This window comes from Nicotiana sylvestris, chromosome 7 (genome assembly GCF_000393655.2).
Source record: "Nicotiana sylvestris chromosome 7, ASM39365v2, whole genome shotgun sequence".
NCBI lineage: Eukaryota > Viridiplantae > Streptophyta > Magnoliopsida > Solanales > Solanaceae > Nicotiana > Nicotiana sylvestris.
The window spans coordinates 18,753,939-18,826,027 of record NC_091063.1 but is presented as its reverse complement, the minus strand read 5'-3'; the positions used below and the strand labels follow the sequence as shown (position 1 = coordinate 18,826,027).

Below are 72,089 nucleotides of genomic sequence, written 5' to 3'. Positions count from 1 at the left end.
GAAGTGGAATCCCCAGCAGTTTACGGGAGAAGGCAATACAAGTTTTAAAGAAAGCAATCTTAGAAGAAGCAAGATAACCCAAGTTTTAAGGGTAGTGGTCTTTGAATCAGTATCATCCCCACCATTGTTAAAAGGAGGAAAGTGACTTGTCTTAAAGAAGGAAGATAATTCCCCAGCAGTGTTATCCCCGGCAGGTTTCAGAGAAGTGAAAACACCAGTTGTGAGGGAAGCAATTATGAAAGAAGATAATTTCAAGTTAGAAGGAAAACGGTCCAGGAGGCAGGAAGGAGCAACAGCAATAAAACACATTTTTTAAGTTGAAATTGAAGTCAGGAACCCGCCTGGAGAATGAAGGTGTTATATTTTTTAGAAGAAGTTGAAGTCAGGAACCCGCCTGGAGAATGGAGGTGTTATATTTTTTAAGTCATAATTGAAGTCAGGAGCCCGCCTGGAGAATGGAGGTATTATACTTTTAAGAAGTTGTTGAAGTCAGGAGCCCGCCTGGAGAATAGAGGTGTTATGTCTTTAAGAAATAGTCGAAGTCAGGAGCCCGCCTGAAAAATGAAGGTGTTATATTTTTAAGTTTAAGTTGAAGTCAGGAACCCGCCTGGAGAATGGAGGTGCTATATTTTTAAGAAGCAGTTGAAGTCAGGAGCCCGCGTGGAGAATGGAGGTATTATGTTTTGGGAAGTAGTGAAGTCAGGAGCCCGCCTGGAGAATGGAGGTATTATATTTTTAAGAAGTAGCTGAAGTCAGGAGCCCGCCTGTAGAACGGAGGTTGTTATATGTTAAGTTAAAGGAGTCAGGAGCTCGCCTATAGAACGGAGGTTGTTATATTTTAAGTTGAAGAAGTCAGGAGCCCGCCTGTAGAACGGAGGTTGTTATAATTTTAAGTCGAAGAAGTCAGGAGCCCACTTGTAGAATGGAGGTTGTTAAATTTTAAGTTGATAAAGTCAGGAGCCCACCTGAAAAATGGAGGTGTTATATTTTTAAGAAGAAGTTGAAGTCAGGAACCCGCCTGGAGAATGGAGGTGTTATATTTTTTAAGTCATAATTGAAGTCAGGAGCCCGCCTGGAGAATGGAGGTATTATACTTTTAAGAAGTTGTTGAAGTCAGGAGCCCGCCTGGAGAATGGAGGTGTTATGTCTTTAAGAAATAGTCGAAGTCAGGAGCCCGCCTGAAAAATGGAGGTGTTATATTTTTAAGTTTAAGTTGAAGTCAGGAACCCGCCTGGAGAATGGAGGTGCTATATTTTTAAGAAGCAGTTGAAGTCAGGAGCCCATATGGAGAATGGAGGTATTATGTTTTGGGAAGTAGTGAAGTCAGTAGCCCGCCTGGAGAATGGAGGTATTATATTTTTAAGAAGTAGCTGAAGTCAGGAGCCCACCTCTAGAACGGAGGTTGTTATATGTTAAGTTAAAGGAGTCAGGAGCCCGCCTGTAGAACAGAGGTTGTTATATTTTAAGTTGAAGAAGTCAGGAGCCCGCCTGTAGAATGGAGGTTGTTATAATTTTAAGTTGAAGAAGTCAGGTGTCCGCCTGTAGAATGGAGGTCGTTAAATTTCAAATTGCTGAAGAAGTCAGGAGCCCGCCTGTAGAACGGAGTTTGTTATATTTGAAGTTGATGAAGTCAGGAGCCCGCCTGTAGAACAAAGGAGTACACATTCAAGTTGAAGTCAGGAGCCCGCCTGCAGAACAGAGGAATACATTTCAAGATCAAGCCAGAAGTCAGTAATGCGGAGGGTTACAACAAAAATACCCCCAGCATGAATCCCATTTCAGAAATCAGAAAGAAGACTACAGGAGCAAGTCGGAGATAGATAAGATTTTGTAATTCCTAGTTTAAGTCTAGCTTCTTGTTTTCTTTTGGCACGGTGTAATAAGGAGATCGAAAAGCAGTAGTAACAGCATACAACAACAGTAACAACAACATCACAGTCTCATGGTAGTCCCAGCTACCAAAACTTCCCGAACTACATTAACCTGATTCCCTTCTAGCCAGGGATATGTAGGAAACCTTTGAAGCAGAGGTTCGGTTAAATCTTTTCAAAAATGATTCACACGGAGTATTACAACGGGCAAAAATCGCTCGTATCCGCTCACTTTATCTTTGCACGAAAACTCTTTGTATTTTCGGACAAAGAGGGGCAGCTGTGAGCACGTGATTTTTGCCCTATGAGAACTACACCCAAAAATTCAAAATAAAATGGTTTTGTATTATTTTTGATTTATTTGTATTTTGTCTATGCATGTTTATTTCTACTTTAATTAAGAAAAATACAAAATACGTGTTGCATGCATATTTAGGATTTAATTGTGCATTTTTTAATTAATTAAACCATGTCCTATTTTTAAGAATGAAAATCACAAAAATAGGAATTTTGGTAGCTTTGTCATTTTTATTGTTTAATTGTGTGATTTTATTTTTGTTTGATCTTGTGTGTTAATTATTGTTAAGGGTTAATTAATATCTTTTTAAAATAAGCTTGGTTTTACAATTTAATTTAAGAATTTTGGTTTTTTAGGAATTAAAAGAAAGGAGTGAAAATTGGTTTTTAGAAAGGAGTGAAAATTGGACCAGATCGGAACTGGGTCGTCTTGATTTTGACCAAAACCAGGCCCAAATTTCACCCCTGTACCCGGTCCAGTCAATCTGGCAAAACGACCGCTCAAACGGCGTCGTTTCTGTCACGTTCAATCTGGACCGGTGATTTGTTTTGATCGAACGGTCCAGACCACTCCTCCCTCACCTGTTTTTGACCCAACCCGGACCGCCCCGGTACTACTCCAAACGACACCGTGCCTATTAGCAAAATAATCCAGGCCATTGATCGTGCTTGATCCAATGGCCAGGATTAAACCACCCCCTCCGTATATAAATCTAACCTCTCACCTCGCACCCCCTAAGCCATACCCCCTGTTCATCGTCTCTTTCAGAGACAAACCAAACGACCCTCGAAACTCTAGCCGCCCTGAAACCCTTTTGCCTGAAAGTCGGTGGCAACTACGCCGATGACCATGAAACTAACACCCCTAGAGTACCTAACCACCCTCTCCACGAATCCCTTACCCGTTTTGCTCGAATCAGCCTGTAGCTTCTCGAATATTTAATCAAAGATTCGAGCAAAACTTGAAACCCACCCCAACCAGTCCCAAACTCACACCAAGGCACCCCCTGACCACCCTCGTTACGGATCTGTTAACCGTTTGCCTCAAATCAGCCTGTAGTTTCTCGAATCTTCAATTGAAGATTCTAGCAGAACCTAAATCTACCCCAACCGGTCCCAAACTCACACCAAGGCACCCCCTGACCTCCCTAGTCACCAAACCACCATTGGTTTGGTTCGAATCAGACCGGAACCGTTCGAACCCCAAATCAAACCCCAAGAACCCTAGAAAACCAAAGGCTGGAGTTGGTCTGAATTAGGGAATTTGGGTGTTCAATGGACCTTATTCGAAGTGTTCTCAGTTGAGAACACTCGATTAAGGTCCGTTCGACCTCAAAAAAAAAAGTTCGAGTCAAGGGTTCGACCTGGGTTCGTCTAGTTTCTGTTTTGTTAAGGTACATTTTTCTCCTTTCTTGTTCTATTTTGTTATGGTTAATTATGTTTAGTTAGTTATAATCCAGTCTTGTTCTTTGTTCTTTCTTCTTCTCCATCAGACCTTTTATTTGGTCCAATTTTATCATTGCTTCGGTTTGTTGTCGATTGTTATATGTTATAATTTGTGTAATCGATTGAATAAGTGTCGTCGATTAGTCTGGTATGCTTGAATATTAGATTAGCATGATAATAGTCTAATTTATGGTTCATTCTTGTCTGTTTCCCTCCTGCCTCGTTTGTGTCCTAAAGTTTGTATTAAAATGAGCTCGTTGGTATATTTGAATTTAGAACTGGGCTTGTTGGTATATTCAGTTCATTGAACTGAATTTATTGGTCATTTGTTATCCTGAATCTGTCAATCCCCTTAAGGCTCTTCTGGTTGTTTTCTCTTTTGTATTCCAATCTAACTAAGGCATATGCTCGTCTAGTTGATTTCAGTTCATCTGTTACTGAGCTAAATATGATTGGTTCCCCAACATAGTTAGTTCAATATGTGCTGCCCTGAACCCTTAGTCTTCATTTTAATGCCATTTGATTTAATATCTTGAATTACTAACTGATTTGAATTGGTTATAGCTGTTGTAGTTTGTTGGATTCAGCTTAGTTAGTTGGTAGGTTTGAATAGGTTAGAGTTGAAAGGTTCAATGCAGAGTGAAAGGGGTTGGGTAGGATAGTAATTTCAGGGGCTTTAGGAGGGTAATTTGGGAATTAAAAAGTTTAAAAATGGCTAGTTTAAGTGGGCTGTCAGTAAAGCACTTAAGTAACATTAAATTAATGCATTTGTTAGTGCTAATGGGGAACAAAACATAATGGTATGAAAGGCTTTAAAGGGAATGGATTAAGAAATAGGTGCCCATACCTATTTGAATTTAAATAAAGAAAAGACAAGGGTAGTGGGGAACAATGGAATTAAAAAGAGAACAAAACATATACTAGTGGAATTGAAGAGGAGATGATGGGCAGAATTAGTTTAAAAATTCTGCCTAAAGTGCTTTTGAGAGTTGAGGGGTCTGTTTTGGTGATAAATAGGGTCACTCAAGACCAGAAAAGGGGCTGGTTTTTGGGGAGCAAAAAATCAGTTTCTCTTAATATTCTTTTAGTCGAGTCTGGGCTTGGTTCTTCTCCTGGGTCAGAACTAGAAGGTAGAAAAGATAGAGTTAAAAGAGAGGAAGACAGTTTAGGGGCTGGCTTTTCTTTTGGGCAGACCTTAAGAGAAGAACATTCTGAAAATCTTGAGGGTATTGGACATTCTGAAAAACTAGAAGAGTCTTAAGAGTGAGGCTAGTTCAACTAGTACTATTCCATTGAGACTGAAAAGAGCTTCAGCTTAACTGTGGAGTTGTATTTTCGAGTTTTCTCTTGATTACTGAATTCTAGGAGGTGTTTCCGCTTGTGTTTTGATTGGTATTTGGTTGCTATCAAGCTGTTTTGGGGTCAGTTACTGGGTGTTTGTGTTGTTGTTGGTATTGCTGGAATTCTGCTGGTTCCTTTTAAATCTGTTACTGGTTTATTTCTACTGGTTGTTACTGGTTATTGTTGTTGTTGTTGGGCTACATACTACTCTGCTGACCTTCTTCTTCTTGTATTCCAATACCAGGTACACTACCCTGAACCACATTGATGTAAGCTCGTTGAAGTTGGAAAGGAAATGTTCGAACACATTTATTGTTCAACTGAGGACTGCCTGCATTTTAATTGATGTTAGTTTAGATGTTTTCCTGTTATATAGATGGTAGTTATGTGTATAATCAAAACTGTTTCTTAAAGTGGGTTATCTATTAAGCATTGTATAACATTGAACTGTTAAATTGAATCCTTGGAATGGCATGAAGTGTAGTCAGTTCAATAGGTTCGTGAAATGGGATTGTTGAATCAGTTGGGAGGAACTCGATTGTCATCAGTAATAGGCGGGTCTAGATTAATGTCAGGTTAAAAGAGTAATGAACTTGTAATAGGATTCCAATTCATGAGCTAATCTAGTAATATTCACCCCACTCGCTAGTAATTTTATCATTAATCATGCTAGTGTATTAGGATGTCTTCGTTGAATAATAGTTTCTGAATTCGATAGTAAGCAAAACCTGAATTGTTGTTGGTAGATTAGTGTTTAAAACAGTTAAAAGTTAGGAAAAGAAAGGTTCATTTACACTAAATCGGTTCATTAAAATCCATAGTTTGTAATAGTTAATGGGTATGATAAATTGGTTTAGGAATTTTGGGAGTTCATGTCTGTCAATTAAAATAAAGGTATGCATTGTCGTTGAGGTGCGTCATCGTTAAGTTATTGATTCGAACAACGAAAGCTGGAACATTGCACGCTTGTAATTAGTTAGACCTTTTTTCTATCTTTAGAGACAAAGGTAAATAGAGAACCATAGTCGCTTTAGGATATCCTAAAAAATAAATGAGGCGTGCCTCGCCTAATAACTTGCAAACTGCGGGGCCCTCGATAATTGTATATATTATAATACTCAGATTTCGGGACGGGCCTTTTAGCGAATTTCACGGCCACTTCCCAAAATAACCCCGCGTTAGTCTCTTTAGGCGCATACTTTAAATAACATTACCTCCTTAAACCCGGGTGCACATTTATGTGAACCAAATCCAAACCTCAACGAAGTCGAAATGCGTCGCTAATCACGGGTACATTGATTGTGACGTGGTTCGAAATGCATTTCCACGACATTGCAAGTTCCTTTTAAAAATAATGAATGAGATGAGCCTCGACAAACAAAAGTACACAAGCTATGGGGCCCGCTATACGTGTTGGTAAAATTACTTAGATTTCGGGATGGGTCGTTTAGCAAAGTTTCACGGCTTTACCCAAAAAGCTAGTCGCTTTAGGTGCGCCTTTAATAATTTACTTTCTTAAACTCGGGTGCACATTTATGTGATCCAAATCCAAATCTCAACAGAGTTAAAATGTGTCAATAACCACGGGTGCATTGATGTGACGTGGTTCGAGATGTATTTTTACGACGTTGCAATTCTCGTTAAAAAATAATAATAATAAAAGCGGTAAACAGTTAAAATTTACACATAGGTTCAACATGTATTAAAATCAGATAAACAAGCCGAATATGACAGTTAAGCGACCGTGCTAGAACCACGGAACTCAGGGAATGCCTAACACCTTCTCCCGGGTTAACAGAATTCCTTACTCGGATTTCTGGTTCGCGGACTGTAATACAGAGTCAATCTTTTCCTCGATTCGGGATTCAACCGGTGACTTGGGACACCATAAATCTAAAAAGTGGCGACTCTGAATTAAATAATAAACCTCGTTTCGATTGTCCTTTAATTGGAAAAACTCCCTCTGCGCCTTTGTTCTGGCGCGGGTGAAAAAGAAGGTGTGACACATAATATCCTTAATCCTCATTTGTACGTAAGATAAAATATTTAGCCTACCTTGGCACCACGAAATCTTAACTTACTAAGCAAAATTTTCTGGGGCTTTACATTTTTCCCTGCTTAAGATCATTCGTTCTCGAATGAGGATCAAGTTTCATTCATTAGTCATCCTTATGTAACTTCTGCTTTTCACATTATGAAATATATCATCAACCCCGAATTTGGCTAACTCCTTAAATTTTCGAAAATTTTGCTAGAGTTTCCTTTGTAACTAGGACTATCCACCTGTCAGAGGGCCCCAGATACATATCCTAACAGCATATACATGTTCCATAGACATAATATAACTTGTTCAACACCAACCATGGCCGCATAGGCAACATACATAATCAAAATGGAATAGTTTAACATAGATCAAATCAAAAGATAAGAGTTTATAGGAACCAAATGCATGAAAGCTATTATATAACTATTCAAACAAATATGGGTACTTCTTTCTCATTTCTTCCTCGGCTTCCCAAGTGGCTTCCTCAACTTGCTGGTTCCGCCATAATACTTTTACGGATGCAATTTCCTTATTTCTCAGTTTTTGAACTTGCCTATCAAGAATGGAAACTGGGACTTCTTCATATGATAGATCTTCATTCACCTCAATAGTCTCGACTGGCACGATGGTGGACGGATCCCCTACTACCTTCCTTAACATAGACACATGAAAGACCGGGTGTACCAATGACATCTCGGGTGGCAGCTTGAGTTTGTATGCCACCTAACCAATTCTCTGAATGATTTTGTATGGTCCGACATACCTCGAACTTAATTTTCCCTTCCTTCCAAATCGCATGATACCCTTCATAGGGGAAACTTTCAAGAATACCCAATCGTCTTCTTTGAACTCCAAATCCCTGCGACGCACATCCAAATAGGATTTTTGGAGACTTTGAGTAGTTTTCAACCTTTCTTTAATAAGCTTGACTTTCTCCATGGCCTGATACACGAGGTCCGACCCTATCAATTCCGCTTCTCCAACCTCGAACCATCCGTGGGAGACCTACATCTCCTACCATACAATGCTTCGAACGGTGCCATTTGGATACTAGCATGGAAGCTGTTGTTGTAAGCAAATTCTATGAGCGGCAAATTGTCATCCCAACTACCCTTGAAATCAATAGTACAAACACGTAACATGTCTTCAAGCATCTGAATAGTCTGCTCTACTTGCCCATCGGTTTGTGGATGAAAAACTGTGCTAAGGTTTACCTGCGTACCCAAACCTTGCTGAAACTTCTTCCAAAAGTGGGTTGTAAACTGAGCCCCACGATCTGAAATGATTGAAACTAGAGTGCCATGCAACCTGACTATTTCTTTGATATACAGCTGAGCATACTGTTCCGCTGTGTCGGTAGACTTAACTGGCAAGAAATGCGCTGATTTCTTGAGTCGATCCACGATCACCCAAATTGAGTCGAATTTGTGCGGAGTGCGCGGCAACCCTACGACAAAATCCATGTTAATCATCTCCCATTTCCATGTTGGAATTTCTATGCATTGAGCCAATCCACCGGGCTTTTGATGTTCGACCTTCACTTGTTGACAATTCGGACATTTCGCCACAAAATCCGCCACATCCCTCTTCATGTTGTTCTACCAATAAATTTCCTTGAGATCATGATACATTTTTGTAGAACTTGGGTGCACGGAATACCTGGAAGTGTGAGCCTCTGCCATGATCCTTTCCCGAAGACCGTCGATATCAGGAACACACAGGCGGACTTGGTACCGTAGGGTACCATCATTCATGCCAATGGAAAAAGTTGTGGTCTTGTGTTTATGAATCCCCTCCTTCAGTTGTGCTAACAACGGATCATTAAATTTCTTCTCTTTCACCTCTGCCACGAGCGATGCTTCAGCCCCATTCTGTACTATTACTCCTCCTTCATTAGAGTCTGCAAAGCGAACTCCCAAACTGGCCAATTGGTGAACCTCCCTGGCTAACAGTGTCTGATATGCCTTCTAGCCATCTTCGTTGCCTTAGATTCAACTCCTTCTGCTTGAAAATATATTGAAGGCTCTTGTGGTCCATGAATACATCCACATGGACCCCGTATAGATAATGTCGCCAAATCTTTAATGCGAACACCACCGCTGCAAGCTCTAAGTCATGAGTTGGATAGTTCTTTTCATGATTCTTAAGTTGCCTAGAACCGTAGGCTATAACCTTTCCATGTTGCATCAGCACACACCTGAGCCCGACTCTCGAAGCATCGCAATACACTACAAATCCCTTTGTACCCTCTGGCAGGGCTAATACCGGTGCTGTTGTCAACCTTGATTTCAATTCTTGAAAACTCTTTTCACAAGCATCGGACCATTGGAATTTAACTGCTTTCTGCGTCAATTTGGTCAATGGAGAGGCAAGAGTAGAAAACCCTTCCACAAACCTCCTGTAGTACCCAGCTAAACCCAAGAAGCTATGGGTTTCGGTTGGAGTGGTAGGTCTAGGCCAATTCTTCACTGCTGTAACCTTCTGAGAATCAACCATAATTCCTTCCCTGGAACCGACATGACCCAAGAACGCGACAGATTCAAGCCAAAATTCACATTTTGAAAATTTCGCATACAATTGATGTTGCTGAAGAGTCTGCAAAACTGCCCTGAGATGGTGAGGATGGTCCTCCCGACTTCGGGAATATACCAGAATGTCGTCAATGAACACTATCACAAAGGAGTCTAGAAAGGGCTTGAAGACCCTATTCATAAGGTCCATGAAAGCTGCGGGGGCATTTGTTAGCCCAAAAGACATCACCATAAATTCAAAGTGCCCATACCGGGTTATGAAAGCTGTTTTTGGAATGTCTTGTTCCCTTATCTTTAATTGATGATACCCAGACCGCAAGTCAATCTTTGAGAAACACATAGCACCTTGCAATTGATCAAACAAGTCATCTATCCTTGGCAGAGGATATTTGTTCTTGATTGTGACCTTGTTGAGTTGCCGATAGTCAATACACATCCGCAGCGATCCATCTTTCTTCCTTACAAACAAGACCGGTGCGCCCCATGGCGACACACTCGGCCGGATGAAACCCTTCTCTAACAAATCCTTCAATTGTTCCTTTAGCTCTTTCAATTCTGCTGGTGCCATTCTGTAGGGTGGAATTGATATAGGTTGCGTTCCTGGCATCACATTGATACCAAAGTCAATCTCCCGATCTGGGAGAACCCCAGTGAGCTCATCTGGAAAGACATCCGAAAATTCATTCACAACTGGTACAGACTCAAGGCTAAGTGCCTCGGCATCAATATCTATAACCCGAACTAGATGATAGATACACCCCTTCTTGATCATCTTCGCGACCTTAAGGTAGGAAATAAACCAACCTCTATGCACTACATTATCACCCTTCCATTCAATAACGGGCTCACCAGGGAATTCAAGCCTAATAGTTCTAGTCCGACAATCAAGCTTAGCAAAGCATGAATAAAGCCAATCCATTCCCATTATTACATCAAAGTCGACCATCCTTAACTCAACAAGATCGGCCGTGGTATCCCTACCCCGTACCGTGATAATGCAACTCCTATAGACTCGAGCAGCCAAAATTGGCTCACCAACCAGAGTAGATACTGAAAATGGTTCATGAAGCTATTCTGGTGCTATCCCAAATTCCATAGCCACAAAAGGGGTAACATAGGATAAGGTAGAACCGGGGTCAATAAGTGCATACACATAATGAGATTGGACAGTCAGAATACCTGTAACAACATCTGGAGAAGCCTCTACAGTCTGGCGACCACTCATAGCATAGAATCGGCTAGGTCCTCCTGAACTCTGCGCACTACCCCTAGCTGAACCACGCCCTGCGGGTGCAGGGGTACCTCGAGCTGGAAAGGGGGCTGAAGATGTAGAAGCTGCTGGGCTGGAGGGCTGAGCTGTGCCCCTACCCGCTCCCTGGCGGGATACACGACAATGCCTCTGAATATGGCCCCTCATCCCATATCCATAGCATATGGGTAACTCCGTATAACAAATTCCCGAGTGCATCTTACCACACTTAGGACATGGGGACCTCTGCTGCTACTGGGACTTCTCTCCTGGCCGACCCCGCTGATGGGATCCCCTAGTGCCCTGACCGGGCTTGAAATGAATCCACTGCTGCTGGCTGGGCCCTGATGGCGGTGCACTGGCTGAAGAATGGGCAATAGACTGGGAAGGTACTGATGATCCTCCCCTAAAAGCTGATTTTCCCCCACCTAGTGACTCTCCCATGTTGCCCGTAGATCGGGCCTTACTGTTACCATCTCTTTCCATTCTGTTCTTTAATTTACGGCTCTCTGTGGCTTGAGCAAATGCTACCATCTTCCCATAGTTCATGTCAGAATTCAATGCAGCCGTAGAAACCTCATTAATGGTGAAAGAATTAAGGCCCTGAACAAACTGGCGCACCCTGGCCTCCATTGTGGGCAACATATGAATGACATACTTTGACAAGCGAGCAAACTCCATGTGGTACTCCCACATACTCCTGTTACCTTGCCTCAAATTTTCAAACTCCGTTGCATGGGCTTCCCTTGTCTCGACGGGCAAGAAATGATCTATAAAGGCATCGGCAAACTCACTCCACCTCGCCGGAGGACGCCCATCCTCACGGGAATCCTCCTACAACTCAAACCACGAATAGGCCACCCCTTTCAGACGGTAGGCAGCCAACTCCACTCCCTCTGTCTCAGTTGCACGCATCACCTTGAGGGTCTTGTGCATCTCATCAATGAAATCCTGGGGGTCTTCTTCTGGATTGGCACCCGTAAATACTGGAGGGTCTAACTGAAGAAATCTGTTCACCCTGGAACTGGTGGAACCCCTTGCTGGCTGGATGAACTAGGCGCAACATTTGACCTCTGGGCCTGAGAGGCCACTAATTGGGTCAACATCTGAATAGCTCCCCTAAGATCCCCATCAGAAATACCAGACTCAGAAGCTGGTGCTGGAGGTGGAACAAAAGTATCAATGGGAGGGATAGTGGTACTCTCCGTAGGTATAGAAACTGGGGGAGTCTGCTCTAGAATAGAAGGATCCAGCAGAGTAATAGCAGGGTGACTACCCCCATCTGCAACATCAAACAGTGAATCATCAACCACTCTTGGGGTGGTATTGGCTTCTTGACCAGTTCTCGCTTTCTTCTTAGGTGCCATTTACTGAAAGATAGAACAACGCACTGATCAGGAAGGAAGCAGTTTCACCGCACGATCCAGAATATCAAAGAAGGGTGTTATTCCTAAATGCCCAAGTAGCCTCCAACTTATAGATGTGGTCGACTACACACCGATAAGAAGTTTTCTACTAGACACGGCTCCGAGACATCCTAGGACTCTGTAAAACCTTAGGCTCTGATACCAAGTTTGTCACGCCCCAAAACCGAGGAGCGCGACCAGCGCTTAATCGAGTGAACCCAACTGAGCAAGCCTTATCAACCACTATCTACCCAACTCAATAAGAATAAGGAAGTCATGTTTACCTTTATTTAAACTAGGAGAGGTAGTACATTCCACATCTTAGTTCATTTCATATCACAACATTAAAACGTGGTTGACTTCCAAGGTTCCATACAAGTTATATTGTAGAAGAAAGCAAGGGTACAGTGTTACAACATGGTCCATTGACCTATCCAATACCCATACATAACCCACACAAACGTCTACGGAGCTTGTAAAGATACGAAAGACATGACAGCAATGCCGACAACAAGGCCCCAGCTATACCTCAAAAGTAAAAGTCCAAAACAAGATGATGTGAGCCCCTCGAAGGAGAAGGGGTCTCACCAAAATCTTTAGAAGAAGGATGCTCCGCTACACACGATCGGCACTATCCGCTATGGAGCCACCTACATTCATAAAAAAATATAGCGCCCCCGGCAAAAAGGACGTTAGTACCATGGAATAGTACTAGTATGTATAACTAAACACCATTTTACTAGAAAGAACTATCAAGCAATTACGAGTAAGTCACGTGAGTAAATCAAATATGCAATTCATGTAATCCTTCATATAATTTCCAAAACTCAGTTTGGGGCATCTCTTTCATATGTTCATCACTATTCTCAATGTCATCGCTATCTTAAGCGGAGTCCGATCATGACCCGACCGGCTAGGTCACCTCATTGGAGGCATATATCTCAATCAATATTTTATTTCCCTTATCCATAATTTAGTATTAGAATATTACCACCATGTGTGCGGTATGGTGTCCGATCTCGATCCGATCGGCTAGGTCGCCTTATCTAAGCATTATCCCTTTCTCATTAGTCATCACGTTAGAACCTTTATTTCACATATATCATATCAATCCTGGGGCACTCAGGGCCACCATTATCACCCCGTTTTCCATTTTCAATATTCATCTTACAAGTTGTGATCATAGACATATACATAAATTCAAGTTGCAATCACAAGTAAGTGAGCACATAGCTAGCATGAATAATTCTCCGTTTCGATCTTGGCTTGCAGCCTAAGCATTTCAACGCATAATTGTATTCTTCATACTTCTCTAATTATCAAGAATGGTACATTACTCACATTGAGGCACAACCTTCATGTATATGTGTAGATAATTGCAAATCAATTAATGCGTAATAACAATCAATATACTAACTAATTCAGCTCTTACCACACTTTCGTAAATGCCAACGGAGCTCAATTTCTAATAAAAGGGGGTTTTAGCCATACATACCTTGTTTAAGCTTTCCTTAAGTTACTACAACGTTCCATAAATTTTAGCAATCCCAATCTACTTGAGACATAACAAAATTGAACATAAATTAGGAAGGTATTCATGGTTTCAGCTCATTTGAGCATTTCATCAAATACTAGTTGAGCATCTTGATTTCAAATCTCTTTTACTAGGTTTCCTTCATTCCCCAACCCAATCTTTACTTGTTTATGTTCAACAATCTTTTCACAAACCTAATTTGTACATGCATGTATACATAGTAGTATTACACCCAAGAATCATACCTCAATACCCCACCTTATACCCCAAACTCGAAATTAAAGTCTAGGGTATAGAACCTTACTCTTAGATGAAGAACTTGTGATTGAGTTCTTTAATTCTTAAAGATTGATGCAAGATTGGATGATTGAATATTGAGTTCCTCGTTTTCTCTCTAAGATGCTCTCATCTCTCTCTAAAATCAGTAAGAAATGACCCCAAAATGAACCCCAAAGCCTATGTATTAAAATGGGGTCGAGTTATAAAAATAGGAAAATTAACCCTCCGAAGTCGGGTTTGCGATCGCAGAATGGACCGCAAAACATGAATGCGGGTCACAAAATGCATCGTAGAATCGGTGCCCAAAACTAGGCTACACTGGTCCAGTTTGCGACCAGATTTGCGATCGCAGATCAAGTATGCGGACCGCATAATGGTTTTTGCGATCGCAGAATTGACGCAGGATCACATTTTTCCAGCCTTTGGTAATTTGTTCATAACTTTGTGTAGGAATGTCCGAATGACGAACAGTTTGAAGCGTTGGAAACTAGACTCAAAGACCTTTTATTTGATAGGCTATGAATCACATAAATCCTTATATAACTGGAGATATAATTGTCCAAAGTGAGGTCTTGTGCGCACTCATTTGCAACTTTCGTCTATTATGAAATTTTCCAACTTGGCTTAGACTTAGGCCTCTCCTTAGACCCCGATTCACTTATAATATGACTTATACACTTATTAATATATCCAATTGATATCCATAATATTCTTAATCCTCATTTGTACGCAAGATAAAATATTTAGCCTACCTTGGCACCACGAAATTTTAACTTACTAAGCAAAATTTTCCGGGGCTTTATAAGGATCAGGCAATAACTCATCCTGATAGGTGCTACAGGTTCCTCCTTCATCAAACTCCACACTAGTAAGACTTTGATTCACCTCTAATGGTGTGCCTGCTGGCTTAGATCTAGCTAGACCAAGATCACTGATCAAGTCAAGAGTAAATTTCCTTTGACAAACTAGAATTCCCTGCTTACTTATAGCAATTTCAAGACTAAGGAAGTACTTCATCTTACCCAGGTCCTTGATCTTGAAATGTTGTTGCAACATGCATTTAGTAGCCTCTATCATGGTGGGATTGGATCCAGTAATACGAATATCATCTACATATACTAGCATTATGACCTGATCATAACCAGAGTGCTTAGTAAAGAGAGGATAATCATGTAAACTTTGAACGAAACCAGATGCAGTTAATGCTTCACAGAGTTTGAGATTCCATTGCCTAGAGGCTTGCTTGAGGCCATAAAGTGATTTTTGAAGCTTGCAAACTTGGGAGGACTCCCCCTGGCTAACAAGGCCAGGTGGTGGAATCATATAGACATCCTCCACCAAATCTCCTTGCAAGAAGACATTGAAAACATCCATTTGATGGAGCTTCCATCCATGCATGGCAGCTAGAGATAAAACTGCTCGTACAGTTACCATCTTGACCACAAGAGAGAAAGTTTCCTGATAATCTAGGCATTCCTGTTACGTATACCCCTTGGCCATTAGCCTTGCCTTGTATCTTTCCACCTCTCCCTGTGCATTATACTTGACCTTAAAGACCCACTTGCAACTTATTGCCCTTTTTCCTGCTGGCAAATCTACCAAACACCAAGTGTTATTATCATTTAGGGGCTTCAATTCTTGATCCATAGCCTCAATCCACTTAGGATCATGCAAGGCCTCAGCATAAGAAATTGGCTTTTTAACAACTAAAAAATTACACACTAACTTGAAGTATAAATCTGACAAAGAAGCATAGGACATATAGGAGGAAATAGGGTACATGGAAATTGTGCTTGCAGTAAAGGTTCCATAAGACTTTCCTTGGAGGCATTTGATGCACAAAACCATGAAGCCAACCCGGTGTCTTGGAAGGCCTGGATGATCTCCTGACTGTAACAGGTGGTGCATTGTTGTTTATAGTGCTTGTTGTAGCTGGTGTGAGCATTCAATTGAGCTTTCAACTGGTTCAACCATGTTGGGAGGACTAACACTGTGATCTACCTGTGCATTATCCGTGATAGGAATAGACACAAAGAATTCTTCTGCATCTGATGTTTGAAGTGAAGTAATTGGTTCAAATGTGCCCCTTGTAGCAGGGGAGTTAAAAGGAAATACATTCTCAAAGAACACAACATCCCTGCTAACAAAAATATTATGATTAGTTAGACTATAGAGTTTGTAGCCTTTTTGAGTATAAGAATACCCCAAGTGTACAACCTTTTCTGCTTTGGCATCAAATTTGTCCGTGTTAGAACATGTTCTAGTTGCATAACATAAGCATCCAAGAACTCTTAAGTGTTGAATGTTAGTTTCCTGCCATAGAACACTTCAAATGGAGACTTTCCGGACAATGCAGTAGATGGAATTCTGTTAACAAGATATACAACACTTTGCACACATAGTCCTCATCATCTTAAAGGAATGCTACCTTGAAATCTAATTGACCTGGCAACTTCTAATATTTGCCTATATTTTCTCTCCACCACTCCATTCTGTTGGGGTGTGTGCACACAAGAACTTTGGTGAATGATCCCTGCTTGAACTAAAAATATCATGGCAATGAGTATTAAAAAACTCTGTACCATTGTCACTCCTTATCCCTGCGATATTGTTGCAATCGCCCGATGCAATTGATAGATTCTCATACGATTGACCTTATCCAATCGCTCTTGTAGATCCTTCCAAACCAAATATGCATTGGAAGCATAAACAACTCCACTCAACAAATGTAGAGATACCATGTTCATGATCCAAGAGAGGACTGCATGTCTCTCAATCCTCGTGCAATGCATCAGGAAATAATTCCTTAACACAGGCACCAGTAACAACCCTAGCTTTCGCTTGGCTTGAAGCGCAATTCTCATCGACCTTCTCCATAGCCCATAATTCTCGGATCCCTTGAACTGAGCCGGAATTAAAATAGAGCTTGGAGGTTCGATGGATGTACAAACAAAGAATAAGTATGATCTATCTTAATTGATGCCATTGTTGTCGTTGAAGAATCTCCCATCGTTCGAGCTAACTGAAGGAGAAGCAAAATTCGACCTAGCAACTATAGAGAAAGAGAAACAATTGACTTACAGTCACGAGAATGTGATGTACGCGATCAATTTGCTGTCATCACTCTGATACCATATTGAGATGCAGCCATGGAAGCTTCTAGATTGAAAGAGAAGAGAAGAACGAGATTAATAAGAGAAATTCTGTTTTTCCACTGCTCTGTTATGAGCTGTACATCTATATTTATGCAGACTATCTTTTACTGACTAACAACTAATTACATAATTAACTGTAATTATCACTAACTAACTACCTAACTAATCCACTTCATCATTCCTCTTAACATAAAATTAAACTATCAAGAGTAAAATAATAAATTTTAAGTAAATTATTTTTAAATAAAAAGATACATTTATATAAAGATCATTGCACATTAAGAACCTCGCAAAGACTAATCAACACATAATTATATAGTCACTCATCAATTAATGCAAAAGTATTTTAGCATCAAATAATATCTAATTCTTCTTTCTCGCGCTCTTTTATCGATATAATGATAATTTTATTATACCAATTACCATGAGCGAGGCATGTTAATCTTTTATATGATAACAAGTTAACAACCATGGTGATCCATAAGCCTTCTCATTACAACCTTTAGGTTGATGTAACTTGAAGAAAATAGAAGAAAAGACAATTTAATCACGGATTTTACACATGATATAAATTATTTGATTTATTGTATATTATAAAAATAAAAATATATATTTTTAGCTGCTCTAAAAAATAATAGTTGATAAAATATATATTTTTTTATATATATGTATCATATACAAAAAAAATATATTTTATATACTTTTCATTTTTCAACTAGCAATGCAATTAATCCAGCATAAAAAATAAAATTAATTTTAACATGCAATTCATCTATTTTCTTAACCGGAAAGAACCTGCTCTACAAGGAAAAAGACCGGCTCTACTCTTTTAACCGGTTTTATAGTCTGACCAAACAGGCTCTACTGAAAACGCTCACCACTTGACTGTAAGAAAATCAAATCCCTTTTACACATCCCCATACGCTGAGATCAAAGTGACGGAAAATGGACAATTCTGCGAATTGCAAGAACTACGGCGTCCCTATCTACGGTGCCGGTTGGGTTCCGTCGAGCGCCCTCAGATCTGCCGTCGAACCGCCGGCCGATGATGAAAAGGACGATGGCGACAAATCCTCAGCTCCGGCGCCGGAAAACTATGTAGTCCTTGCCGGAGGAGGTGGAGAAGGGAATAGCGGTATTCGCAACGCGCTCGTTGTAGCTCAGTTTGATTTTGATTCCAATGTTCTCTCTGATGAACCTGTAAGCCTTAAACTCTTCCTTCTTATGATTCGATGTCCAGAGCTTTTATGCAAATTGAATTGTTCTGCAGATATTTGTTTGTGTACGTGTTCAGTTATATAATGCAAATCTTTTTTTAAGTTTTGCTGGCATTTGTAGATTCGTGTTATGTATGATCTTCAAGGAACTAATGGAATATGAATTATAGGTGATATGGATTCCAGATGGCTTCATTTACAAGAGATCAATTGACTGAAACTGATTGAAAACTAGCTTCTTCTTATTTTTCTCTTTTTAATTGAAAACTAGCTTAGCTGACTAGCTGTTTGTTTTTGTTCAGTTCTCTGGATCCAGGGGACTAATGTTTAACAATAGAACTTATGGAATCGATAAGTATTATAATCGACCAACTTCTTTGGAATGTCGGGATGGCTATAAACAGACATGTTAAATGGTACCGTCCTGCAATTTTTTGGAGTATTTAGAAAGAAAGAAAGATCTCACATGGATTGAGGGTGTCATTTCTCCTTTATAGACACTCAAGGCTAGAAGTTTAATGAGTCTATTTTGTTGGATTGAGGTTAAAAATATAAATAGTCTAGATAAATTCATGGATTCTGTTAGCTCCTTGACTTACTAGTGGTATTCACAGGTTTATTGTACAAGAGCTACCTTTTTTGCTCAGCTATTGTAACCATTGGAATCCTCTGGATGCATTTTAATTTCTCACTTTACTTGATTAAAAAAACACGAATTTCTTGAACTTATAGAACATGTATTATTTGGCTTCCTGGTGGGAGGTAGCAGGTACCCCTTGGAATTAGTCGAGTTGCGCGCAAGCTAGCTTGTACACCATAGTTATAAAAGAATTACAAGAAAATACACATGATGTCACACCATAACAAAAAATGGCCCATGTTTTTAAAGTTTACCCGCTATAGCCCAGTTTGTATAGAATTTGAAGGAAAGATTTCAATCACTAACCTAGTTTTCTTTTTCCCTACATGCCCAAAATGCTCTCTCCCATGTGCCTCTTCATTCTCTACAGGCCATCATCTTCTATCCTCTATATTTTTCTGATCTATCTCCCATATTCATCTTCTATCTTCTATAATTTTTAAATCTATATTCATCTTCATCTTCTATATTTTTCATCCTATCTTTTCTCCTCTCTAATTTCCAGATCTAATTTTCCTTAACTTTTTTTAATTCTCTCAAACTTTCCTAATGCAAAAAGATGAAAGTCTAGGGTAAGATGAAGAATATGAAGTTAGTTGTTCGTTTGAAAGGATTGAGGAAGAAAACATTTGACCCATTAATGATTCAAGTAATTTTGATTGATAAATCTCTGAGTCTCTTACTGTGAGTATTTGGTATCGAAATATAAGTCCCAAAAATCATAATTCCGCCACTGACGAAGCTAAAGTTTTCAGATCTGGAAGTTTTCATTGTGAATTGGTGCTTCAATCCAGATGGGTATTGACTAATAATAGTATTATTGATCGGGTGAGACAAAATTTAAGAATTTGGGATTCATCTAGACCTATCTTGAGCTGATTGGTTCTTCTTCTTCTTCTTTTTTCTTGTTCTTTTTGATAATATTGGTGTTAAAACAGAGGTGTAGTGATGGACATAAGGTATTTGCAGTGCATACCGTATAACTGGTGTTTATACACACTTATACAAATATTATATAATTATGTATAAAATAGGTATAAGTGTGTAGATTTGTGTATAATAATGTAGAATTATATTTCTATTCAATGTATAAGGGTGTATATACATTATTATTGTATAAGAGGTTTTCATGAAAGTTTGACACTTTTTTATATGGTAAATTTTGTGTTGAAATAAAGGTTTAATGATGGTTGGAAAGTTTTTTTCTAGTGTAAAATATGCATGTTGAATTTATGTACATTCAGTGCATATGTTGTATACTCATACATATGTATTATATATATTGTATAAATATGTATATAAGTGTGTATAATTATATATATACGAGCATATAATAATATATTTACATTGCATTCCAATGTAACTTTTATATATATATATATATATATATATATATATATATATATATATATATATATATATATATATATATACATATATATAAACTATATATACTATATAAAATGACAATATACTCCTTTTTTTGGTAAATTTCGGACAAAAATAAGGCAAAGAGAGGGGGAAAAAGTAAGGATTTAAAACCACGTGATGACTTGACTTTTTGTCAGATAGTCACATTAATCTGGAAGAGAAAAAAACAAATAGGAGAAATAGAAAAAAAAAAGGAAAGAGATCATTATGAGATTGATGTCAGGCGGTAAGGCGATAATGTAAGTCAGACAATGATGTTAGAGGGTTTCATTGGCTATACAGATGAAAACTTAAAATGGGGGTACGCGGATGAAGAGCACCTATGTGGGCTGTACTTATGTGAAATTATCCCTATTATTATTTGGCTTAAGAGTTATTCCCTCCTGTTTAATTTATATGATACTGTTTTTATTGAGGTGTTCCAAAATATTTGATATGGATCTATTTCTATCCAACTTTCACAAGCATCACAACTTCCAAGAAATCAATTAGGTTATTTAAATTAAACTTTGATTTGATGATATTTTTTTTTATCGAAACTAACTTTCAGTCATTACTTTACTATTTTCTTCAACTACCACTGGTATAATACATGAGCCAAAATGAATATTTTAAACTTTGTGCCCAATCAAACTGCCGGCAAAGCTTAACTCTTGCTTGCTGAAGGATGAGCTAATGCTGTATTTTGGCCCGGGCCTTAGTGGGCCTAACGGGCCGGGCCTCGCGGTCCCGGGCTTCGTGGTCCTGGGCTCTGGCGGTCCCGGGCCTGGCGGTCCCGGTCTTCGTGGGCTCAATGGGTGGAACCGGCCCGTGACGGGCCTAAGCCAACATGGTCCTGTGCTTAACGGGCCGGGCTCGTGGGCTTCGCGGGCCTAGGGCTTTTTTTTTTTTTTTAAGACAATTTCTTGTAGTATCATGGCTATATTAAAAATATATATGTAGTATATATGTATATCTAATTATTAAAGTGCTTGACGAAAAAGAAAATAACAAAACAATAGTAAAACACTAAATTGTCATGCATAATATATTTTCTTGTAGTATATTATATTGTATCTTATGTATATATATTCTCTTATATATTTTCTTGTAGTATATATATTGTATCTTATGTATATATATTCGCATAATATATTGTATCTTATGTATATATATTGTATCTTATGTATATATGTTCGCATAATATATTTTCTTGTAGTATATATATTGTATATTATGTATATATTGTAGCATAATATATTTTCTTGTAGTATATTATATTGTATCTTATGTATATATATTCTCTTATATATTTTCTTGTAGTATATATATTGTATATTATGTATATATTGTAGCATAATATATTTTCTTGTAGTATATATATTGTATATTATGTATATATATTCGCATAATATATTTTCTTGTAGTATATATATTGTATATTATGTATATATATTCGCATAATATATTGTCTTGTAGTATATATATTGTATATTATGTATATATTTTCGCATAATATATTTTCTTGTAGTATATTATATTGTATCTTATGTATATATATTCTCTTATATATTTTCTTGTAGTATATATATTGTATATTATGTATATATATTCGCATAATATATTGTCTTGTAGTATATATATTGTATATTATGTATATATTTTCGCATAATATATTTTCTTGTAGTATATTATATTGTATCTTATGTATATATATTCTCTTATATATTTTCTTGTAGTATATATATTGTATATTATGTATATATATTCGCATAATATATTGTCTTGTAGTATATATATTGTATATTATGTATATATTTTCGCATAATATATTTTCTTGTAGTATATTATATTGTATCTTATGTATATATATTCTCTTATATATTTTCTTGTAGTATATATATTGTATATTATGTATATATTGTAGCTTATAAATAATTCTAAGTATAGACAAAGAAATATTGCGAAAAGAAGCTCATGGGTAGAAGCAATAAATTTTATTACCAAAAAATGGCATATCTTTCTTAGTCATCCTTCCCCCAATGGAATGAGCACAACAAGGTACTAATACCACCATTAGAAGGAAAAAAACTAAGGAAGATGTGCCAAAATACAAGTTACATATTATTCTATGTATTATCTCTAACAAATCTCATAAATCCTTCAAGGTTCGGAGGAGGTTGCGTTGGTGGTGGTGGAAAAGAAGCTTGTTCATCACCACTTCCGGGCGAAGCCGAATCCTCCGCAAGTTCCGCTATCATTTCTTCATAAGCTTCATCTATCGCCGGTTGTGCTTCTGCAATTCCAAAGTTTCTTCTTTCCGAGCGGATCCAATCTCTAAACAATACTGATTTTTCCAAGCTATCCCTCATAGACGCTCTATGATCACCTATTTGCAGTCTTGCTTGACTGAAAGCGCTCTCTGATGCAACAGTTGAAGCTTGAATTGATAAAATATCCCGAGCCATCCTTGCAAGAACAGGAAAATGTTTTTCCCTTGCCTTCCACCATTCCAAAAGATCAAAAGAGCCGTCTGGATTCTCCTTTTCAAGTCCCTGAGACAAATAAACTTGAAGCTCATTTAGATGTGAAGTTTCATCATAATTTTCACCTTGAGACCCCCTGAACTCCGTCCAAGATTTAAGAGCTTTTAAGCCCGCAACTCTTTTAGAGGATTGTGAGCTAGACGAAGTAGGGGTTGGAATAGTTGGCCTAGCATGCTCTAAGGCAAGTTGATAAGCATTATAAACTGTTTGAGCGTTAATCTTAATTGAAGCTTTTGCATCTGCAAGTGTCGCAATTTCCTCATTTGAAAGATCTAAAGCCTTATAAATATTTGAATACCAAAAATGAGGACCTCCCAATTTCATTGTAGGATTTAGCATTGCAGCAAGACCATAAATAGGAGGGATAGGAAAAAAATATTTTTTAAACTTTTGTTTCATTTCATTTATAGCAAGTTCATAAATATCCCCACCCTCACTAAATTCAACAAACAAATCAGATAGTGCTGCAATATAAACTAAACAGTTTGAAATAGTAGGATAATATTGCCCAGAAAATGCATTTGTAGCAATTTGAAAATGTTCTAAAAAATCTAAAAGAATTTTAACATTAGTCCAATCTTGAGTGGTAAGCATTTCATCATCATCCTCACCACCTACCCGAGAATTAAACGTTGCATTAATTGAGTTTCTATATTCATATGCTACTACTAAACTTTCGTACATACAATTCCATCTAGTCGGGCAAGGTTTAGGAACCTTTCTTTCTCTAAGGCCATATTCATCACATTTTTTAAAATACTCTCTAAGTCTACTTCTACGGTTTGAATAAAAAAGCCAATTAAGAGCCATTCTAACCTTTTCAATTTCTATGTTTAATATTCGCATACCATCACCGTTTTTGCATTATCCATTCCTCATCTATCCAATGACTTGTAACAGTTAGATAATCACAATCATTACCACTTCTACCAATATCAGTAGTAATAGAAATCCGATTAGGTATATGAGTAAATAAATACCGCAAATATTGTTCATATTCATGTTTGAATTTATAAATATCACTCTTAACTGTTGCGCGAGGCCAACCTTTATAAGTAGGATTAAACACTCTTCTAATATAATGAACCCAATTAGGATTAGAAGCAAAAGTATAAGGTAAGCACATAACAGTAATCATCTTTGCTAATTCTTCACGATCTCTATTTGGATCGTAATATAAAATACCTCCGGTGACAGTGTTAATTCCTGGTTGAACTAGATTTGAACCTGTACTAGGGTTAACCGCAGAATCTACACTTGTCCCCTCTAGCTGCGCTTTCATTTGAAAAAATCTAGCCTTATCTCTAGGGTGTGTTTTTATGTGCCTAGTCAAACTACCTGTGCCGCTACGGTCTCCAGTATATTTATGCGACATTAATTTCCCACAAGTTTTACACTTAGCCTTATTTTGTTCTCTTACAGCCTTATTTTGTTCTCTTACTTGAGTAAAAAAATTCCAAACTAATGATGTTTCTAGGCGTTTAGCAGGTTCTCTATTAAAAGTAGGAGTTTCTACAGGTGGGTCGACCGGTGCATCACTTGGGTTATTAAGAGGACTAGTAGGTGTATCATCTAAATCCGGTGCTTGAGTTTCATCATCATCCTCATTTTCCTCATTATTTTCTAAGATGGTTTCATTAGGATAAAGAGCATTCATAATTTCATCATCTAATCTATCACCTGGTGCAACATTATGATAAAATTCACTATCGGTAAATTGAAAACAAGGGTGATCACTATCAAGAATTACGGAAGGAGGAGGACGTCTAGGTTGGCGACTACTTTCAACTTGCTTATCTTTTCTAGGTCGGGGAGCCGGGGGAAGGGTAGTTGGTTGGCCACTACTTTCACCGGTTTTATCTTTTCCTTTACCAAACATTTTTTTCAAAGTAAATGCCATATTAATTATAATTATGCAAACTAAACCACACAAAAATATATTCTAAAAACGTAAGAGTTGAAACGAGTTTACCGGATTGCCGAACAACTTCTTGAAAATTGAAAATCGTTGAACACTTGAAAACTTCAATTCAACAACTTCACAATTTTTCACGAAATTTCAACAATAAATTAAGTAATTGTAGTAGAGAGATTGAGAGATATTGATGAATTGGTGAATAAAAATGAAAGAATGAGGGGGTATTTATAGTTGAGAAATGGGGAAAAGTGTAATTATATAAAGTTTGAGGGCCAAATGGCCATTTTTTAAACTTAAAAACGGTCATATTTTCAGCCCAAACGGCTAGATTTTAAATATGGCCGTTGGAGAATTTTAATTTTTTTTAAAAAAAAAAAAAACCGTTGGGCCCGCCAGGCCCGCCTGACGGTCCCGGGCTCGTGGGCTCAACCTTGAAGACCAGCCCGTGACAGGCTCAGGAGGACCACCAAGACCGGCCCACCCAGGACCGGCCCACCAGGCCCGTTAGGACCGCGGGCCCGCTCCGGTCCGGTTCAGGCCCGGCCCATCGAGCAGCCCTAGGATGAGCAGGCTTGGAGGTTGACTATAGAAATCAGATTTGCTATTTTTCAGAGCCTCCTTCTGCTTATATTCAGATGTGCATAAACCTTGATACCTTAAATGTAACCTGGGAGATTACAGAAACAGATATAGCCTCACCTTTCTGGATTTGGATCACTTTGACTTAAAATATGTGTTTTTCATTGAAGGTGGCAAGAGAAGGAACTGGTGGTGATCTGCCCTATAGGATGGCCATCCATCCTGGTGGAGATGGTCTGATATGTTCAATGCCAAAAAGCTGCAGGTGAAGCTTTCTTGTAGATTGTGTTAAAAGCATTTGGTACTTGTCAGAAGATGCATCTACTTGAAGAAAGGGTTGTGCCACAGAATTTACTTTTGAGCTTACTTAGATGGGTATTCATGTTGAGTATTCTCTTCTTTCTTTTCAGCCCTCCCTTTGTGACTTGTGAGTGGTGGCATGGGCTGATGCATAAAATCACCAAGGCATACACTTGCCCCTAGGAGATATAGTTAGTGGCTTATATAGATAAGGCTGAAGTCATCACTTGACATCGTTTTGATCACTTGACAGTTGACATCATGTCTACTACTTTCTAAAATTGTTCATTTTTTCATTTTTAATCCACTCTCTGGTTGGTTACTTTTGCAAACATAGTCCACATTACCGCTTGCAATATTTGAAATTTGAATTTTTGCAGGTACTTTTTGCTAGCAGCTTGATTAAACATCTAATCAATGTGCTTCTTGTGTAGATGGTTTGACTGGGATATTCAGAGAGCTGATAATCTTTCACTTGGTCTAAGATCATCTGAGAGAGTACTTGAGCCATTGCAAGATGTTGGACAACAATTAGCGCTAACTTTTAATAATGAAGGTTCTTTACTTGCTGTCGGCAGTGAGGTAGGTGTCTTCCCTTAAAACTATTCAGGTTGAAATGAAAGTATGATTGTTGCATGTGATTGAAGGAAAACTGTTCAACGTGAAGGCATTACTGTTATGTTCATAGTGTATATAAAGTTTAAGAAGGCCAATTTTATAATATCAGGTCCTCCCATATTCTGTTAAAAGTTGGACAATGCGTTCTTTAATAACGCAGGCAGGAAAGTCAATCTTTGTTTATTTTACCCTGCCAAAACATTCTTCTATACCATGAGTTAGATTGGATATGAAGGAAAAGGAGGAGGTAGTTTGAGTCAGGTTTATGGCACCACTAGTTTACATCACTAATTGCCATAAGAAAGCATGGTGGTGCACATGTTCTTCCTGCATTAAATTTAAAAGTTGCAGAAAGTGACTTCATGAAAAAGAGGTTACAGAAAGTGCTATTTACAGCGGGTTTGTTTTCTTCTCTGAAACCTTGTCCTGCCCCACAAGTTATATATTTTTGTTGATAAAGTAACAAATTTCATTAAAAGAAGGGCAGGCCAAAATTCAATGCATAAGAGGAGGGAGTAAACTTAGGGTTATAGCATGGTTCCTTGGCATTAGTCTTTAAGCCATAAATATATCAACAGTCTAGCTGGGAATATCTACTGGCTATGTTTTGACTCGCTTTATGAATTCTACATTTTACCTCACCTTTTAGAATTCATTTGGCTTTCTCCTTTTCGGATTTAAAGTTTTTTTAGTAAGAAAAATGTAAGAGAAACTAAAAAATGACAGAAAAACTAACTCTTTCAGAAATACTGAATTGCAGAAGGTAATTAGTTGCAAAGTAAAAGATAAACTTTAAACAAGTCCTTTTCCATTTAGAATTTTCCGAGATTCTCTTCATGGTACACAGTTTAAGGCGAAAGCCTTAGATGCTAAATAGATAACTAAAGAAGTGAATATATTTCTACAAGGAAGTAACTTTCATGCTAGTCTTTTTCCACCTCTCTCTCATTCTGTGCTTGCTGCTTCTTTTTGACTCTTTGTAATTCACAAAAAACTCTGGGAATTGACAGAAGTTAGTAGCATCTTTGTGGGTGTGACCAGTTAATACATCATGCTATCCATCGCTATCTAACTGTCAGTAATGTGTTGGGACCATAATGCTTGGTGGTTTTGAGCTGTCTACGGCTACCGTACATCGACGGGTAAGGAGCAGGTTAACCAGGAAATCAACTAATGATCAATCAGCTATGCTGAGATACCAAGTAGTTGGGGAGGTTAACGAGTAAAATGTTTCACTAGTTTAAACTACAAAGCAGATATACAATTTGTTGTTCTCTATTTGTTCTATTGCTCTAATTAGAAAATAGTGTTTTCTTGCTCTATGCTCAACTTTAGCAACTGGCTTGCTGGTGTAATCTGGGTAACAAAATCATTCTGAACAGGCTGTCATCTTATCCCGAAAGGCTCCATTTGTTTTGTCAAGTTTTATTTGGAGAATATTCATTGTATCTAGTTTCAAATTGAGGTGTTACTGATTGATTTTGTTTGATCAAGGAAGGGGAGGCCTGGGCCTCTTCTTCTTTTATTCAGCATCTGCTTCTTTCTTCTTGTTATATCCTTTTTAAAGAGTGAAATATGGAACTGCATGAGCTTGTTTGTGCAGGTAAATCATAATTATATTGATTATTGAATTTTGGTGCAGTACAGGATGGCAAGTTGAGGGTTTTCAAGTGGCCCAGAATGGAAATTAGTCTTGATGAGGCTAATGCTCATGCTTCTGTGAAGGATCTAGACTTCAGGTTCATAGCATTTTCCAGAGCGTTTACTTTAAGCAGTACAAGCAATATCTTTTAATGGTAGAGGAATTTTGACTCAAATGCTTTTGGTTGTTGTGCAGCCCTGATGGAAACTTTCTTGTTTCTGTTGGAAGCGGCCCTTGCCGTATTTGGGACGTCTCTAAATCAACATCTGTAGCTTCTTTGATGAAAGAAAATGTAAGAATATGTATGAATGACTTTTAATTGCTGGAAGATGCTCGATTTTTTCTGTTCCTCTTTTTCTCCACCAAATGAAAGGAAATATATGATGCATCTCCTTTCCAATCTAATTGACACTAAGACTATCCAAAAAGCAGATGTTTTGTTTCTCCTGCCAATTGGTTTTATATAAACTGGTTTTCTCTTACATGTAGATTCTTATGTTTTATTTTATTTTTTGATAAGATAACTAAGAGTAATTACATTGTGGATTCTCATATATTCCCGATTTGAGGAAGTTTTGTGGGCGTACCCAATCCTTTCTCATTGTTGCTATTAGTTATCTGACAAGAAGCGTCTTCTGTACCCAGGATGAGATCTTTGGCTATTGTAGATTCTCACCAGTTAATGATGAGAATCAGGTTCTATACATCACCACAATGCGAGGTGGATATGTTATATTGGAATTTTATCTGAATTACCTATTTTTAGATAGTGTTTTAGTTGGCATATGAAAAATTAACCCTGTATCCTTGTGTTTGCAAAGATCAAGGTGGAAGTATTTCGAAGTGGAGTACTACTACGTGGAAGAGGATAAGATCAAAGCGTGTTGTTCGTGATCCTGTTTGTGCCTTTAATATTTCACCCAATGGGAAGCTTCTGGCAATGTAAGACTCTTTTGTTGGTTTCCCTTCCACGAATGCCTGTAAACAACTGTAGGCTATCTCATCCCACCACTTAACACTCCGTATAGCTGGACATGCTTAAAGTTGGAAAGTCCATTATATACTGTGCTAAGCTTAGTGCTGCCTCTCAAAGAGCTTGAGCATTTGGCTACAAAAGCAGCTTATTTACTGTTTAATAAATATAATAATATGGTCATCAAAAAAATAAATTTAACAATCAAAGGGTAGAAAAGCAGCTAGTTGATTAGTCCCAAAGGCAATGGTGGAGACATTGGCGCATAAGAATAACATACCTGGAGATTCCAGGTTTGAAGCTTAGCTATAACATTACTGTGGGTCCACCTGCTATAACCTTGGTGTACAGTTACCCGGCCACCTGTGCTTGTCGGTTGTAAGAGACTGTGTGGTAGATTAGTTGAGGTGTGCACAAATTAGCCTGGACCAACGACAGTAAAAAATAAGTGGCTGATTGACTTTGATGGAACATATTATCACAACACTTGCTCTTGTATGATTAGATCTGTATCATTAAAGACGCCAGAGAGCTACCAAATCTCAGTGTAATTTGTCAGATTGTAGCTTCTTGCTTAAGAGACATCATGAAATTGTTCCGTGGGACTATTGATTCTATGCCAGTGTCTCCGGCTAATATGTTTAAGAACAACTTACATTTAGGTTGTAAAATTTTCAGGGGCTTTTCCATAAGTTTGTCATACATGATGATCCATGTGAAACTACCACCATCCCGTCGACATCTTATAACACTGAATCGTGGATGTAATAATTGATGTTGCATAGAATATGTTATTGGGGACCTAAATGCTGCCTCTATTTCACTTTCTTTGCAGAGGAACAATCGAGGGAGATGTACTGATAGTTTCTTCTAACAACTTGCAAGTGCAAAATGTGGTGAAAAAGGCTCATCTTGGTCTTGTGACAACATTGAAGTTCTCGGAAGATTCGAGGTCCTAAATGGTTTTCATGTTCCTGTTAATAGCTATAAAAGCCTGCAGTCAGCACAAACAATTCTAAATTTTTTGCTTTCTTCAGGGCTTTGCTTTCTGCCTCCATGGATTCAAGAGTGAGAGTGACAATTATAAAGGAAGAGAAGAAAAGTGGTGAGTATTTAATTTCCATATCAGTATCAGGAACATGAATACATGATGGTAGAGACAGCTTGGTTTGTATGGGGTGGTTGCTAGCAGGTAGCCGGCCGAGTTCTGAAAATGAGCTAGCATTTGTAGTTTTGTAGGCTTCTGCTATTGATCTTGATTAGTTTATTTTTAACTTGATCTTCATCTAAGGAAAAAGTTGATATTACTGATAACATGAAACTAGTAGGAAACAACTGCATATGTGTCGGTGCTGTCAGAGGTGAAAAGCTCTAAAAAGCGCTCCAAGTGTATTGGCGCTTTAGGCACAAAGCGCAACTAAAGTGCGGGCTTTAGTAAAACAAAGGCGCAATGAAGAGAAAAAGTTAAAATAATTATCTGTAGTTCAAGAAAAAAAAGAAACAAGTTCATTTACAATTTTTTCCTCAACTACTAATATACTTCATTGCAAATTATATTTGTTGTTTAGTACCCTCGATGCAAGATAGAACTCATGGGCAATAGGGCACACGCCTTGGTGCCTTGCCTACAGTGAAGTGCATCTTAAGCGAGGCAAAGCCCTTCCTGAACTTTTCTGAGCTTCAGAGCTTAATCGCGCCTTAAATGAGTCTTTGACAATATTGATGTATGCGTGAGTTTTATTCTTTATTAGCATTTGAATTTATTCAAGTTGGTCAAGTCATTAATACCTGAACTAATCTGTAAGCAAATACGACCAACTGGCTGATAGTGATTATACTGCAAACAGATCTCTCTCTTTCTAGTCTTGCCATCAAGTGCCATGCTTTTGCGCATGCATAATTGACTTTTGTTGTGGTAATTGTCTTAAACATATTGTTTTCATTTGCAGGTCTGAGCTTGTGGATCGTTATACTCGTCCTTCTGATTGCAATAGCTGTATTTTACGCAGCAAACAACGGGATTCTTCCGTTGGAGTTAAACTCTACTTAAATGACGAGCTTTACCCAGAACTCAGAAGTATTGTTAGAATGGTTATGTTTATAGGTGAAACAATATCTGTGGCATTTTTGAAAGCTGGAAAGTAGTTTTGGATTCTAGTTTAAGTTAAAGGATATGTGGTGTTTTGAGTGTGCTTCAAGTGTTAGACAGTTCAATTCTCCATTAGATTCTCACTGTACAAAACAAGTTGTTGACTATTTCTTCCATTTCAACTTTATTTGGTAGATCTTTCTCAAAATAAATTGGAGATTTTCCACCTGCTCCTTTACGTTTAGTTCATATGAGAAGGGATTTCGAAATCAAACCCCAGAAAATTAAAAAAAGAAAATCTGGAAAAAGGAAACTGAAGTATCATCCTAGGGATTCTTATTACGTTTACAGTAGGAAATAACACAACTTTTTTTCCAAAACAATATTTGTTTTTGCAGAAACAGATTTCCTTGTATCTCAAAATTCGAATTTGAAACACTATTTTCCGCAACCCAAAGACAATGCAAAAAAAAAAAAAAAAAATTCTGTTCTAGTGCCACCTTTCAATGAAAACCAGTAAAATAAAGAGAATATTCAGAAAAAGAAAACAAAATCAGTCGCCTTAGACGTGGGTCGAACGTTGTGGTTTCATCCGTCCATTCCATCTTTTGAAATCTATAGCAAAGCTGACAATCCAACAACAAGACATGCCTAGTATATTTCCACAGTGTGGAGATTGGAAAGGAAAATATGTACTAGACATTAGAAAAATTGTTTTCGATGAATTTAATAGAGAAAAAACCATATTGAAAATAATACAAAAAACAGTAACAACAATAATAACAAAATAATAAGCAAATCTAACACAAGAGAAGCAAGGTGCAGTAGTAGAATGACAAAAGAAAAAAAAAAAAAAGGAAAAGTAAAAGAGCTTTGTCATTACACAGTAAAAAGGAAAAAGTCAAAACAAAATAAAACCCTGACAAACACCAAATGCCATTATGCCACGTGTGTTTGCGAAACAGTACAAGTCCAAATGCCATTATCCGAAAATATTTTTTTCAAAAGCACTTATCAAAATAAGCTTATTTTTCGGACTTGGCCAAACATGCTATAAGATTCTAGTAATTTTCCCAAATTTAAGGTCTTTTGGGGTCCGTTGATGCTCTTACACGTGAACCACCCCTCTTAGCTTAACTCATCAACCCCAAAAGCAAAAAACTGATCATTCTTCCTATAAAATTTTGCTAATTAATCCCCATATAAGAGGGTTAAACTACTTGACACACACACACACAGTGACATAGACATCCTTTTTGGTATAGTATTTTTGTTGAGAGCTATAAAAAAGTAGTATTTGGTCCAAGTCAATTCTGCTGAAAACCTCCTCCTCTTTTGATCATCGGCAAAATTACCTGAGAATTTTCTACAGGTACAAGAAGAAGGTGCGAATTGTCTTCTCAATTCATAGGACTTCTTACTGTTTCACTTTCCATCTCTTTTACTCTTTCTGAAAATTTAATTTAATGTTTGTTTTGTGTTTTAGAATTCTCTTGACATTCCAGAGCTTATGCTCTTCTGTTGTTTCTCTTTTTTGCTAGTTAATTTTCTTTAACCAAATTTTGAGGGGTTGTGCGAATTGGGTAGAAGGGAGGGTCTGAGAATACTGTTCGCCTTTTTTATTTTTATTTATTTTTAATTCTGAAGTTTATGTCGTATTAGATACTATTCTGAAGAATCTGAACATATGTATTAACTATCCAGCATCTAATTAGGAATAGAAGAATTATACCCGTATGATCCATTTTATGTAGCATATTTTCCTTTTTAGTCTGTCCGAAAGAGAAGGACACTTACAAACACTTTAATCTTAAACTTCTCATTTTACTTTAGTGAGGTAGATTTGCGGCCACGTAAATGTCTATGGCTTGTTTTAGACTACAAGTTTCAAAAGTTTTTCTTTCTTAAATTTCATGCGCAGTCAAACACCGTCACATAAAATGGGATGAGGCAGTAGTAGGTAATATCTTCCTAGTTTGGACACGTCTATGTTTGTCAAGTAAGTCAATCATCTTATCAGCCATGCTCTAGACTAGTTGGGGTCGGCTATCATTGTCAATCCAGTGATCAATGATAATTACCCCAAAATTTGTCCCAAAAAAAAGAACATAAAATATTTAAAGCAAAGATCTGCATGTCCAATGCGGTTTGCTGGAATCAATGTCTATTTGCTGGTTGGTTTGATGCTATACTTGCATTACGATAGGTCTTTACATGAGTTTTTGTTATCCCTAACTTACCTTTAAAAAAGCAGATTATTTAGTATTATAATGAATGAGACTCGAGCAAAGCGAAATGGATATAAAGAATCTATAGCCAAGCTCTTTAGTTTGTGATTTAGGTATAGTTGATCATTATACCTATTATTAATTCCCATAGCTTTTCTGCTTGTTGTCTGCTTGAGTTCAGTATGCGCTATTATCATTTTCCAGTAAAAAGTGTTATCTGTCTTTGCATGCTATTAATTTCTACATGTCAGTGGTTCATCGTGCTCGAGAAAAAATTGATGTTCGATGTGTTCTAAATAGACAGTGGGGACACACTTGTTTTGGGAATATCGGATCCATATGTTGCATATGCCCGTATACTTGTACTTTATTCCCCTGCCTAAAATGTAGATACTTTGGTGTATTTGCTTCAAATAATTTTTCAGCTTGAATGGGTACACATAAGGAAGATGTGACAGATGAAGTTTCCTCTGAAAAATTACAGCGGAAACAGGACCTTGACACTGTTACTTACAGATCAGAGTCAAAAGAGAAAGGAATCTGTGAGTCAATGTCAGCTGAAGTTATTTCTGGTGAACTACAGAAGAGAGTGAGCCCCGATGCTTTGGAAAAGTCATCACAAAGTAATCAAGATGAAAATGCACTTTCTACAACATGCCAAGAAGTATCAGGTGAAGTCAAGCCAAAGAAGAGTGTCATTGAAGGGATTGAAAAATTTCAGCAGAAACCGGACCCTGACACTGTCACCAACAGATCAGAGTCAAAAGAGAAAGGAACCTGTGATTCAGTTTCAGCTGAAGTTGTTTCTGATGAACTACTTAAGGGACTGAGCCCCAATTCTTTGGCAAAGGCATCAGAATCTAGTCGAGTCTCTGTTCTACCAAAGAAGGAACCATACATAAAATCTTGTGAATCAGATCCTCCTGTAAAAGACAGAAACGTTTCCTTAGTACCTGGGAAAGCTTCAGATTCTTCACAACATATACAACGTGAGAAAATGGAAGTTGTTGTATCTCAACCTAATCAAGAACAAGTAACTTATTCCACAACGTCTGAGAAAGCTTTGGATAAGTTGCAACCAAGGCGGAACCCTGATACGAGTGCCCAGGCTTTGCCATCTGATCAAGAAATCACTCCTTTCGGAGCACCTGAAAAACCATCCGAAGATGGATATAACTGGCGAAAATATGGTCAGAAACTTGTTAGAGGAAATGAGTTTACTCGGAGTTATTACAAGTGCACGTCCCCTAATTGTCTTGCAAAAAAGCAAGTGGAGAGATCACATGATGGGCATATTACCAATATCCACTATATCACAAAGCATGAACATCCAAAACCTTTAAATAGTCCCCAAATCTCCCATGAGTTTGTAGTGCCTATGCAAATGAGACAACCAGACATGCCAATGGGAACACCACAGAAAGGTACTTAAGATTGCTGAGTCAATTGTTTTATTCGATCTAGATAAGTATTTAATTTTAATGAGTTACCTAATTAGCTAAAGGTAAGAAATCTATTGTGATTGGTCAAACATGTCAATCTATCGAACAATCGGAGAGCTCGCTTTCAACGGCTATTGTACCAGCTGGTGATAGCGCAACAGATACAGTTTTGAAGCCACATAAATCAGGAGATGAGGCTGATAATAGTGGTGGTCCGGACCCAAAGAGACAGTATGTGATAGCCAAAACCTTATTTATTTGTCTTCAGTTTTCAGGTCTAGACACTCTCTTAGAGTTGATAGTTGTGCAATTGTTTTGCAACAGGAAGAGAGAAGTACCTAGAAGTGATGAGATTCCACCCATTAAGTCTCATAGTGAACCACAACATATTGTTCAAACAAGGAGTAAAGTGGATATAGTCACTGATGGTTATCGGTGGCGCAAATATGGGCAAAAACTGGTAAAAGGAAATCCAAATCCTAGGTAACTATTTTCTTTGCTTTAAAAACATGTTTGTAAATCTTTGCCCATGCAAAATAGTTTTTTCTTATCACCTCTTAACCTTGAGTTGCTTTCTTGTTATGATTGTTTACAAAGCATTCCTATTCTTCCACCGTAAACCGTGAAAGGAACGGAAGCAATGAATATCGCCTATCAGAATAATTGCTGCCTTCATCTCATGTTGAATGTCCAACTTTCTTTTTTAAGTTGTCCTAAATTAGTCCGAAAATGGCATAACTCTTGCTTGCACAGGTCCCTTTCACTCTTCTCGATACAACTTCAAAAAGACTAAGCCCTCCTATATGGTCTTACTCTTACATGATCCTCCTCATCCGATGCGGCTTGCCATTTCTCTATGTTCACCTTCTTTAACCTACCATGTAAGGCCAAATGTTCTATCGTTCGGCCCATTAGTAGCCTGCTTGACTATTTCTTTCTTAGTCTATCAATACCAGTGGATCCAATCTGCTCTCTCTTGTCAGTAATACTATTTCTTGTTGTCGTTAGCCTTTCAAAACCCAATGCTGTACTGTGACTTTCTTGTAGATCTTTATAGATATGACACACCCCAACATCTGTTAAAGAACCACATTTCATTTTCTTGCTAAAAATAATACTGTTCTAATCTGGACTAAGTAATTAGCAATCTTTGAAAATGTATTCCATAAATACAATATTCATAGGTTGACTCATGCTCTTTTACTTCTACAGAACCATATGGAACTGTACGTTCATCTAAAATTTGTTTGTTTATTGACTAAAAGCAACTGTATCTCATTTACAGAAAAAACAACTTGAGCTATTATTCTTCTATTTCTGTAAAAAATTTAATACAGATATTATTGCGAAGTTTGGTCAAGAAAAGTATATACGATCAACTATGTATCTATTCCAAACTAGTTGGGATTGGTTATATGAGTTTTCTGTATCCATAACGCTCCATTTGGGCTCTTTTTATTCTAGTACTAAACAATTTGTCTACTCTTTCCTTGTTGGTTCGTTTTGATTGCTTACTCACTTGGTGTTGACTAATTTTACAAGTTGAACTTCTCATCTTCCGCTAACATGTCCCCTTCCTGTCAAAAGTGATGTTTATTTTTAAAAGTGAGATTGGAGGATATAAATAGTCACTTTACAATCATATCTTGCGAGGTTATCCAAGTATGAAACATTAGACCTAGTTAATCCAATTAAAAGAGAAAAAGGAAAACAGTAGGCCTACTTTCTGCAGCGTATGTCTTGTATATATAAGCTGAGATGATCAGTTTTCTGTTTCTCTTGCCCCCAGATTCTATTTTTCAGTATGCATGTTGTTTCGGATCATACCTCTCGTCTTTGATAATGTTAAAAAAAAATTACGCTTTTCTTCCACCCCAAACCCCTGGTTCTTGTGCTCTTTCTTGCTTTGTTTACACAGTTCAAACATCTTGTTGCATCTACAATGCTTTTGCACTCTCTCTATAAATCCAGATTTTCTTTTATATGTAGGAGTTACTACAGATGCTCAAGTGCTGGTTGCCCTGCAAAGAAGCATGTGGAGAGGGCATCCCATGATCCAAAATTAGTCGTAACAGCGTATGAAGGGCAGCATGACCATGATACTCCGCCTTCTAGGACTGTTATGCAAAATGCAGCAGGTGCTGATTCTAATAATACAACCAGAATAAGTGGAGTCCGCATCTGAATCAGGTGAAAACAAACATGTTGGCCTTGACAGGGCTGTTCATATTGGTGCAAATTGAGCACAAGTTACACAATTCCGATCAATCAACTGATCCAGATTTAGATAATTATCCTTACTTCAAATTGCAATTGGTCAATTATCCTCCATTGCAGGAGAGAAGCAAGGATTGAATATATGTATAGGAACCTCTGATTTAACCTCATAATTGGTGTGAATTCCTAAATTTACTGTATAAGTTATGTTGTCCAACAAACGAAAACAGAGTATAGATTTGATCATATGTATCTAATTGTTGCCACTTGATCAGGCTACTTTATCTCCTTAAACAAATTTTTATACATAAATAAGATTATTTAACTGTAGTTGCAAAATTGGGAAAATGACACTGTATAGTCGTTCTTAAAATAATAGCTGGAAAAATATATATTTTTTGTATATATATACACATTTTCGGCTATCGAATATAAATAGTTTCTGGCGCGAGCTTTTACCCTTGCAAAATTCTTGCAATAATAGCTGGTTGCTTGCTCCTAGTTTATCAATTCTTACACACATAAGTTGGTGCTTCTTAACAATAGAGATGTACCAATTATAGAAAGCTGTCTTTAAATCAAACTCCCTCTGACCAAATAAATGTCTCTCTCCTTTTAGTTGTGTTATACAAATAAACTTGATCCTTTCACGTGGAGACTTATTTCCCTCAACCAATTTATAAACTTAAATTGTTATTATATATTTTCAAATGCGATAATTTTACATACTATTTTAATATTTTACAATTCAAAATGTTATTTTTTCTAATTCGCTATAAATCCTATTCTAAGTTTATAAGCACGTGCATACTTAGCAGTTTTTGATCATATTTGGGGGAGCTTTATTTCCGTTAAACAATTTCAATCTAACTTAAGTTAGTACTAATATTACTTCAAATATGACTAATAATTTACCAAATTTTTAACTTTTTTTGCACTTCAAGTTCAAATAATTCTATTAATTCAAGAAATAATTTATATCCTAAGTCTAGTTTACTGGAAAGAAGAGTATGACTGACTTTTAAATAATTTAGACGGGTAAAGTTTAAATCGTACTCCATTCAAATAAATCTTTCTTTCTTTCCTTATAGTCTATCTAAAAAAACTTGACCATTTTCATTGGGTAAAGCGTTATTAACCTAAAAAAAAAAGTAACATATATTGTTTCAGATTTGATGATAGACAATTTACCAAATATTTTGTGTTTGCACTTCAAATTAGTATTTTTAGGTACTTTACTAATTCAACAAATGTTTCTTCTCATAAGTCAAGCTTATAGTGAGGAAAAGAGTATTAACCTATGTTTAAAGAATCACGCGTAGAGTGTACTACTTAGCATGTTTTATTATCATTAATAGCTAAAGGATCTAGAAAACTTTTACGTAATCGAATTAATAAAGCAAAAATGTAGTGATAACTAATGTTGCCTATGGCGTCGCTTGCGGATTAAAGTTGTATATATCGACAGTATAAAGAATAATAAGTTATTACTCTATTTTTTATGTTATCATATCATACTTGCTTAGGAGAGTTACATGTTGTTATAAGTGTAAAAAATGGATGAGAAATTCTACTCCCCTTCACAAAAATAAGAATCCTCTTCTCTGAATATTTCAAGAGGTACCCTCATGTTAACTGGTTTTATTTATGGAAAATAACATAACAACAACAACAAACCCAGCTTAATCTCATACGTGGGATCTGGGAAGCAGTGTGTACGCAACCTTACTCCTACCCTATAAAGGCAGAGAGGCTGTTTCCGAATGGAAAACAACATAAATGACACCTAAAAGAAATCTTCCAAGACCAACATTGCATATCAACTCACTACAAAAAAGAATTGGAATTAGCTACGGACTTTGTCGCTAATCTGTTGTTAAATCGCTCATAGCTAACAGAATTTCTTGATAATCTGTCGCTTATCCGTCGCTAAATACGATTAGCGACAAATTATTCTGTTTAACTACAGAATTTGTCCGTCGCTAATTCCTATTTTTTAGTAGTGATTGTAATACTAGATAAGTGGTTTCCAAGAAATAAGCTTCAACTTTGATTGATCAAGTGATACACTTGAAAAAGGAACCTGTTTTTTCCACTATTAGCACTTCAGCTATTACATAGAGGAAGAAGAGTATTGATTGGGGGGGGGGGGAGAGGAACCAAAGAGAACAGTTCTTGCTTTCCAGTTTTTTGTATTACATCTAAATAAAGAACATTTCTTATTTCCAGGCACAAGAAGCAACCAAATCTCTATTCATCCAACCAAGATAAAGAGCCCCATCTCTTTCTTCAAGCCTATACTTATCAGAGTAGCTTTCTAGCAATCTCTTTATTGTAGCATTCACTAATGAACTCAATGGATATGGGCTAAAACCAGCCATTCTAAACCGCGACTTCCACTTACCAAGAAGTTCATGTCGCTCTACCCTTTCAATTCCCTCACACGCTATAATGTTAACAACGTCCCTCGCTAAACAATGCTGCTCAACGTTGATGCGCTCCTTGTGTCCCCTTGGTAGAGTCATATCGATTGACTCGAACATGGCTGTATAATAATCCAAGGTTTCAAGGAACCGAGGGAAGAATGCAGCTGTGTTTGTATTAGATTCTTGCTCAACAAGCGTAACCACCTTGGGGTTCAGGTTTTTGACCATCCGTAATAGTCCATCCCGGTGATTTTCAGTGCTCACACTTTCATCTGGGATGTGATGTAACGTAAAAGCAAAATTTACAGCCAGTGCTTCGCCAGGTTGAATTCCAAGGTTTTCAACTTGAACATCAGAACCAGAAATGGCAGCAGCATGAAACTCGAAAGGCACCTTGAAAGCCTTAGCGAGTTTAGACAGCCTCTGCCCCACAATATTAAGCCCTCCTCCACGAGCGTAAGCTGAGGTGGAATCGTCGATGCCTGTTACACGTATATGTGGGGGTCCACCAGGCCGAGCTGCAAAAGCTTGGATTAGAGTCACCCACTGGCTCCCTTGAGCGATCTGGAAATCGATGATATGAACTCTATTTTCATCCTTCATTGCTTCTGCAATGGCGCCATTAGCTGACATGTATCCGAATTTGAAGTAAGGGCAAATCTCATACAGCATGTGCATATAAGACAACAGTTCAAAACTTGCGGGTTCTTTGCATCTCAAGGATTTGCATATGGAACTTCCTGATGCGGCCAACCTCGCAACAAGACCTTCCAAGATGTATGCTCCCAATCTCTGAATCGGTTCCCCCGACACTGATACCATTTGACGCAACTCAGATATCAACACTTGTGCTGTTAGTAAATCACCGTCAGACACTGCTTTTGCACAAGCGATAAGGACATGTTTCAAATCCCGTCTAGGCATGGCCTCCATCATTTGCCTCCAGCTATTAATTTCTGTGGAGGCTACACTGTTCGGCAAGGAATTATCATAACTCTCCAGAAAGTCTGAATCAGGTCCCAGCATTACGGTTTCCAATTCCTTTAGCTTGTGCATGAAATCATTTGCACCATCTGTAATGCAAGATCCGCTAGTGGGGGAGCCATAGTTAGTCGTCTCAGAGGATTGGCGAACATCTGATAGGTATGGCTGAGATTCTTGATGGCAAATGGAGCTTCCGTTTGATGAGAAACTAGCAGTTGACGGTGAGTGATAAAATCCATGGCTACCATTAATGTAGCTCAAATGGTTGTCTAAAGTTTGAAACTGAGGGAGACAGCAAGCCTCTGCCTTCTGCACTGGTTGATAGTAAAGAGTATTAGACATGGGTGATCTTCTGAGTCGTTGTGATGCTTGCATTGGAAAGATTGTTTCTGCCTCGTCTATATACGACTACACAGTCTGGTATCTAGCTCTTCAGAGTGCACGGTTATTGGAACACCACGAAAATTAATGTACACGGCATCAAGGATTATTCATGTGACAAGGTTTTCATGGCTTCCACAGTGGAGTGCTTTAAGCCAAGCAGCTTTCAAAAGTTGAAAAGGAAGGGACGATCTCTAGTGGCAAAACATGACAACCTACACAAGAAATGTACAGTGTTTATCAAATGAAGTCCGATTAAGGGACTAATAAGCGCATAACAGTCAAGGTATTACCGCCAGTTGACAACTCAAAGTGTTATGCCAATACTTCTACTATGTAGCATTGTGTGAAATTACTATTAGCAGTTACGTGTACACTATATATCCAGTTCAAAACCAACCTTAAATTTGCAGCCTACTATCTCAGAGCATGGAAAATTCATGTATATGAAGTAACAGATCAGAAAAGGAAACAGTTTCAATGCAATCTCACAAAAAGATGACAAATGCTAGCACAAGCAATCAGAAATCAACAAGAAACCATGTATCCGTTATCAACTACGCTGGTCACCAATTCCTAAACAACTCACATACAACCTCTTTAGGTTCTCTTACTTCATCTACTTTATGTCGTGCTGGCGCAGATGCTCTTCAACTCTATATACTAGTATTAATTTTTTTTAAATAAACATATATTTAAACTAAATTCACACTCATTGCCAGAAAAGGATGACCAATGTAGGCACTGACTTATATCCTCAGAATTGTCTAATGTTAAAACATCCATGAAATTTTAGCTTGTCCACTCGACAAATTCTTATCATTGATCTACTAACCTTAAAGCAAAAAACTAGTTACACCAGCAGTCCTTTGAAAGAATCACTATATTCTCACTAGCAAAAAGGGCAAAGATTTGATATTTTAAAAAGAAAAGGAGAAAAGGAAATTTATCACGGAACGATTTTAATCAAGAACATAAGCTACTGTTTTTGAAAACTAAAAAGGGGAAAAAAGAAAAGAAGAAGCGATGATCTGAAACAAAATAGAGAACTTCTCTTATTGATGAACCAAAAAAGATGAGTACACTGAACTTAACAAGAAAACTCATAGATACAGACAATGCCAACAGTCGAACAAGACACGCTAAATTTAATGACACAAAACGTATTCATTTTTCAGGGACAAAGTTGATTCATAAAAAATAAAAGAATGAGCAGAACATGAACCAGATAAAATGGACCATGTATACACAGCCTTTTAATTATTTCTGAATTTTATTCATAATAATAGCAAGAGTTTAATTGCTTTCCTTACTTATTCAGTTAAAGTAAAAACTGAAACTAGCTTCAAATTGAATACATACGTTTCCTTAAGCTTCCAAAAACAACAGAATAAACCAACTTTTTGCCATTCCCACTTTAAAACAGAGCTTCATTTTCTCAAGAATCCACAATACTAAGAAAAAAAATTAAAAAGAAAATAGAAAAGAACAAATTGTGAGTATAAAAATCCTATCTTTAGCAGATCTATCAAGAAAAATAGCCAATTTAACATAAAGTTTAGATTTTCCTCTCAAATTGGAGCGAAAATATCAGAAAGATTTCACCTTTATCTTATTGAAAATATAAAAGAAGTGAAAATACTGAAATGGGATAACAGATTAAAGAAGCTTGGAAGCAAGCAGAAAGAATATAATTAAAGGAATAGAGGTGAAGTTTGATAGTATTATGAATCAGCAGTTGGCATACCAACCTTAAACTGAAGACTCCCAACCCAAGTTTTGGTTTTTTTTTTTTTTTTTTTTTTTAAGTCCTTTGGTTCTTTATTACTACAACCTCAAACAACAGTATTTATGCAAAAAGAGAGAGAGAGAAGTATGAAGGTAAAATTCTGTAGTATAATAAAAAGATTAAGTTAATTAATAAAGCCCTCAGAGTTACTAAAATTACAAGAATGCCACTATAGTTTTATTATTAATTGATCTAGCTTGGGGGCCTAAATTGCTCTTTAATCAACAGTTAGTGGGCATAGACAAGTGCAACTTGGAGTTACTCTTTGATCGGTATGATCAGAATTTCCAAATCGTGGGTGCTCAATTATTTTAATCTAGTTTATATGAATTGCTAGGTTTTTTATTTAAGTAATAATATTTGGCTCTAAAAGTAATGAGTGCTCAAGTACCCATAACCCATAGAGTAGATCCGCTATTGGGTGTCACCAATAGGATATTTTGGATTCGAACCGTGAAAATAGAGAAATTTCTGATAGAGAGTAATTCTCGCGCTACTAGAGAACTCAACTATACGTGAAGTGAATCTAAATTGATCAAGTTAGTAAAAACGAACTCTTTGATTGGTTGTAAAAAAAATGGCACAATGGTTAGACAATATTCTATATAGTGAGTTATGTAGGCGTTTGGACATAAAAATTGTAATTTTGAAAAAAAAAATGGTATTTGGAGTTAAGTTAAAAAATGGTATTTGACATTTAAAATTATGTATGGACATGTATTTCACTTGAAAAAATATTGCAGATCATTCCTTGGGATTAGTTCATTCTCTTGGTTAGTTGATCTCTTGCTTAGTTTATTCCATTTAATACCCCTCTTTTGCTTGATGTTTTGTGAGTGGAAAAAAAAATATTTTTTGAAATTTTTTAAAAAGTGGTCTTTTGAAATTTTCATTTTGGAAATTTTTTCAAAAACTTGTAAAATTTCATGTATAAACACATTTTTGGAAAAAAAAATTATGGACATTAGATTTGTATAAATAACACGTAGATAAGATATCTTAATAATACTATTTTTTTTATTTAAATTATAAATAAACATTAGATATCATTTCCTCGAAGAAAAGACCGTAGAAGACGAGACAGAAAAATGTAAGTTGATTTGAAGTTGCCTTAAATTAAATGACTATACCATGGTCTTAATGGATAGAGATATGAGATCGAAATTTTGAAGTGACTTGATCAACTCCAACAATTCCTTCAATATTAATTTCTCTTCTAATTTTTCTTACCAAAAATACTACATTCTTATTCATGGTCAAGGCTCAACACAACATACCAACTTCATAAGTGCCCAGTCCAGACGTTACACAAAGCTAAAAAGGAAAATGAGACATTTTTAATACTTTTTTTTTATTTATCATTTAGTCTTTCTTTTTTATTGAAACAAGGGTTTTTCTTTTTTTTGGGGGTGTGGAGGTTGGTGTGCGGGGGTGGGGGTGGGGGATGTAATTAACTTCCATCGAGCTAACACTATCAGAATACTTCAGATATTCCAATAATAAAGCTTTTGCTTTTGAGTCACACTTTATCAATCTACAAACATATCAGTCTTTAGCCAGAATAAGAAGGTTCTTAACCAAAACACTCAACCAAGAAGGATCTTGATCCAACCTCCCTTCCCACAGAACCACCAACCATTATCGTGGGTAGAGATGGGACTACTAGGCCATGCAATCTCTTTCAACATCACGTTGGAAGGAAGAGAGACAGTGATAATGATTCAAAACTCCCACTACATTGCTCAACTGATTTCCAAAGCGGTTCGCTTGGCGATGAACAACTATATCAACCAAGTTTGGTTGAACAACATCCTGAACCCTATAATCCCAAATCTCACTGCCAACCAAATCCAATCCATGAGGGGGGGATTGGAACATGCCACTGAACTATATTCCAATCCAGAACCCAACCCCAGTAGTGGATCTCCCGTTCTTCACCCCGGAATTCCTAACCAACATCAACCCAGTGTTCACCCCTTGGAATGTTCATGTAAATCAGTCCCCACCTCCAGTTGCACAAGATGCACAAATCATGCAAACCCCATTCTCAACAAACTCAGAACCAAATGGAGCAGGCAATGGAAGAAATAGATCTTGTAAACTTGATCCCTCAAAACGTGGTCGAGGATTCAAACCTAGACGAGCTAAAAATATTTCTATTTATGGAGAGGCAAGAACAGAAACAAATTCCCTTCTGTCCAATGGCACAGTACAAGTGCACAATGGATATAAGACCTCCAGCAGACCCTACCGTAGGAAAACATGCAATGATCCTTGTTCCTTTTCAGAGAAGGAACCCCATCTTTGCAAGAAGGATGAGGGAGAATGGAGATCTGAACAACCCAATGTTAAACATGAATAGATCGATCACCATTATCATCTGGAATATAAGAGGGGGAAACGATGACAATTTTAGGCTTAGCTTCAGAAATTTAATTGAAACTCATCACCCTAGCATGGTAACTCTTCTAGAAACCAAGATGGACAGTCATCTTCCTCTCCTCAACCCGTTTGGCTTCACAGATATGATAGAAATTCCAGCAGATGGGCAGTCGGGAGGTATGGTTATTTTGTGGGATCACACCAAGGTTATGGTGCATAACTTTGTTCGTAGAAGTCAGGAAATTAGGCTACTATTGAGGTATTTTCCCTAAACAAGACTTGATATTTTACTTCTATTTACGCTAGTACTGTCAGTAGACTTAGAAATATTATGCGGAACAATTTGCTAGATATGCATAATGTTATTAGAGGTCCTTGGGGTGGTAGGAGGTGATTTTAATGATGTCTTAACCTCGGAGGAAAAATTAGGAGGAAAAAAAATTAGTCAAAAGAAAACCAAGATCCTGTGGGATTACATTAACACTTGCAACCTAATCGATTTAGGTTTTAAGGACCCTAAGTTTACGTGGTCTAATAAAAGGAAAAAAAAAACAAAGATCTCATTCTAGCAAGACTAGACAGGGTGTTTGCTAATAAGGAGTAGATTGAGTTATTTCCAGAAGCATCCATTACCCACCTTCGGACCACAACCCCCTCTTGATAATTTGTAACCCAAAAAAGTGCTCCTCCTTTAAAAAACATTTTCGTCTAGAAACCTTTTGGTGTCGACACCCGGATTTTATAAATCTAGTTAGAGAAAGTTGGAATAATTCTAACTACGTCCATAGTTCCCAAAATTTTAGGGATAACATTATCTATTAGAGTAAGAAACACTTTGGTGATACTCAACTAAAGAAGTTAAGGATAATTGCTAGACTTAGTGGCATACAACACTCCAATAATTACTACACTAGTTCCTTTCTCTAGAATTTAGAGTCGAACCTTCAACAAGAATATAGAGAAATTCTTAAACTAGAAGACGAGTAGTAGAAAATTAGAGCCAGGATGTCCTGGGTCCAAGAAGGAGATGCTAACACTAAATTCTTTCATATTAGTGCAACCAATAGGGCTAGTAAAAACAAAATAGTTTATTTCAAAGACGAATTTGGTAATTGGATCAACGAACCAAACCAAATCCTAGACCACACTCTCAATTACTTTGAAAATGCCTTCAAAATTGATCATTATGCTACTAATTGGTCTTTTATAAAAACCAATCCCAAAAACTTCACCAATATTGATCTCTCAACCCTTGATGACCAATTATCTAAGGGTGAAGTTTATAAAGCAATATTTTCCTTCAAGCCTTTTTAATCACCCAGACCGGATAACTTGCATCCTTTTTTTTATCAAAAATATTGGAACATTGTAGGTCAATCAGTTATAGACCTATGCACTCAAGTATTCAATATTCAAACTCAAACTCTTCCCCCTGATATCAACAATAATTTCATTTTTCTGATCCCCAAAGTACCCAATGCCAATAACCTAAAAAACTTTAGACCCATAGGTTTTTGTAACACCATTTACAAGATCATAACAAAAATCATTGCTAATAGAATTCAACCATTCCTTAATCCAATCATTAGCCCCTTCTAGACTAGGTTTTTAAAGGGAAGAAGGTCGTCAGATAATGCTATCATAATTCAAGAATTGATATCCCAATTTAAAAAAATGAAAGGGAAAAAGGGTCACATGATCCTTAAATTGGATCTGGAAAAAGCCTTCGACAGATCAGAATGGTCCTTCATCTACTTAACACTCTCTCACTTCCAATTTCCAACCAATATTAAGAATCTCATAATGAACGGTATCAATACTAGCAACATTGTTATTTTGGTAAATGGTATTACTACCTCTTTATTTGCCCCAAGTAGGAGGATCAGACAAGGCTGCCCCCTATCACCCTTTATTTTCATCCCGTGTATGGAAATGATATCACGACTGATCTGCCATCAAGTAGATATTGACCTTTGGGACCCTATTGGCCTAAGCAACTAACACACTAGTATATCCCACTTGTTCTTTGCAGACGATCTCACCCTTATGACAAAAGCAAATAAGAAAAATCTTCATACCATCAAGAATTGCCTTAATACCTTTTGCAATAAGTCAGGACAAAAAATCAACAAGGAAAAATCAAAAGTTTTGTTCTCCCAAAATTGTCCTATTCAATTAGCCAAAGAAATTGCCTTAGGATTCAACATTAAGATTACCAATAAATTTGGTACCTATCTAGGCTTTCCAATCCTCAACAATACTCCCAAGGCTTCTGATTACCAATTCATTATCAAGAAAATGCAGGCTAAACTTTCCAATTGTAAAACAAACTTCCTCAACATAACAGGAAGGACTACCTTAGCTCTTGCAACCCTCAATTCTATTCCAAATCATGCTATGTAATACACCTTACTCCCCCAAAAATCCTTAAATAAATTGATCAAATTCAAAGGAATTTTATTTGGGGCACCACTTCCAATCGGAAAAAGCTTCACCTTATTAATTGGAACATTGTTACCAAGCCTAAAGTCTTGGGAGGTCTAGGAATGAAAGATGCCCAGTCAAAAAATAAAGTCTTATTAAGTAGGTCATCTTGGAGATTACTGGGCTAATCTCCTAATCCGCAAATATTGCAATAAAAGCTTCAAACACTCCTCCTTCATATGGAAAAGTGTCCTTAATGGTTGGAAAACCTGTAGCCAAGGAATTCAATGACTCCCTGGCAAAAACTCTAACCTAAACAGTTGGGAGACCCAATGGATCCCACAATTACCAACATTGAGAGCTTGCATTGAAGGTCCTCTTAGACAAAATGAAGACACTCTTCCATCAAGAAATTATACCACAAAGGGAAATGGAACTTTGATAAAACCTCCTTTACCATTCCACCCTCAATCGTGGACAAAGTCAATTCAATACCCATACCCCTTCAAAACTTTGATAAACCTCTATGGAGACTTAGCCCAAATGGTTTATTCAATACAAAATCTTGCTATAAATTACCGAACCATTGGGACATAGGCACTAAACATGAGTTTGAGTGGATGTGGAAACTGTCTTGTCCTAATAAAATAAGATACTTCATTTGGAAAATCCTTCACAATAAAATTCCTTGTCGTTCATATCTCCACCATATTGGCATCAACATAAACCCAAATTGCCCTAGTTGCCAAGATCAAGAGGATACCATCACTCACATCTTCCTCACATGTCCCATTGTCTCGGGCATATGGAGACAACTTCAAACTGCAAACTTGATCTCTAATAACGGCACCCATTGGCTGATCAAGCTAAAGGACAAAAACATCAACTCCCTCCCCCTAAAACTTCCTTGGAGTAATCTTCTCCCTTTTCTTCTATCACTACTAGAAATTCGGAAAAAAGCGACCACAAAAAGTGACCAAAGTTGGTCGCTTATGACCCAAAAAGCGACCAAACATGCCCGGTAGCTATATTGATGGTCTCTTTTATTTAGCGACCAACTTTGGTCTCTAAGCTAAAAAGCCAAATATTCTGATTTTGACTTTAGTGACCAACTTTGGTCGCTATATTAATTTAATAATATAAATTTGGCGGCCAAAGTTGGTCTCTACATATGAAATACGTTGTTTTAATTTATCATTAATCATTAGAAAGCGACCAACTTTGGTCTCTAATCCAAATATTATATTTTAAAATCTGGACAATAGAGACCAAAGTTGGTCGCTAAATTCAAGAATTTAATTTTTTTTAACATTGGTCGCTATATTTCCAGAAATTATATTTTTTTAATAGAAATCTGGGCAGGTAGCGACCAAGGTTGGTCGCTATTGCCCAGAAAATTATTTTTTTATAGTGAAAAGCGACCAAATAGAGACCAAAGTTGGTCGCTTTTCTTGGTATATTTTTGGCAGAAATTGCCTGTTTTGGTAGCTACACCACCTGCCAGCTTACCAAACATCCTAAACAGGCATTGTATGCCAGCAACAACAACAACAATAATTAAAAGAAACAATCAATAGAACTAACACATTAAGCTAACAAAACTAAGTTAACGCTTATTACAAGCCCATTCGAACTAAAAAGAACTAACACAATAGAACTAAATTTTTTTGTCTAGTTCAAAGTATATAAAGTACTCAAGGAGTGTTCTTTCAGCATCCTCGTCCGAAAGTTGGATTGCCTCGCCCGATTCATTAGGTGGTTGACTGCGTATGAATTCCCCCACGTCAGCTGCATGTGAAGCGAACCTATATGAAAAATTATATATATTGAATTAGTATTTCAAAATTTATATAAAAGTAAATCAAAATACTTAATGAAAAGTAAAAAACTTACATGTATATAGTCGAGGCTCGACCCTCCTTTCTGAATCAGTCTCTTTCTTCTTCTTTACAATACGAGTTTCATTGAATAACTCATCTTGCTTCATTGGCATCATAAAGCTGTCTGGTGGCTTTGGTGATTATCCTCGTGGTACTATTACTCGGGATAAACTTGGATATAGAGAATAACTTGGATACAGTACCTGACAGGGTGTGTCTTTGATCAATTGTTGATCTCTATAGCTACAATGATAATGAGAAGGCAACGACATGTGTTTCAAAATAGTGATGGTGTAGGTAGGATTTTAACATTTCCTAAGTAGATAAAAGAGGTTATAGAGGAATTCTCTACTTCACTTTCCAAGAGGAAAAGAAGTTTGATTGATAGTGACAACGTTGATGAAGACGGAATATTTTCCGTTGGTCGTGGAAGTTCCCATAAAGCGGGGATCATAAGACTCTATGATGACAAAGATTATAAGAAGTTTTGTTCTAAACTTTCTTCCAAGTCTGATCCGTACAAGCTTAATGTGATATTGGTGATATTTCTTCGGATTCAGACAATGATTTGACCGACAAAAATATGGAAATGCTCTTAAAAAGAATTAAAAGTAAAACGTTTTTCTTGGTAGAGAAGGATGCTGAAAAGATTTTACCTTTAATTCTTTTTAAGAGCATTTCCATACTTTTGTCGGTCAAATCATTGTCTGAATCCGAAGAAATATCACCAATATCACATTAAGCTTGTACGGATCAGACTTGAAAGAAAATTTAGAACAAAACTTCCTATAATCTCTGTCATCATAGAGTCTTATGATCCCCATTTTATGGGAACTGCCATGACCAACGGAACACATTCTGTCTTCATCAACCTTGTCACTCTCAATTAAACTTCTTTTCCTCATGGAAAATGAAGTACAGAATTACTCTATAAGCTCTTCTTTTATCTACTTAGGAAATACTAAATTCCTACCTACACCATCACTATTTGAAACACTTGCCAATACCTTCTCATCATCATTGTCGCTAATGAGAAGAACAATTAAAGACACACTTTGCCAGGTACTGTGTCTTAGTTATTCTTGGTGGAAGTTCTATTGCATGTCTAATAACGTCATCAACCTCTTCTAATAATCCTCCGGCAATCTAAAATTCCAAAACATAAACTAAAAGTTCAATTCATATTCTAAACCTTCAATTCATATCCACAAAAGTTCAAGTCATATCCTAAAGGTTCAACTCATATCCTAAAAAGTTCAAGTCATATCGTAAAATTTCAATTTATATCGTACAAGTTCAATTCACAAGAACAAAACCTAAAAACTAAAAGTTCATCAATTCTTATCCTACGAGTTTAAACATAAACTAAAAGTTCAATTTATATCCTAAAGGTTCAATTCATATCCACAAAAGTTCAAGTCATATCCTAAAATTTCTATTTATATCCTAAAAATTCAACTCATATCCTAAAAGTTTCAATTTATATCCTACAAGTTCAATTCACAAGAACAAAACCTAAAAACTAAAAGTTATATTCATATCCTACGAGTTTAAACATAAACTAAAAGTTCAAGTCATATCCTAAAGGTTCAATACATATGCTAAAGGTTCAATTTATTTCCTAAAAGTTCAACTCATATCCTAAAAGTTTCAATTCATATCCTAAAAATTCAACTCATATCCTAAAATTTCAATTTATATCCTACAAGTTCAATTCACAAGAACAAAACCTAAAAACTAAAAGTTATATTCATATCCTACGAGTTTAAACATAAACTAAAAGTTCAAGTCATATCCTAAAGGTTCAATACATATGCTAAAGGTTCAATTTATTTCCTAAAAGTTCAACTCATATCCTAAAAGTTTCAATTCATATCCTAAAAATTCAACTCATATCCTAAAATTTCAATTTATATCCTACAAGTTCAATTCACAAGAACAAAACCTAAAAACTAAAAGTTATATTCATATCCTACGAGTTTAAACATATCCTAAAAGTTCAAGTCATATCCTAAAGGTTCAATACATATGCTAAAGGTTCAATTTATTTCCTAAAAGTTCAACTCATATCCTAAAAGTTTCAATTCATATCCTAAAAATTCAACTCATATCCTAAAATTTCAATTTATATCCTACAAGTTCAATTCACAAGAACAAAACCTAAAAACTAAAAGTTATATTCATATCCTACGAGTTTAAACATATCCTAAAAGTTCAAGTCATATCCTAAAGGTTCAATACATATGCTAAAGGTTCAATTTATTTCCTAAAAGTTCAACTCATATCCTAAAAGTTTCAATTCATATCCTAAAAATTCAACTCATATCCTAAAATTTCAATTTATATCCTACAAGTTCAATTCACAAGAACAAAACCTAAAAACTAAAAGTTATATTCATATCCTACGAGTTTAAACATAAACTAAAAGTTCAAGTCATATCCTAAAGGTTCAATACATATGCTAAAGGTTCAATTTATTTCCTAAAAGTTCAACTCATATCCTAAAAGTTTCAATTCATATCCTAAAAATTCAACTCATATCCTAAAATTTCAATTTATATCCTACAAGTTCAATTCACAAGAACAAAACCTAAAAACTAAAAGTTATATTCATATCCTACGAGTTTAAACATAGACTAAAAGTTATGATTATATCCTAAAAATTCAACCCATACCCTAAACCCTAGATTTCTATAAATCCTAGATTTCTATAAAATGTTAAATAAAGTTAAATACAATGTTAAATAAAATGTTAACATTTCTATAAACCCTAGATTTTTATAAAATGTTAAATAATGATAAATACAACCTAAACCCTAGGTTTCTATAAAATACAATGTTAAATAATCAATTGAAACACTAGTCATTTGAAACTAATTCATAGCTAATAAACAAAACATTATAAGCTTACACAAAAGATATAAATTGTAATTCTAACCTAGAATTTTTAGGAGGTGGAGAAGGAGAGAGACGCAGCAGCGACAGAGGCGACGGCGACAGGGTGGCGGCAGTTGGGCGGTGGTCATTGGTGGCGTGGGTGGGGCCTCTGGTGCTGGGAGTTGGAAGGGGGGGGGGGTTTGAGTGTGAGAGAGAAAAGAGAGATTTTGGAAAATTTTTAGAAAGAATGGGAGGGGATCCCAGTTTTGACAGTCTGGAATTAAAAATAGCGACCACAGTTGGTCGCAATTTTGGTAGGTAAATCAGTTTTAAATTTTTAGAAATAGCGACCAAAGTTGGTCGCTATTTATAAAAAACTTCTTATTTTTTTTTCAAAACTTAAAACTATATATATATATATATATATATAAGCTATATTCTATACAGTATGACCTAATACACTTATACTCAGTGCATAGTATAGCGTAAGTATATATATTATATATATATATAAGCTATATTCGATATAATACTACCTAATACACTTATACTTAGTGCATAGTATAGCGTAAGTATATATATATTATATATTATATATATATATATATATATAAGCTATATTCGATACAGTATGACCTAATACACTTATACTCAGTGCATAGTATAGCGTAAGTATATATATATATATATATATATATAAGCTATATTCGATATAATACTACCTAATACACTTATACTCAATGCATAGTATAGCGTATATATATATATATATATATATATATATATATATATAAGCTATATTCGATACAGTATTACCTAATACACTTATACTTAGTGCATAGTATAGTGTAAGTATATATAATATATATATAAGCTATATTCGATACAGTATGACCTAATACACTTATACTCAATGCATAGTATAGCGTAAGTATATATATATATATATAAGCTATATTCGATACAGTATGCCCGAATACACTTATACTCAATGCATAGTATAGCGTAAGTATATATATATATTATATATATATAAGCTATATTCGATACAGTATTACCTAATACACTTATACTTAGTGCATAGTATAGCGTAAGTGTATATATATATATATATATATATATATATATATATATATATAAGCTATATTCGATATAATACTACCTAATACACTTATATTTAGTGCATAGTATAGCGTAAGTATATATATTATATAAGCTATATTCAATACAATATTACCTAATACACTTATACTCAGTGCATAGTATAGTGTAAGTATATATATATTATATATATATATATATATATATATATTATATAAGCTATATTCGATACAGTAGTACCTAATACACTTATACTTAGTGCATAGTATAGCGTAAGTATATATATATATATATATATAAGCTATATTCGATACAGTATTATCTAATACACTTATACTTAGTGCATAGTATAGCGTAAGTATATATATATATATATATATATATATATATATATATATATATATATATATAAGCTATATTCGATACAGTATTACCTAATACACATATACTTAGTGCATAGTATAGCGTAAGTATATATATATATATATATATATATATATAAGCTATATTCGATACAGTATTATCTAATACACTTATACTTAGTGCATAGTATAGCGTAAGTATATATATATATATATATATATATATATATAAGCTATATTCGATACAGTATTACCTAATACACTTATACTTAGTGCATAGTATAGCGTAAGTATATATATAAGCTATATTCGATATAATATTACCTAATAGACTTATACTCAGTGCATAATATAGCGTAAGTATATATATATATATATATATATATATATTTACCTAACCTGTCCAGGATGTACCTGCAGTCAATTAGCATAGTACTAGCACATACAGGTACTTTCAAGACTTCTTCAGAAAGTTTTTGTAAATTCCAAGACTACTTTTAAATAAAAGACAACACATTAATTTTGAAAAGAAAAGGCTACAGATTGAATATATATATATATATATATATATATATATATATATAGAGAGAGAGAGAGAGAGAGAGAGAGAGAGAGAGACACGCACGATTCGTAGTACTATTCATCCTTGTATTACAAAAGTATTAACGGCTTATATTTATATTATTTAGATAGTAAATACAAAAGTGATTTTTAATTTTGACCATTGTTGACGTGAATAGAGACCAACTTTGGTTGCCATTTATTCAAAAATTTAGTTTAGCGACCAAAGTTGGTCGCTATATTTAAATCAGATTTTTATATTTCATATAATATTTAAATTAATAATATAATTATTAAAATTGAATAACTGAGTCCCATTTAAGCGACCAAAGTTGGACGGTATCTTCCTACCCTTTAAGTTGCGACCAACGTTGGTCGCAACTTTTATATTATATATATTTATATTTTATAATTTTTTTAAAATAATTATATAATTATTAAAATTTTGTAGGTGGGTCCCACTTTAGCGACCAACATTGGTCACTAATCTCAATAAATGTTTGACCAAGAAAGTCTGACCGGTCCAATCAACATTTTGACTAATATAGCGACCAACCTTGGTCGCTATTTTATTTCTTTTATTTATTTTATTATTTTCGCTAGTTTAGCGACCAACTTTGGTCGCTTTTTCCCACAGACCAACTTTGGTCGCTAAATTTTGGTCGCTTTTTCCGGATTTCTAGTAGTGTATGGGGAATTTGGATTAACAGAAACAACAACAATGTCAATAACACCCCCCCCCCCATGAATGACATTTGCAAACTGGCTTTTGAATTCCTCTTTTTCAACTCCACTGGTTCAACAACTAGCAAAGGATCTGGATGTTGTCCACCACTACAAGAAGTCACTAGACATTTCGGCTTGTAATAGACTAAAACTTCTAGGAAACCAAAATGTCACAAACATTGGTTCACCAAGTTGTGACAAGTTTTATTTTCAAAGTGTATGTACCAAGAACAACTTCTAGTCTTTATATAATATAACTATCCGTATTATCAAAAAATAATAATAATAGTAATAATAATAGTAGTAGTAGAAGCAGCAGCACTTTAAAATGTTATCTCATACATCATATTACGGCGTTCACCACACTATCTATAACTATGAACCTGGAAAATGGAAAACAAAATCAAGATACACGCACATCAATTTACTAAGTCTAACATATTAATTAACAAATAATATACTAAGGTCGTAGAACGTATTTGTTTATGCGAAACAATGAGATATGCATGTATTAACAACTGGGAGCTACCAGCAGTCTCTTCAGCCCGAGCTCGTCGTACCAGATTTTCCTAGTGCGGTTTATATCTCCTGTATGATTTACGAGCTATCGTGCAGTAAGCATATTACCCGGTGCACACTCAAAAAATAGCGGCTGTGTGTTTCCTTGAAAATTTTTCAAAAAAAAAAAAAAAAATTTGGTGCCGACATATACATGTATTGCTTGACCAAGTAATTACTTCGATGGTAACTAAAACATTTGCATATAGTAAATTGCAAATGTTTTCTTAGGTTTATTTTATAATTATGTCATAGTCATAAAGTCAGATTCTACATATTTAAACTAATTAAATCGTTTTTTTTAGCTTTTTTCTTCATTAATGGCCTGGCAACAACACTTAGCAGCCAATGCCATTTTAGTGTTAGGATTAATCAAAAGATAAGATGATCAGGTCAATTCTTGATAATAATGTAAGGCTGAATTAAAATATTGCAAAGGCATGATGATAAGAACGTCACTATAACAAATTTCACATCTTAATGTCAATTATTGATAATGATATCTTAAAATATGATTAAGATTGGATCGTACGTAGATCATTTGAATTTATGATCACTAACGTATATGGAAAGCAGAAAGCGACAAATTTGTCCCATTTAAATTTAGAGATTTGGATTTTATTTCTGAGTTAATGATTAAAGAAATAAAGAGGGAGAAAAAAATGGTGTGTATTATTTGGATTAAACAGATATATAAAGATCAAAGTGAACCAAATTAATTGTGATTTTATTTGGTTTACGGTTTGAATTTGCTTTGTATTTTTTAAAATTTTAGTTATTCAGTTTGATTAAAATCTGAAATAATCAAATGAATATTAAACAAATTTCGGGGTATCGACCCTTTTATCTCTAGGTTTAACTGACTAATTATTTAACTATAAAGTGCCCGTTCACTTAGGTGGCATTTGGTCTAAAAAAACGTTGAATTCATTTCAGTTGGAATAATTCTTTTTCTTTTTTTTTTGAGAAAAGGATAATTTCATTAATAGAGGTTACGGTGGCATTACATCACTATTAGTAATAGTAGGAATAATACTTAGGTTTCCGAACATTGCTAGTGTATTACATATGGAGCTTGATACTAGTCTAGTAGTAGATACTTCATTTTTGTCTTCTTGGATCATCCTCTTAATTGGGTCTGGAGGGGAGTTCAAAATAGTTGCAGTAGAGGTTGATTGTTGTTGTTTGGAACCCAATTTACTCAAAATGTGTGCCACCTTGTTGCCTTCGCGGAAGCTATGCCGGACCACTGGATTCCCCAATCTCTTCAACAAGTACCTGCATTCAAAGATAGTGTTAGTATAGGCAGAAAAGCTATTAAGTTCAAGTAGTTGGATTATATCCGTCGAATCAGTGTCAATCTCTAGTGGTGCTAGCCCTTTGTCGTGTGCCATTTTTAGCCCTGCATGAAGTGCTAGTAATTTTGCATGGGTAGAGTTATAGGCTTTGATATTGTTAGCAAACCTACGATCATGTCCCCTTGACTATTTCTTATAATGCCCGCAATGCCTCCAGTCTTATGGTTACCCAAGGAAACATCTATGTTTAATTTGTAAGTGTGGGGTGGCGGTGGGTACCATTTAATGTGTATAGGAATTTTGTGCGTGGTGCATTTGTATTTAGAGGCTAGTAGTTTAAATTCAATGGTTCGTGTGTTAACCATTTGGTAGTTTAATGTTTTGGAGAGGTTGTGGAAGCAATTATTGTTTCTATTTAACTAGAGGTGCCAAATTGCAAATGGAAATACATCTTCCCAAGTTATGCAGTTGTGTGTAACGATTATTTGGAGGTCTTTGATAGATAACAACCAGTATTTGTTGTTTGGGATGACGTTAATGTCGATGCCCGTATTGTCCCAAAATATGAGTGCCACTGTGCACTCAAGGAAAATATGGGTTATGGTTTCTTCTGCCACATTACAAATCGTGCAAATATTGTCGTTTGAAACTCCAATTTGATGGAGGTAAGATTTAGTAGGTAATCTATTTTTAAAGCATTGCCAGAGGAAAAATTTAATTTTGTTAAGGGTATGGAGCTTCCAAATCCAATCATAGTCAGTGCTCGTTTGGATGTGATGGTGAAGTAATTTGTATACTGAATGGGTTGAGAAGGTGCTATTTGTGTTGAGCGCCCAAATGGGTGTGTCTATGGCTAAGGGGTTTGTTGAGAGGGAGATGGAGGAGATATCATTTGTAATATTGCTGGGTAGTTCAAAAGAGATTTGAGACCAGTTCCACTGATCATTTCTCCAAACCTGATCAAGGGTTAAGTTGCTATCATTCTTATTAAGAGGACCATGAATGGAAGAGCGGATGTTTGTGTTGTTAGGGGTCTAGCAGCCAAAGTAGAAGTTTATGGATTTGCCATTGCCAACATCCCAAGTGATTCCTTTGGCAATAGTTTTCCATCCTCTCAAAACATTTTGCTAAATGAAGGAGGTGTTCTTAGCCTTAGGTTTAGGGCTATATTTTTGAATTAGAGTGTTTGCCCACATTGTTGACAGATTGGTGAATAATCTCCATGCTAGTCCTGCTAGTATGACCTAGTTTTTGTGGGATGCCTTAGGTAACCCTAGGCCCCCCATTTTTTTAGGAAGGGTTACAGCATCCCATGAGATGTAGTGGATCCTTTTTTTTATTTTAAGTTGTGCCCTAAATAAAATCACGCTGGATTTTATCAATTTGACGCAGGATCTTCTTTGGGAGATATATATACTGCATATTATGATTAGGAATGGCGTTGAGGGCAGCCTTTGCTAGGGTTGTGTCCCGCAAGAGTTAAGAAATTTGTTTTCCAATTTGCAAGTTTGTTCCGCATATTGTCAATTACAAACTGGAAGTCGGAAGGTTTAAGTTTGTTATTGGTTATGGGGAAGCCTAAATACTTGCCAAATTGACTTGTTGGATTAATGTTAAATAAGTCGATTGTAGAATCTTTGATGGCAATTGAGCAGTTACTTGAAAAAAGGATTTTGTATTTGGTATTATTTATTTTATGACCAGCTAGGGAACAAAAGGTTGCTAAGGAGTTATGAATGGTATTTATGGATTTTTCATTGGCATGTGCCATGAATAGCCATCTGCATAAAATAGGTGTGACAGATGGGGTCCTTTTGTCCCAATTATAATGGGATCCCATAGAGTTATGTCAACTTGGTGGTTGATGTCAGACAACAATTCCATGGTTAATATGAATAAATAGGGAGATAGAGGGTCCCCTTGTCTGATAACTCTTGTGGGTTCAAAGAAATTTGTTTATACACTATTTACCAAGACTGCTATCTTGCTTGTGGAGATGCAGTTCATGATAAGGGTGGTGATCTTTGATGGGAAATTAAAGAAGGTTAAGGCCTTGTAGACAAAGATCATTCTAACCTAACAAACGGTTTTTCGAGGTCAATTTTGATTATTAGTTGCCCATTCACCCCTTTCCTTTTTTTAATATGGTTTACAACTTCTTGTATAATAATAGCATTATCACATGCCCGCCTCCTCTTTAAAAAGCTAGCTTGGCATGGGCTGATAAGTTCAGATAGAAAAGACTTGATGCGGTTAACAATTATTTTGGTAATTATTTTGTAAGTGGTGTTGTAGAGTCCTATTGGCCGAAAATTATTGAGGTTATTTGCGTGCTTGAATTTGGGGACGAGGCATAATAAGGTGTGATTCATTTCCTCAGGGATTCTGGACCTGGCAAATATTTTTTTGCATAGCCGTATAATAGATGGACCCACAATATTCCAATGTCGTTGGTAGAAAATAGGGTGCATACCATCAGGATCGGGGCCCTTGTATGACTTAAAAGAATATACAGTAGAAATAATTTCTTGGGTGTCTAATGGCCTATCCAGTGGGGAGAGGTCAATGTTGCCAAATTTGTGTAAGCACTTTTAATAGTATTCCACTCTGATAGAGTATTGTTGGTTGTGAATATATTTGGGAAATAATGGTGGGTGTGCTCGATGATTTCTGAGGATCCGTTATCCAATTCCCAGCGTTATCTTTAAAGAAAGAAATACTGTTACGCCTATGCCTATTACAGATAGAAATGTAAAAAAAATTGTATTGCCATCGCCCTCGTTTAGCCAATTAAGACGAGATCTAATCTTCCAATGATCCTCCTCCAGGCGTAGAGTATTGTTATAATCAGTGATTAGAGTGTGTTCCAAATTTCTAAGGAATGTGCTAGTAGCATAACTTAGTGAGTTTTGGATCCCCCTAATTCTGGCTAGTATCCTTTTCTTATTGGCGAAAATATTTCCAAAATTTTGGGCACTCCATTCTCTAATGTTAGTCTTGAAACATCTTTGGGCATCACTGAAATTCCTATTATCCCAACTTTGCTAAACCATTTTACTAAACTCTGGGTGGATTAGCCAATATTTTTCGAGTCTAAAGGGTTTGATAGAATTTGTCGAGGTAGGATTAGTTAGCCTGATTAATAGCGGATTATGGTCGGAGTAGGTTTTTGGGAGGTGAGTTACCATTACTAAGGGGTACAGCTCTAGCCAAGCTTCATTAACAAGGCATCGATCAAGTCTTTCTAATATAAGACCATGCCTCCTATTTCTATGGTTAGACCATGTGTAACGACAACCTTTGAATTCTAGGTCAATTAAGTTACAGTAGTTAATACACAACCAAAATCTGGAGGTCCTATTTCTACTAATGTTCCTGCCTCCCCATTTCTTATCTTGAGTCAGGACATCATTAAAGTCGCCACCTATGAGCCAAGGGCCTTTGTAATTATCAAACATAGACCTAAGGTTTTCCCACAGAGTTAACCTATTAGTTACATAATTACTAGCATATATTGCACTAACAAGCCAAGAGTTGTGATTTGGTAATACCTGGACTAGGGCATGCAGTTCTTGATCAGTCTTCCTAACACGATCCACTGCTACCATGGTGTCTATCCACATAATAACCATTCCACTAGCTCTGCCAACCTCTGGGATCTCAATTAGATCTGAGAAATTGAAATCTACCCTAAGAAGTGCATGGTTTTCCATTTTTGTTTCCAATAGAGCAACTATTCATGGATTGTGATTGTTAATCAGCTCCCTAAAGTTACGTCTGAAGTCTGCATTATTAACGCCTCTAACGTTCCATATGATTATACTAGTAGGTGTATTCATGATTGGGGAATGGCTATGGAGAGCAGTTGCATTGGGATTAATTCCCATCATGAATGGACTATCCCTCAGAGTGGGATTCACTAGGACAACATACTTTGTTGTTGCTGTGTTGATCGATAGTGTTATCTCGATTGAGCATCTTTGGAGTGCTATTGGGCATCGGAGTATGTATTTCTTGTCCTCCCTCTCCGGCAATAGCATAAGGGCTATATCTCTTATTGTTGAGATTTCTGTGAAGGAGCTTCTTCCCGGAGGGTGAGGAATCACCACCTCTTCTGCCTCTTGCACTTCTTGTTCTTAATTTGCTCCTTGTTCCATCGGAGGGCCCATATGAGGATGATGTTGGGCTTGTTGGGGTATCCAAGGGAAAAATCGGGGATTCATCTCTGTTATCTCTGGTGATGGGAAGAATGGTAGCTTGAACATTTGATTCATGTTCAGTAGGGGGTTGAAGTGTTGTGGAAGGTTCTAGTGGTTGTGCATGGTGTGGTAGAGAGCAGGAGCTACTACTGGAGCTAGAGGATCGAGAATGTTTGCCATCTACATATGGTTCATATAATTTTTCATAGCCATTCTCATCCCCTCTGCCACCACCTGGGCTAGGAAGTTTGGGTTTTGAATGATCACCATGACTTCCCGCCCTTCTATTATCATTAAGAAGAAGAGAGCTTGACCCTGGAGCCCCTGCTCAATCCATGAAGTAGGTTGGTGGTCCGGGTGTTGTGGCTGAGTTGCATATACTAGGTTTGGGATTTGCATGGGGTTGTTTGGGTTGTTGAGGTTCATCGTGGGAGGTTGGAAGGAGTTTTTGGGCACCTTGTGTGTTAGCAGGGCCAGTCGAATTCTTTTGTTTAAGGGTAGCAGTAAGTTTGACATTTTCATGTGGAGTGTTATCTTTTAAGATATTAGAGAAATGCTGAAAAGGTAGATAAAATGATTGTGTATCTTTTGTGGAAGATTGAACTTGTGTGTGATTAGGTCAATTAGGCGTGTGAGAGTATATAGGATCCGTTTGGTTAGAAGTGTCCATAGGTGTGTCCATTTGGACAGTCTCTGATGACAAGTGTATGCCTGTGTGTTGGGTTATAACTGACTTGTCTTTTGGGATTGATTTTTGATTGCATGCAGGTTGTGATTTTTGGCTATGTTTGAACTGCCAGTAGCTTTTTGATTTGGCAGCAACTTGTCATGCAAGTGTTCAGCATTCTCATTGGTGCTGGCCACGTTTGGCACACGTGTCGTTTGTACTATGGCTGTGTTCATTGTTTGTATCGAAGAGGTTTTATGTGTGGGAGAGGAAATGCTATGCAGTTGTAGAGAAATGTTTGTGGGAATGTCCATCTCTTCACATTCCTCTGATTCCTGAAGAGCATCAAATTTATTATGGTAGATTTGTGATTGATTATTATTAATGATGTCCATCTTTCTTCTTAACCCATTGTTAGTAGGAGTCGTGGTTGTTAGATTTTTAGTTGTGTATGTTAGATTGGGACCAAGGCATTATGTATGATCAGTATCTTTAGATCTGTAAATAAGTTGTTGAGTATGGAGATACTTACCTGTGGCCGCTTCAAATATTTTTACGTTAATACCTATGTATCCACTTTGAGTGCTTTTGTGATGTGTTAATGGTTGTTCCTGACTGTTCTTCGTTGCTCTTGGCTGTGCTGTCCTTATCTTTTGGAAACCCACCGTTTGCCAATGGTTGATGGGGTTGGTGATGGTGGTCACCACTTGATGCTCTGCATCAGAAGGTATGAGTGAAGATTTGGTGTAGGAGCAGTGTTGGGTGGTGTGACCTAATCTCCCACATACTTTGCAGAGGATGTGTTCTCCTTCATATATGATATGCTGCTTGTATTTGCCTATGAGGATGCAAGATTGGACTGGTTCATCAAAGGGCATCTCAACACATAGATGTGCGTATCGTCCTCAAAGTGCTGCACTTGTACATGCATCAATCTTTAGTAGCTTTCCGATGGTGTTGCCTATTTTCTTTAATATAATCGCATCATAAAACTCGGTGGGCAGCTGGGGAAGGCATATCCAAATGGCTGACCTTTACTGAGTTGTGTTGCTTGCAATGAAGTTTGGTTCCCATTTCTTTATGGAGAGGAAAAATCCATTGATAAACCAAGGGCCATTTTGTAGGGCGTTAATCATGTTTTCCTCTTTGTTAAATTTGACAATGAAATAGTCTGAGCCAAGATCTATGAGAGGAAATCTCTCCGATGGTTTTCATATTTTTTGTATTTTCTTTTTTAGATATTGGTATTGTATACGTTTACCTGGTAGTTTAATAATCAGAGAGTATTTCCATGGTTGATACATTCAACTTTTATCTTTCAGCTGATAGATGAATTGTCCTTTAGTTCCATTGAGGTTGTGTCCATGGACTCCTCTTCTTTGTTTTGCTCTTCCTTTGCCGGGTCGTTTTCCACCAGATCAATATGCATCATAAATTTTGATGATAATAGTTTTTCTTTGAAGGATGATTGATGATTTATAGTTGTAGTAGTAGTATTTATTGTAGTGATATCTCGAGGTTTAGGAGGGATATGTTGAAGTTCCTTGTCAGCTTCTTGTTTCTCCATGTCAGTTAAGGTTTTTTAACTTTGAGATCTCCATGTCAGTTGGAATAATTCGCTTGCACGTTAATTAACAAAAACTGAAAACTAAAAAACTGAACAAAAACTATTACAAAATCAAGCTGAATAACTAATTATGTACACCCTCTAGATAAAAGTTGTATGAAAATATTGATTACTTGTTTCTATAGCACCATTACTTTCGATTGCTCATCACACAAATACATATAATGAAATTTTACATACCCTCACAAATACGATCTTATATAGGCAATACATTGTCAAATAGTAATTTTATACTACTAAATGACAAATTATTCAATATAAGTTGTTGCACACGTAGTACCAATATGTAGAGTTTTTAATTATTAGGTTTCAGGATTTGAAATAGATAGGATCCCTCCACCCTTAATTAGAATGGGTTCGAACCCTAGGAATCAAAAAAATGCTAATAGGTAGTGCTTTCCCCTTTAATTAATGGAACTTACACGATGCGATTCCACATTAATTGAAACCTCAATGCGGATATCGGACATTTGGTTAGACACGCAAACAAATGTCCTCCTATACTGGTGATGCACATGAAACCTATCATTAAGATTGTATTGGGGAAAATTGTATTTAAATATAAAGGTGACGTGTCGAGACACGTAGACTGGTCAAATAGTCAAAGAATTACAACTAGCCAAGAGGCACGAGTAGCAACAGATACGAGCAAATGGCAGAGGAAGAGGCACGGGCAGTTATTCGAATAACTCAGCGCCCGTACCTATCTAAGTCATTTATATCCGAGAATCAAAAGGAATGAATCTGACAATAGAAAAGAGTGCAGGTACGACATTTAATAGGCATTAAATGTGGAATAAGATAGAGAATTTGTATTGAATGTAATGATTATGTAACGTAGCATTCAATATCTTTAATTACTCATAATAGCCTCATTATGATTTGGGCAAAACGTATATCTCCAAGATATCTATAAAAGGGAGATATCTGATCAATTGTAAGGACAAAAAAAACTATTGGAAAACTTTGGTTTACTTGTTTTTCTCTTGATTACTCTCTTGCTACCTAAATTACTTTCTTTTATACATTCTTCTGATTATCAGTAACCCGTGTTCTTCTAAATTCTAGCTTTGACTAAAATTTTATTTTTTGGTTAAACAAATTAGTTCCGTTACCGGGAAACTGATAATCTATTTTCTTTTCACTTAACTTTCCTTGTTGCATCAATTATGTCTAACAACAATGACAACACTCAAGAAAACCAAGAGAACCAACAAAATCAGGGAGATCCACAGAATATTAACACTCAAGTTCCTACTCCACGAGACTCTCCATGGTAATCTCGCGAGGGTACTCCTGATGGGTCTCAAATAAACGAGTATGCTCAATTTGAAAATGTTGTAGCTATTGATAAAGCTTTGCAGAAATTAATTGCTGCTCAGGTCAACAAAACTGTTGAGGCACTTGTTAACTGGTTACCTGTTGCAACACCCATACCTACTCCAAATAATAACACTTTGGAAAACTCTCGTTCCGGGCTTGTTAACTCAGGCAGCGGTGGAACTCCCAGTGAATCACAGGAGAGAGAACCAGGTAATGTAATTAATTCTGATTTACAAAATTTAATACTAACCTTGCAGAAACAGCTCAAGGAGCAAAGTGAGCGCATAGAGCAGATACCCGGGGTGCGGCCTATAATCAAAGGGGTAGATATAGATAGATATTCGTAACAACCTTGGAAGCCAAGTGCTTCTCCACTCCCAATTCCAAAAATGTTCAAAATACCTGATATTCCAAAATATGATGGAACAACAGACCCACGAGATCACGTGACTGCATTCACAACGGGCGTAAAAGGCAACGATTTGACTAAGTAAGAGATTGAATCGGAATTAGTCAAACAATTTGGTGAAACGTTCACCAAAGGAGCGCTAACATGGTATTCTCTTTTACCCGAAAATTCTATAAATTCTTTTGCTGAGCTTGCAGATTCTTTCATCAAAGCACACTCGGGAGCTCAAAAAGTAGAGAAAAGAATGGAGGATATTTTCAAAATCAAGCAAGGGGACTCAGAACTGCTTAGAGAATTCGTGGACAGATTTCAACGTGAAAGAATGACATTGCCACGTGTACCTGACAACTGGACAGCTATAGCTTTCACAAGTAATTTGAATGAAAAAAGGTCGGAAGCTACGAGGAGACTCAAGGAAAGCCTTCGAGAATTCCCAGCTACAACGTGGAATGATATTTATAACAGGTATAGCACGAAGTTGAGGATTGAGGAAGATACTATTCCACGAGTTCAAAAAGAAGAAAAGGTAAGTTCGAGACGTGCGGAGACTGAAAAAAGATCCGGTAAAAATAGGTACGAGCCTTACATGGGACCTACGGGAAAGGACTCACGGTCAAAGCAAGATAGTCAGAGGTACGATCACAGATCAAGAAACAGAGAATCAGGTTCTTCATCAAGATTCAGGAACGAGCGAAACAACTATGAGTCACAAGATGATGATAGAAATTTAAAAGCGAAATTCGGTGGTTACAACTTCAACGTCAGCACCTCCGAGCTCGTAGCTGTTTTGAGAAGCATGGGAGATAAGGTTCGATGGCCAAAAGAAATGAGATCGAATCCAAACAGGCGCAACCTTGATCATTGGTGCGAGTTTCATAATGACCACGGACATAAAACAGCAGATTGCAGATTTTTACAAAGTGAAGTTGATCATTTATTAAAACAAGGATATCTTACTGAGTTGTTCAGTGAGAAAGGCAAGCAAGCTTACATGAAGAACAGGCAGGAGCCTCTGAAACCACCTTCTCCCAAAAGAACTGTCAACGTTTTAAGTGGGGGTGAAGACGTCAATGATATATCATATACTGTAGCTAACAAAATTTCCAAAGTAACAATTACCCAAGGGAAACAGGTGCGGCATGTTTTAAAGGAAGACAACATTACATTCAATGACGCAGATGCAGATGGCGTATTAACCCCTCATAACGATGCACTGGTAATATCTTTAATTGCACGTGATACTAATGTGAAATGAGTTTTGATTGATCCATGTAATTCCGTGAACATTATTTTGCTAAGAGTATTACATTAGATGCAAGCTGAAGATAAAATGATACCAAATGCGCATACTCTATCTGGATTTGATAATTCTAGTGTCCTCACGAAAGGAGAGTTAACACTCACCACATTCGCTGAAGGAGTCATCAAAGATACAAAGTTCCAGGTGGTAGATATGGAGATGGCTTACAACATGATTCTTGGGAGACCATGGATCCACGAAATGGATGTTGCTCCTTCAACCTTGCATCAAGTTATTAAATTTCCATCGCCATGGGGAATCTGTCAAATTCGTGGAGATCAACATATATCCAGGGATATCAACTCTGTTGCAGATACAATCACGAGAAATGAAGGTAAATAGCAGTCACAGAAGGCAGTTGAGGACACCACAACACAAACCTCAACTGAACAAGGGCAAACAGATGTAGATTCAAGGCCTGATACCATTCAAGAACCAGAAGAGAATGAAAATATCAAAACAACAATAGAGGAGTTAGAGCCTATCGTGTTATTTGCTCAATGGCCTGATAAAAAAGTCTATGTTGGAGCCAATCTAAGCCAAGGTATGAGAGGTAAGTTAATTGAATTTTTGAAAACTAATGTGGACTGCTTTACTTGGTCCCACTCTGATATGACAGGAATACCACCAGAGGTGATGACTCATAAACTAAATGAAGATCCATCATACCCTCCTGTCAAGCAAAAGAAAAGAAAGCAAGGAACTTTAAAGAATCAGGTGATTCAAGAAAAAGTCCAAAAATTGCTAAAAATTGGTTCCATTCGTGAGGTAAAGTATCCTAACTGGTTAGATAACACTGTTGTAGTTCCAAAGAAGAACGGTAAGTGGCAGGTTTGTGTAGATTACACAGATCTTAATAAAGCCTGCCCTAAAGATTCTTTTCCACTACCACACATAGATCAATTGATTGATGCGACTGCGGGTCACGAACTATTAAGTTTTTTAGATGCATATTCAGATTATAATCAGATTAAAATGGATTCGGGAGATGAAGAAAAAACTTCATTCATAACAGACAGGGGAATTTACTGTTATAAAGTAATGCCCTTTGGTCTAAAGAATGCAGGTGCAACGTATCAGAGGTTAGTTACGAAAATATTTCAAGAGCATTTAGGAAAGACTATGGAGGTATATATAGATAATATGCTTGTTAAAACTCAGTATTCAAAAGATCACATATCACACTTATCTGACACATTTTCAATTTTGCACAAATTTAATATAAAGTTAAATCCCAAAAATGTGCATTTGGCGTTGCATCAGGTAAGTTTTTGGGTTTTCTCGTTTCTAACCGTGGTATTGAAGTGAATCCTGTACAGATTAAGGCCATTGAAGAAATCCCTGATATACTTTCAAACAAGAAAGAAGTTCAAAGATTAACAGGGAGAATTGCAGCCTTGGGAAGATTCATTTCTAAATTATCAGAGAAGTGCTTTAAATTCTTCTTAGCCCTTAAGAAGCAGGATCATTTTGAATGGAATGAAGAATGTCAACAGGCACTCAGGAATTTGAAAACGTACTTATCAAATCTACCTTGGCCGGCAAAACCAAAGGCTGGGGAAAGACTACTCATTTACCTTGCTATTTCGGAAGTTGCGGTAAGTGCTGTTTTGGTCCGAGAGGAACAAGGTAAACAATCCCCTATCTATTATGTTAGTAAATCTTTGTTAGATGCAGAGACACAGTATCCTCAGTTAGAAAAACTTGCACTTGCATTAAACATGACATCTAGAAAGTTAAGACCTTACTTTCAGTGTCATCCTATCGCTGTAGTAACTGCCTACCCTTTACGTAATATATTACACAAACATGAGTTATCAGGTAGGTTAGCTAAGTGGGCAATAGAGTTAAGTGAATGCGAAATCACATACCAACCTAGAACTGCTATAAAATCACAAGTGTTAGCTGATTTCGTGGTTGATTTTAGCCAGGGGATGCAATTAGAAGCAGAAAAAGAATTACAGGTATTCAATGGAGCTAACCCAAGAACTTGGACTTTATTCACTGATGGCTCATCTAATGTGAAAGGTGCAGGTTTAGGGATTGTCTTGGTACCACCTACGGGTGAAACCATTCGACAAGCTATTAAATGTCACTCCATAACTAATAATGAAGCGGAGTATGAGGTTGTGATTGCTGGTCTAGAATTGGCACGAGAGCTTGGCATAAATCAGATTATAATCAAGAGTGATTCGCAACTCGTGGTTAATCAAATGTTGGGGACTTATACAGCTAGGGAAGCAAGGATGCAACAATACTTAGAAAAGGTACGAGAATTGATAAAGCAATTTCAAACCTAGAAAGTTATAAAAATACCAAGGGATGAAAATGTTGAAGCGGACGCCCTAGCTAATCTCACATCTGTAGTTGATGTGGCAAGCGATGCAAACACCTCAATTATACATTTATTTCATTCAGTTCTCGATCCTGATAAGAATGAGGTAAATTTTAATAATTTAACTTGGGATTGGAGGAACGAGATTGTTGCTTTTTTGCAGTATGGTACCGTCCCTGATGATAAGAAAAAAGCTCATGTGCTTCGAAAGAAGGCTGCTCGGTACTGCTTAAAGCAAGGCAATTTATATCGTAAAATGTTCGGTGGTCCCTTAGCAAGATGCCTCGGACCTTCGCAAACGGAGTATGTAATGAAAGAAATACACGAGGGACATTGCAGGAATTACGCATGAGGAAGGTCTTGGTAAGAACCTTAATTAGGGCAGGTTATTACTGGCCTAAAATGGAAGAAGAAGCAGAAAGTTTCATGGCCAAATGTGATAAATGTCAAAGGTACAGTAACAATATGCATAGACCTGCGGAGTTATTACATCCGGTCATCGCGCCATGGCCATTTATGAAATGAGAATGGATATCGTGGGTTCACTACCACAAGCAAAAGGACAGGTAAAGTTTCTGCTCGTACTCACTGATTATTTTACTAAATGGGTGGAGGCAGGAGCATTTAAACAAGTGCAAGAAAAGGAAGTCAAATATTTTATTTGGCGGAATATCATATGCCGGTTCGGTGTACCAAAGGAGATCGTGTGTGATAATGGCCCTCAATTTATTGGAGCTCAAATCACGGAATTCTTTCAAAGTTGGCAAATTAAAAGGATTACGTCTACGCCTTATCATCTGGTGGGTAATGGACAAGCAGAATCAACAAACAAGGTTATTATCAATAATTTAAAGAAACGATTAGAGGAATCAAAAGGTAACTAGCCTGAAGTGTTACCTGGAGTTTTATGGGTATATCACACAACTACAAAAACAAGTACAGGAGAAACACCGTTTTCATTGGTTTATGGAGCTAAGGCTTTAATTCCAGTTGAGATAGGGGAACCAAGTACACGGTTCACACAAGCGACACAAGAATCTAATGACGAGGAGATGTGGGTCAATCTAGATTTACTCGAGGGGAGGAGAGAAGCTGCATTAATAGGAATGGCAGCATAAAAGCAAGTCATAGAACGATATTACAACCGAAAAGCACGCCTCAGATTCTTCAAAGTGGGGGACTTCGTGTTTAAAAAAGGTTTTTTAATCTACAAAGGCAGCTAACGCGGGTAAATTTAGTCCAACATGGGAAGGACACTGCAGAGTTCGTGATATTGCAGGAAAGAGAGCATATGAACTGGAGACAATGGATGGCAAGATACTACCTTCACATTGGAATGCTATTCATTTGAAGAGATACTATTTCTAAGGAATACCCACGGTCAAGTATCACCATTTTAAATTTAATTCTTGAATTGTTAAAATTTTACTAATGATTTTAGATGATAGGCAAAAAGCTAACCTGTACTAAATGATGAGTCACGACCTGTAAGGCACACGGAATAACCTAAAATTCTTGGCCTAGGGTTACAATTATTCTGATAGAAATCCAAACGGGTTAAGCAGTCTTCATCTATAATCGCACCTCCGAGTCCCGTATGTTTTTCCTTTTCAGGAAAAGGACCAAATTAGAGAAACTATCAAGTGCTCGAGGCTTTATACTTCAACACTCAAACACTTAGGGGACTACATAATATACACAGACATGTGTATAAACAAGGCAAAGAAAATTGAGGAAAAATCAAGCCTAAAAGAGTCAAGTGCAGAGTAAAAGTCACAAAATCACGAGATAGAGCCACGAGCTAAGGCCAAAGAAAAACCTCACTATAGTTAGGGTAAAGGCTATGTACTAAAATGGGTTATAAGGAAAAACCCCGTGTCTATTATTCTTCTTTTGTAAAAATCTGTTACAAGAAAAACAGTTACGAGAAAGTTATAGATGTAATTCAAATACATGTAAAGTATTATTCAAAACTTGTCAAAGTTATTTCAAAGAAACATGTGTGTTCCTATTTCTTTTATCGTATGATAACACCATTATGAAGTTGAGACGTCTTCTTCATTAAGTGTCGAAATATAAAAAGGTCCCTCTTTTATAAAACTCATGTTTAAATTAGTTAGTCATGAGATTAACAGAAGCATTTTCGAAGAACAAAAATGCAAATTATTCTATAAGTCCATAAAAATAAAGGCAAGAATAAAGCAGACAGAAGTTTAATATAATAACATGAAAAACTTCTTAATATTTAAAAATTGAAAACTAAGTACGAACTTAGTCATAAAACTATGAAATTGTTTATACAAATTGCCCCATAAAAGACTTGGGAACTTGCGTTTCCAAAACCAACCCTCAATTGAAGCTAAGGGTTTGATTACAATTTTCCAAAAATAAAAACAAAAACAAAATCATTCAAATGATTAAGACTGGTCACTGAGAAGTTTGTGAACTGAAGCAGGATCATCAATAGCAGCGGGCTCAATTTGGGCAGGTGCATCAACAAATGCGGTTTCAACTTGGCTTGCAGCAACAGGCTCGGTTGGTCTTGAAAGAGTTGAGATACCCGTATCAGCTTTAACATTCACGGGAGCTTCAACCACGGGAGAAGGGAAGTCCTGAGTTTGCTGAGCTTTTTCAATGGTTTCATTGATCTTAGCTAACTCCGACTCCAGGTTGAAGTTTTCTTGGCCGGCTTCAATGAGGGTATCACGACGTGAATTCAAAAATTCCCAACTTACCTCAACAATAGATTTTTCTTCAAGAATCTCATAATCCTTTTCCCAATCAGCAATCTCATTCTTTAGCTCTTCATTTTCAGCTAAGGCGGAGTTATAAGAAGCTTGAAGAGAGTCATGGGAGCTCTATAAAGCACGCACCTTATCAGCAGAGACTCGAAGGTCTTCTTGTGCTTGAGTTAAGCTTTGCACGAGCTCCCCAACGTAAACTTCTTTTTGACTCAAAAGAGCTTTCAACTCTCTGTTCTCTTCACTAGCCTTAGATAGTTGCTCTGAAAAGGAGGATTCGAGACGTTCTTTTTCTTTTTCTGCTTGGCTTGAGGAAGCTTTTACAACCGCTACCACTGAAGTTAAAGCCCGCACCTGCTGCTCTAAAGTATTCTTGCTCTCTTGTAAATCTTCCATATCAATTTGTGCACTCTCAAATTGTTCCTTCCAATTGATCGCCTCCAACTGAGAATCACATGCTACCTTCTCCAAGAGGGTGATTCTGTTCATCATTTCTGTGCCGATAAGATTGGCCTAAAAAAAGGAAGGGAAATAAGAATTTCAAAGATAAAAAAATTTTACAAAGTAAAGAAGGGAGAGAAGGAAAATACCTTCAAAGTGGCATGCACGGTATCATTCATTAGAGTCAGGGAACTATGGCTCTCCAACTTTGCTTTTTTAATTGGGCCAATTAAAGGCTCCAGCCATACATCTGCCTGACTTGAGTTCCTCAAAAGGCTACTATCAGCAGGAACTTCAATAGTTACCCTCCTCATAGCGACACTTCT

General features: G+C 36.7%; 4 protein-coding genes across 10 annotated transcripts; 2 read left to right on the top strand and 2 right to left on the bottom strand.

The window, feature by feature from the left end:
- Window positions 1–18,011: 18,011 nt before the first annotated feature.
- On the top strand, window positions 18,012–31,311 carry LOC104232860 (SEC12-like protein 2). Its single transcript, XM_070150888.1, has 10 exons — window positions 18,012–18,353; window positions 25,634–25,728; window positions 26,198–26,345; window positions 28,029–28,120; window positions 28,219–28,315; window positions 28,669–28,744; window positions 28,845–28,965; window positions 29,832–29,948; window positions 30,034–30,101; window positions 30,946–31,311. The coding sequence occupies exons 1-10, from the start codon at window positions 18,099–18,101 to the stop codon at window positions 31,044–31,046; spliced, it is 1,170 nt and encodes a 389-aa protein (XP_070006989.1). The 5' UTR covers window positions 18,012–18,098; the 3' UTR covers window positions 31,047–31,311.
- Window positions 31,312–32,194: 883 nt separating this feature from the next.
- On the top strand, window positions 32,195–37,251 carry LOC104232861 (WRKY transcription factor 1-like). 4 transcript variants are annotated; one of them, XM_009786141.2, is made up of 5 exons: window positions 32,195–32,470; window positions 33,739–34,737; window positions 34,812–34,986; window positions 35,080–35,238; window positions 36,745–37,251. In XM_009786141.2, exons 2-5 carry the CDS (start codon window positions 33,744–33,746, stop codon window positions 36,938–36,940), a joined length of 1,524 nt encoding a protein of 507 aa, XP_009784443.1. In that variant the 5' UTR covers window positions 32,195–32,470; window positions 33,739–33,743; the 3' UTR covers window positions 36,941–37,251. The 4 variants fall into 4 exon arrangements, with proteins under 4 accessions (XP_009784443.1, XP_009784446.1, XP_009784445.1 ...); XM_009786144.2 differs by having other exon boundaries at window positions 32,196–32,457; window positions 33,798–34,737; XM_009786143.2 differs by having other exon boundaries at window positions 32,196–32,470; window positions 33,798–34,737.
- A 1,747-nt stretch (window positions 37,252–38,998) lies between these two features.
- LOC104232862 (scarecrow-like transcription factor PAT1) lies at window positions 38,999–42,641 on the bottom strand. Of its 4 annotated transcripts, none has more exons than XM_009786145.2 (2): window positions 42,515–42,641; window positions 38,999–40,978 (listed from the first exon to the last, which is right to left on the bottom strand). In XM_009786145.2, the coding sequence occupies exon 2, from the start codon at window positions 40,755–40,757 to the stop codon at window positions 39,192–39,194; it is 1,566 nt and encodes a 521-aa protein (XP_009784447.1). In that variant the 5' UTR covers window positions 40,758–40,978; window positions 42,515–42,641; the 3' UTR covers window positions 38,999–39,191. The 4 variants fall into 4 exon arrangements, with proteins under 4 accessions (XP_009784447.1, XP_009784449.1, XP_009784451.1 ...); XM_009786147.2 differs by lacking the exon at window positions 42,515–42,641 and adding an exon at window positions 42,126–42,461; XM_009786149.2 differs by lacking the exon at window positions 42,515–42,641 and adding an exon at window positions 41,599–42,110.
- Window positions 42,642–56,659: 14,018 nt separating this feature from the next.
- Window positions 56,660–60,434, bottom strand: LOC138872802 (uncharacterized). Its single transcript, XM_070151220.1, has 2 exons — window positions 59,907–60,434; window positions 56,660–56,701 (listed from the first exon to the last, which is right to left on the bottom strand). The coding sequence occupies exons 1-2, from the start codon at window positions 60,432–60,434 to the stop codon at window positions 56,660–56,662; spliced, it is 570 nt and encodes a 189-aa protein (XP_070007321.1).
- Between the last annotated feature and the right edge of the window lie 11,655 nt (window positions 60,435–72,089).

Excerpts from the sequence above, each read along its gene's own strand:
- LOC104232862 (XM_009786145.2), bottom strand. The coding sequence starts at position 40,757 with ATGCAAGCATCACAACGACTCAGAAGATCACCCATGTCTAATACTCTT.
- LOC104232861 (XM_009786141.2), top strand. The coding sequence starts at position 33,744 with ATGGGTACACATAAGGAAGATGTGACAGATGAAGTTTCCTCTGAAAAA. Across the intron at positions 34,738-34,811 it reads AATGGGAACACCACAGAAAG|CTAAAGGTAAGAAATCTATT; the intron begins GTACTTAAGATT and ends TTACCTAATTAG. Across the intron at positions 35,239-36,744 it reads AAAGGAAATCCAAATCCTAG|GAGTTACTACAGATGCTCAA; the intron begins GTAACTATTTTC and ends TTTTATATGTAG.
- LOC104232860 (XM_070150888.1), top strand. The coding sequence starts at position 18,099 with ATGGACAATTCTGCGAATTGCAAGAACTACGGCGTCCCTATCTACGGT. Across the intron at positions 28,121-28,218 it reads GTGAAGGATCTAGACTTCAG|CCCTGATGGAAACTTTCTTG; the intron begins GTTCATAGCATT and ends GTTGTTGTGCAG. Across the intron at positions 30,102-30,945 it reads AAAGGAAGAGAAGAAAAGTG|GTCTGAGCTTGTGGATCGTT; the intron begins GTGAGTATTTAA and ends TTTCATTTGCAG.
- LOC138872802 (XM_070151220.1), bottom strand. The coding sequence starts at position 60,434 with ATGGAAAACCATGCACTTCTTAGGGTAGATTTCAATTTCTCAGATCTA. Across the intron at positions 56,702-59,906 it reads AGCTGTACCCCTTAGTAATG|GTACTTGTTGAAGAGATTGG; the intron begins GTAACTCACCTC and ends CTTTGAATGCAG.